Source organism: Neomonachus schauinslandi, chromosome 2, assembly GCF_002201575.2.
Source record: "Neomonachus schauinslandi chromosome 2, ASM220157v2, whole genome shotgun sequence".
Taxonomy (NCBI): Eukaryota; Metazoa; Chordata; class Mammalia; order Carnivora; family Phocidae; genus Neomonachus; species Neomonachus schauinslandi.
In genome coordinates, this window is record NC_058404.1 from 82,161,959 (window position 1) to 82,231,637 (window position 69,679).

Genomic DNA, 69,679 nt, shown 5'->3' on the forward strand with positions numbered 1-69,679 from the left:
TCAGTCTCCAGTGTCCCTCAGTGATCTCTACCTACTGGTATTCACATTTTTGTGTAGCCGCCTCTCATATTGTACTAAGATTGGTCTGTGTGATCAATAGCATATGACAGAAGTGACAGATTAGGTTATATATGATTTCAGCTTTCATATTGATTGTGATCAAGTGTTCTTTCCCTCTCTTGCTCTTTCTCTCCAACCCCCTGCAACCGCCCCCCCCCCCCCCCCGCAGGGAAGCTGCTGCCATATTGTGAGCACTTTTATGACAGAGCCCACTGAAGCCTCTAGCCAACAGCCAAAAAGCCTCAAATATGTGCATGAGCTTGGAAATGGCTTCTCCAGCTCCAGTCAAGCCTTAAGAAGACTACAGGCTTGGCCAAGAGCCCAACTTAAATCTTGAGCCAGAACCACCAGATAAGCCACTCCTGGATTCCTAGTCCTGAGAAACTGGATGGGATAATACATGTTTGTTGTTTTAAGATAATAATATGTTTTGATGTAATTGTTGTATAGCAAGAGAAAACTAATTTTTAGTGGTTGCCTAAGATTCTGTCTTACAGATTTATCATGATTTATTTTACAACCCTATTATTGGATTTTTAGGTTGATCTCGATTTTTTTGCACCTTTATGATTGCAGTATGTATCTTTTCACACATTATCTATATCTGTGATTAGTTTCTTAGAACAGACTCTTAGGGGTAAAATTATTAAATAAAAATATTAATACTTTCAAGGCTTTTGATATTTATATATTGCTCTCCAAATTTATTGTACTAGTGAATAGCCCCATCAATTTAAATTTTGACTCACAAAAGGCAGGTCTGTGACATGAATGAACTGTATCTGTTACAGCACGAAATGTTCTTGATGTACATTGCTCTCTACTTGATTGCCTTTTATTTTAAGTGCTATTCCGGAGAATTAGATCTTAATATCCATTTGCTTATTGGTTATATCTGATGATTCAACTACCCAATGCAAACACATTAGCTTTTCCTCCCTCCTTGTTCTCTTCCTCTTTCTTTTTTTTTTTTTTCCCTCATTCCAGGGAATAGCTCCCCCACCCTCACAGTCTGCCAATCCAGAAACCCAAGAGTCATCTTAGGACTCTTCCCTCTCACCCCTCCCATGCACTCTACCCCTTATCCTTAAGGGGTACATTCCTTTCCCCTTTCCAGCCCCACTGCTACTGCCTTAGTGCAAATCTTGTTCAATCTCCCAGATTGTCTCCTTGTCTTGATTTTTAATCTTCTCTTACCCATGGCTCTCTGTTGCCATAATGGATTTGTTACTCTTGGAAACACTAATGATAATTTGATTTTATTCAGCTGTAATCACTTACTTATATCTTCTACTTCTATGACCGTATTGCTATGCACTGTAATGCTAATATTTTTTGAACAAAGACTATAACTGTTTTCATGAGAAAACAAACAAACACGTGGACAAATTATACCCACCCATGGTGGCAAATCATGGCTCTCAGTGACCATGTCAATGAACCATCCAAGAGGATTTGGGTATTGCAGATGCAAATCTTGGCAGTGTCAGGAGAAAAACCTGCCCCAAGGTAAAATCATTCCTTCTTCTACCCCTCTAAGAACATTCACTCTAGTTGGGATTCTGTTTGGCCTTCCCTTAGGAAATCCCCTCACCCCTCCAGGTGGATTTCCCAACAGACTTGGCACAGGCTGCAGGACTAGAGGCAAACTCAGGCAGCTCCAGAGTAAAATGTAGACAATGAGGAAAGAAAACAGAGTGAAGATGATGCATCATTTGCCCCATGTCTTTCAACAGTTACCTACTTTGGAGCATTTTGGTATTCAGAGGAAAAAAGATGGTAGTTGTTCCAAATAATAAAGTTAATTCTTTGCTAATTATTATAAAATTTTTCTTGAGAAAAAAATGGATGCCCTCTTAAATTTGTCTTTGGATTATCTGGTAAAATTCCCATATCACTTCTGGGCCATCAATTTTGTCAGCTGAAGTAACCAAAAAGAACTAAATGTAGATCAAGTGCAAGTTTGAATGTATTTTATAGATATTTACAGGTATATAGCATTTTTAATGTAGTTCCTCTAGCTGACCAGTATATAAGAAAATTAAATATATTTTTAAATGATGCCTTATTTTAGCCAAAGCTAAAAATAAACAGTATGTTTTAAGTTCTCTGGGCACAAACATGATTTCCACAGTTCAAGGGATGCATCTCCTAAGTTGAGGCTGTTTCTACTTAGTCTAATGTCACTATTATTTGAAGAGACATTGAAAGAACATATTAGAATATGATTCTCATTTTGTTTGGTTCTTGTTATCTAAGCAGTCATTTTTCACTCTCAGTTAAAATTAGCACAGAACATTCTTCAGGACAGCCCCTGCATTCCTAACATATTTCCACAAAGGGCCCTTGGTTGGAGGCCCCTATCCTCATGATGGGAAGATTTTTGTGAGTATTTTATTAATAATATTATTCATAGTCATAGCTATTTATTATTTGCTGGACATGGTGGTAAAATTTTTACATACACTTTCTCATTTAATCTGCAAGCCAGTGCTGCAATATATCATTATTATCTCCATCTTCTAGAGGAAGAAACTGAAGCTTGTAGTTTGAGCCAGTTGACCAAAGTCACAAAGTAAGGGGCAGGAACAGGCTAGTTTAACACCAAAGCAAGTTCTCTCAGCCTGGATGCTGTTTTTGTGACTCATTGCCTAGTAATTCCATATCAGATTAACTTATGACCTTGATTTTTCTAAGATATCTTCTGAGACTTTGAACAAGTCACTGTACATTAGGACCTTGATTTATGAAGAAACATCCCCACAGAGAATTAACCTGGATTTAACGAATTCCAATCGCTTCCTGCTCAGAGGAGAGAAGCCTGTATACAGTCTGTGCTCTAGTGACTTACGCCCTCAGTTTCTATATCTAATGTCTCTTCAGGGGTACACAATAATATTTCTCCAAGGGCACTAAATTCTCCGGGTCTAACCCTCAAGTGGCATCAGCTTTTGCCAGGATGGACTTATGACTTAGTCTGCACAATTTGAATTTTTCCTATACACGTGGGAACTTCCCGAATAGCCTCCTGCTCCTCAAAAGTATACTTTCCGCCTTTTCCAGGCCTATTTAGTGATATGTATTTACTTGTAGGTATCAAATGGATGTTTCTTTCCAAATAAACTGCATTTTAAAATGGTTTTCCATTCTTTAAAGTAATTAGGAGCACAGGACACATTCAGCCATCCACAGGGTAGGTTGTCCCGCTGTTCCTGTTTTCCTTCTTCTCTTTCTTTTGCCCTCCCCACCCCCACCTTATGCATTTTCTTACTTACCTTTGGAGCATTTTGGTGTTCAGAAGGAAGATGGTAGTTATTCCAAATAATAGAGTTAGTTCTTTGTGACATAATTTATGATTTTTATTGGGCAGAAATGTAGACTCTCTAAAATTTGGTTTTGGATTATCTGTTAGAATTCCGATGTCAGCTCCAGGCCATATATTTATTGCCTGAAGTTGTCCAAAACAACAAAGGGCCTGTCAAATTCAGCTTAAAAATAACATTAATAATGATTGATATTTGATTAGCATTTTGTAGGTTACAAAGCTCTTCTGCAAATATTAAGTTATTTAACCTGACAACTTTCTGTGGGAGGAAACAAATTTTTATTAAACATTTACTACAAGCTAGACATTATGTTAGTGCTTTACATTTAGATTCTCCTTGTCTTCAAAACAGTCTTCCAAGATATGTATTATTTCCAGTTTACAGAAGATAAATTGGTATTGAAAGAAGTCAAATAACTTGTCTAGTATCACAGAGCTTTAGGATTCAAGCTGAGAGTACTGAGACCCAAAATCCAGTTCCTGGCCCTATGCTGTTTCCAACATCCCAGCCTACTAAGGTGGTTCCCAGTGTCATCCCAAAGAACACAGTGGAAGCCATGAGAGCCTGAGCATCTACCATATATCTCATTCTATAGCAACAATTTTCATCTAGGAGAATGAGTAGAGAGGCTCACGCATTTTTATCTGCATCACCATTATATCTCTAAATTCCCTTCTTTAAAGTTTCTTTCCTAAACTTCCTAATTATAGAGAAGTGAATAAATTCCTTTCTGGTTTTCTTCCAGATGTCCATGGGAAGGTAAAGAGTTGATATGGGAATGAGGCCTCTTGTCTCCAGATAAATGACGAGTTCATTCCACTCCGAAATGTTTCTCAAGCCCATGAGTAATTCAATTATACCAAGTTCTTATGTGTATCACTGTTCACAATACATGTCGGATAACTATACCAGGTTTGTATTTTGACAGGGTCAGACTTACCCAAAAGAGAATTTAGCTCTTCCAGATGGCCAAAATGGTAACTCACATTCTTTGCTACCTGCTGGAATAGCACCAAAATAGTGACATGAACTACCCCTAGGACACTGCTAATGACCTGGGATAACAGAAATGTGCTGGTTCTCTTTAAAAGAGGAAAGTTCCACTTTGCAGATTTAGACAAAGGAGAATGACTAGGTGAGTGAGGTATCACAGAAGAGAAAACAGTACCTGGCTGGGCTAAATTTCAAAATCTCTCAAAAAAGAAGTTTTCTCTCTTAATACCTGCTAAGACAAATTTTATAAACAATACGTAACTGATTCTACTTTTGTGCCAAATGATAACTTCACACATACACACACACACACACACACACACGGATGTATGTATAATCATGTGATTGTATATATGTGCTTTATTATTAAATAAAATTACCTTTATCATAATAAGAAAAAATAGTCCCATAAATCTGAAGCATAATAAGAATAAAGTAAAATTAATGACTGTTTGAGATATGGGTCTGAATCGCTTTATAAATACAAATGCAAACCTAGGTGTCTAGTAGACTTTAGAATACATAGTCTGTGAAATTCCATAAAGTGGCCAGCTTTCAGATATAAGATCTGCAATATTAGAATTCCCATATAAATATTTCCTTTAAGTTAACAGCTATTTCTTGTTAATGGTTTTTAGGACATCATTAACTATTATCCATAGTTTTGCATTTAACTAAACTTTTCACTCGAATCCTATGACAGGTTCCCAAAAACATGTTTTCCAATGTGTCTCTGAAGATACAACAGAAAATGTGACTTTTATTTACAGCTTAATAAATAATGCAATAATGTGAAGTGTTTAAGTACAGCGATGTGCTACTTTAAACAAAATGGTAAAAATATATAACTGACTGTGTCTAGTTATTTTCACTTCTTTTAAGGTTTAGATTTCCCTTGCCTGCCTGTCTAATTTAACTTAAAAAAAAAAAAAACTTATGGAAAGTGGGAACCTTGGATACTTCAAAGTTAACCAAGATCAAAGGCAAATGAAGTCCACTGAATAAGGAACAAGCCTGAATGCAAAATGTATCACGTTGGTACTGTCTTGAATTCTCAGTTTATGGTTGTACCAAAGCCTTAACCTTGAATTTGTCAGGTATCTGAGCACTGGGAGTTCTTAGAGAAAAGAATGGTTTGCTTAGTTTCTCTGGGAGGCTGATTCAAACATAGACTCATCAACATGACCAGGTAACTATCTTATCTATTGGTAACTGAAACACTGAAAATGTGAGAGGCTTCTCACCTACTGCATTTCTGTCCACTGTTTGTAACTCCTGACAAACATACACCTTCCACACACTGCATCTGGTTTAATTACAGAAACCTCATTTTCAAATATGAATTACCAGAGCATGCTAAGAATATTGAAATGAGTTGTTGTATCTTCGGCAGCTTGATGCCCCCTTTGGAATGAGACCGTTTCTTTGAATGTTTGCAAAATTCCAATCTAACTTTTAAATCTTCCCCGGTTTTCCACAATTTTAGGGTCTGGGGATTTGGGCTTATGCTGAATTCAAAAAATGCAGAATTATTAACATGCGAAAAGGTAGTGTGGTCTGTAATTCAAAAGATGCAATGGGTGTTCTTGAATGTTCTGCTTCATTGAAGCCCTCATACACCACACATGTTACCAGTAAAGGTACAACGTTTTTTCCTTGAAATGGTCCATGCTGTTTCATTTGAAACGATGTGTGCTGCTGCTGGCATTCTGTGGTTCTGTCTCAACAACATTGCTCAGAACTCACATTCAGCAGGTATCAGCCAATAGGCCATTTAGTATCAGAGGAGGAAATAAATCACATTCTAACAGAAACACCCATCTGTTTTGAATAGTCCCATAGATAGATCACTCTCTGTTTCAGGGAATATTTAATGTTAGAAAAAACTAGTCCAAACAGTTTACTCTCCTTAAGACTAAGCAGCAAGAGGTCTTCCAGTAAATGCTTCAAAAACTGCATAACAGGAGAGGCCAGAAACATCCCTCTGTGACTCAAAATAAAAATGGAAAAGGAAAAAAAAATTACTAATAATCTTTATGACTTTGGTGACCTCTAGTGATCAAAACAGAGAACAAGGGTTTTTTTTTTCTTTCTTCTAGAAAAGAGGGATCTTCCAAAATCAGAAATTATATATTTGTTTTGTAGTTTTTCTAGCCATTCTTTAAGTAAATTAACTGTAACTAATTTGTCTTATTAGTAAACAGCAGTGTATTCTCATAGTAGAATTCTCATAGTACAATAAGCAAAAGGGGGGAAATCCCATTATTTAAGAGCATATTCTTTTCAGTCCCGTTTCTATGCATTTACATACAGGTTCCCAGCAACATACAAAGGAAGTAATTCTCCACAAAGGATCATACAGGACATTTATTTTGCAACTTATATTTTTAACAGTATATTGTGAATATCTTTCCATGCCATTAAATATCCTCCTATGACTATTTTTACTGCCCATTTAATATTTCATAATTATTTATTTAAACATGTCTCTAATATTGGCTATTTAGGTTGTTTTCCGTTTTTTTCCCCTACTATCCTTAAAGTTAATTCTTTGAACTCTACCAGCATTATAGCATCAAAATAAAGTCTAAGAAATGACATTTCTGATTCAAAAAATATGCAACACGGCATGGCTTTCAATACATATTGTCAAATTGCCAGGTAATTCTAAGAAACGGTCCCCTAGACACAAGTGATGTGTCATCCACAGGGAACATGTGGTAAACTGGGAACTCTCTGGCGGTCTACGTGCAGAGCTACCACACAAGATTCCTTGAAGGGCTTGTGGCTGAAGAGGGAACCAAGAGTAACCCAAAATGCTGTATGTGAGCTGCATAATAGCTCTTGTTCATTAATGCAAGCTTATGTCACTTGAGAAAAGGAATATGCCTAGAGTTTTCAGGTTCTGAGGTATTCTGTTTTGTAAATACATACAGACCTATGGTTCCCATGGCAGCGAAAACCCCTAATCTCATGTAAGGTGTTTACATACTAGCTATCAACTAAAGGCTATATATGGAAAGCTGTTGCTAAAGGCTTAATTTTTTTGAATGGTTTTTGCATTCACAGGGTAGATACACAGTTCTCCTTTTTTTTTCGCCCTCTTTGTACGATATATAATGCCCAGGTAAAGTTTGCAATATGAGGGAAAGCAGGGAGAAGAGAAATTCTGGACATCTGTTTTCGCAATTATCCAAGTAAGGGTAGCACATTCTGCAATACCTTCTGAATGTATAAATTGAATTTCCTGGCTATACTGCTTTATGAGTTTACACTGTCAAAGAGATGTACTGTATCCAGCAACCACTCTACACACGCCCTCTCCCTCCCAGGAGGATGTATTAGAATCTCGCAGGACTGTGCCATTTTTAAAAACCACATTCGTATACTCTTTGTTTCTCGAGGCCAATTACAGAAAGTGAAAATCAATAAAATCTCCTGGGTTGATTAACACTGAGGAAGGATGGGAGGGATGAGTGGCATGACCTAAAAAGATTGATAGACACTGCCTCGGAACAACACGTATAAACTGGTCTTTGCGGTAGAAGCATCATCTGGTTTAGCTGAAGGACGTGTAACAAGGTCTAACCAACTTACCCTGCTTTCAAGCCATGCTCTCAAGGCGCCACTGACCTCCCAACAGCTACAACTAGCCATGCCGGCTTTCTCCCAAGATTGAATAACAAAAGCAGAAACACCACCTCCACACACGTTGGGGCCTCCTGGGCTGTCTCCTCAGTCCTCAGCCTTCTCCCCACATGAAGATACAGATGCCACAAAGATGCTGATGCTTTGATTAGAAGACCCCGGCTGGATCTGAACATCCTGGCCCCCAGGTGTGGCATCGCCTCAGATCCCGCATTTCTATGTGTGCCTTCCACTGTAAATCATTGCTGGCAAGTAATGGAAGCCAAAACTTAATTTAAAAAAAAACAAACCCATAAATAAAAAGTGTAGCTCAGGGGATCCAGGAGAAATGTATTAAGGGACAGTTTCTCCTGGCCTGGTTAGGAAGAACCAGCTCAAGCATTGTTCTTTGTTTGAGTCCCTCTACTCAAAATACCATGCGGAATATACATAGTTACCTCCTCGACCCCGCTCACCCAAGGCAAATACTCTAGAGAGAGCCAAAGTAATTGTTCTTTACTGAATGGTACATGTCATCAAAGTGAGACATTTATTTTGTACTTTAACGTTCTCCCCAGGTGAGCAATGATGTCAACTAGGTGTCTCATTGACAGTCTTGTGCCTTTTTAAGGAATAACTTTTAAGTTATTTCCAGGTCCTAATTTTTTATTAGCTATGGCATTTTGCAGAATCATTATCATCTATAAAATTTAAACAGGGAAATCCCTAAATCGCTATGGAAGCTACTGCAGGACCCCGTTACTGTGACCTTGTTTTCTTTCTTATGACATCGTATTTTCTTGCATATTCTTTTAAACTATATTGAGCATCAGTCACAATGTTTGTATTGAAGGTATTAGAAACATTACCATATGACTCATTTATTAAATCCTACCAGCTAATAGAACGTGAGTCAAGTAACATAGTAATTAACTGTGTGTTTGAAAATGACTTCTTCTATCATTTCTTGTTCCAAGAGCTTTTGTCCTATGAAGATAGACATCAAAATTTTCCAGTAATTTCTTCTCCTTCCCTCCTATGTCCAGGAGCTGAGCAGAATGTCTGAATAAAAAGGAAGCCGGCCTTCTGTACTGTCACATTCTATGAGGGTAAAAAACAGCCCTGGCTCTTTGGCTGAACCACATAAATGAGAAACAGATTTGTGCAATGTGAGTTCGCTCCAAGCCACAGAAGGCCAACACCATCCTTTGACATATTTTTAAGGCTAAAGGGTAACTGAATCCCTTCTACACTAGACAGATAGTAAAAAAAAAAAAAAAAAAAAAAGGAAGAAAGAAAGAAAAAGAAAAAAGAAAAAAATCAGCAGGGTTTGTGTGGAAGAGACAGTGCAGGCTCACATCTCACTTACAGGAGTAAGGGGCATGTATGGATTGTGCTCCACATCCCACGTGATTAGCCATGCATACAAGGGCCCTCCAGGCATCGGAAGCCAGGTGATCTGCAGTGACTTGAGGGAGCTCGGTCACCGCAACCTTCGCTCCCGTTGTGGGAGCTACCGCCCTTGGTCCCTGGCCAGTTCAGCTCAGCCTCAGCTTTGCGACATTCTGGTAATGATTCCTTAATGAGGCACGTCAACACTTGTCCTCATTAAGATTCTCTCGGTTACAGGTATTCCAAGTCCACTTCAAAATAGCTTCCTAGAATGGGCAAATTTATCGCAAGGACCCTGGGCTACCTCACAGGCTCCAGGCATCAGAGAGGGTGGGAGGACCGGCTGTTCGGTGGAACTCGGGATGTTTTTGTTGACGTTCACCTGAGCACGCCATCATTAATAGAGCTTAACCTCTAACTTCCACTCTTCTGTGTTTCTCAATAAAATATTCTCCAGGGGCGCCTGGGTGGCTCAGTCGTTGAGCGGCTGCCTTCGGCTCACGTCATGATCGCGGGGTCCTGGGATCGAGCCCCGCATCGGGCTCCCTGCTCGGCGGGAAGCCTGCTTCTCCCTCTGCCACTCCCCCTGCTGGTGTTCCCTCTCTCGCTGTGTCTCTCTCTGACAAATAAATAAATAAAATCTTAAAAAAAAAAAAAAAAAAGAGGGCGCCTGGGTGGCTCAGTTGGTTAGGTGACTGCCTTCGGCTCAGATCATGATCCTGGAGTCCCTGGATCGAGTCCCGCTTCGGGCTCCCTGCTCGGCGGGAAGCCTGCTTCTCCCTCTCCCGCTCGCCCGGCTTGTGTCCCCTCTCTTGCTGTGTCTCTCTCTGTCAAATAAATAAAATCTTTAAAAAAAAAAAAATTCTCCAGAGGGGACTCGGATGGTCAGATCAGGTGTCCATGTGTGAGCTAATCAGCTATGGTCAAAATTAATTGTCACATAATAAAATATATGTCATCTGTGGGCCCACCTCTGAAGGGCAGAAAGGTATCCCGAGAAAAGGGGTGAATTCTGGGCAAAAAAAAAAAAAAGTCCTTTATAAGGTTTCAGCTGGATGTTACAGAAAACTGGAACTTATTTGAGAGAGCACGGCATGGGCCACCTCCGTGTCTCCAGTTCCCGGGGGGAAGGCTTAGCGACATTCTGGGACCTGTCCACTCAGCCTAAAGACAGTACAAACTTCCCCTGTCTCCTGTCCGGTATTAGCTCCCTTCTCTCCGTGTATAGGCTGACAACTCCGCACCTCTGTCTCAGTCCACATTCCTCTTCTGAGTGCCAAATTGAACCATCCATTTCCTACTTGACCTCTCCGCTGGGATCTTCTAGAGAAACCCCAGACTCAACATATCCAAATGAAACTCATGATCATCCTTCACAAACCTGGTTTGCCTACAGAATCCCCTATCTCTGTAAGTGGGACCACACTTTACCCAGTCATGCATGCTGGAAAGTTCAGAAGCAATGTGTGGCCTGCCTCTCATTCCCCTTATCCAGTTAAACACAAGACCATTCAATATGGAGTTCTAAATAGTTGAATAGTTAGTTCAACTAACTCCTCAACAGCTCCCTTATTCAAACACCTGGCTTTTCTGTTCTTCAATTTCTGCTAAGGCCTCCTTACTCTTCTTGTCAGCAGAGTTAGCTCCCTAGCAGCTGTTCTCCATCCGGGGATAGTATGACCCTGAGCTGCTGCATAGTCTTCCATGGCTTACCAATTGTCCATGCTATGAAACTCCAAATCCTAACCCCAGATCTCCCTGACCACAGTCTCCAGCCATATCTCTTGCCATTCTCACCTCTCACTCTCTATTCCCCAGCCATAATGAGTCAGGTTCACTCCTCTGAACAGTATGCACCTGTCTCAGGACACAGAGAAGTCTCTATTTAAAGCCTCTTCACCGACCCTGCATGCAACTAGGGAACGATGTCCTAATTTTAGTATTTGATCTGTCCCTGTCCTTCCAGACCATGCTAACTGACCTTTCATTGCATGGTCTAGTACAACAGGAGGGAATACAGTTTACAGAATATAAACTCGGGCCTTGGTGACAGACTGCTTGGATTCAAAACCTGACTCTACCACATGCTAGGGGAATGGTAGTTAATTCATAGACTCATGATGAGGATTAATATATTACTCCCAAGGGCGCCTGGGTGGCTCAGTTGGTTAAGCGACTGCCTTCGGCTCAGGTCATGGTCCTGGAGTCCCGGGATCGAGTCCCGCATCGGGCTCCCTGCTCGGCGGGGAGCCTGCTTCTGCCTCTGACCCTCCCCCCTCTCATGTGCTCTCTCTCTCTCATTCTCTCTGTCTCAAATAAATAAATAAAATCTTTAAAAATATATATATATTACTCCCAAGAAGTAATTAGTACAATGCCCGATCCTTGGTTAGTGTTCAATAACTTTTCATTAATGTCATGGATTTGTCAGACAAAGCCAACAGAGGAACAGTGTAACAGGTATCCTATCGTTTTATAACCTGAAAATAAAAGCACTTTTTTGGGTTTGGCTGGCTCTGAGGGCCTATAGAACCTCACTTATATTTATTACTACAGCAAGCCCCATAGTTTCTGTCCTCTGACTCCAAGAGTGCAGCCAAGAAAGACAAAACACAAGGGATGTTGGGATGAATGATCCCAGACTTTTATAAAATACCACCAGTTTGTCTGGGCTAGTTTTTAAGTTTTAAATATTTTTTTAAATTTATTTATTTGACAGAGAGAGAGACAGGAGAGAGGGAACACAAGCAGGGGGGGTGGGAGAGGGAGAAGCAGGGAGCCCGACGCGGGTCTGGATCCCAGGACCCCGGGATCAGGACCCGAGCCGGAGGCAGACGCTTAACGGCTGAGCCACGCAGGCGCCCCAGTTTTAAGTTTTTAGAACATCGGAAGTCTAGCACAAAAAATGACTCGTGGCTATTTGCTCACTGACATTTGAAATACGTGATCCAACTACTCCAAACTCGGCGTACTGGGGAAAAAGGTGAGAACGTCATCAGGAACATTCTGCTGTTGGCATCATAATCCTCTGCAGATATGAGAGGTAACAGGGAGTTACATAGCCACATAGAGGGAATCTTTTCTTTCCCTGGGGGGATTCGCCTATCTGTTGATTTCTTCCATGGGAACATTAGTAGGTTGAAAGCAGAAAGACACTCCAGGAGGGAAAACTGTCAGACCTTTTGTGGTTAATCAGGGCTGGCATAGCAGATTGGGAACTAGAGGAGCCCCACCACAAAGCCTGTTTCTCCCGTAGGACACTTGCTGAATTCTAGAATGGCACAGTAGTCTGGGAGCTAAATTGGAAAAACAGAACACACTCCTGCCAGAGGGCAGAGCCTCCAACAAACCATAGTGAATCTCTTCCTCGGGACATCGTCATTAAACTTATATGGATGGGAAGCTAGAAAGCTAAGGTCAATGTCCTACAGAAAAAACAAAAATGTATTAGGCATGCAAAGAGGTAGGAAAATGTACTGCAAAATTATTATTTTTAAAAGCAAAAGCTGATGGCTGTACAACAATGTGAATGCATTTAAGTATGCCATTCAAATGTAAGCCTAAAAATTGTTAAAATGATAAATTTTATGCTACACGTATTTTGCCATAATAATTAATAACTAAGATAAAAGCTGAACTACCGCTGTCCCAATTCTAGAGTCAGCAGACAAGAACGTTAGAATAATTATGATTAGTTATGTTCAAGAAATCAAAGTAAAAGGTACATAGAATAAATGAAACAGGTAGAATTTTAACTGTGAATTGGGGCCTATAAAAAGAATCAAATGCGCATTGTGAATTAAAAATGCAATATCAGAATCAAAGAACTCATGCTATAGGTTATTTTTTAAAAGATTTTATTTATTTACTTCAGAGAGAGGGAGAGAAACCACAAGTGGGGAGAAGAACAGAGGGGGCGGGAGAGAGAGAATCCCAAGCAGACTCCCCGCTGAGCATGGAGCTGGTTGTGGGGCTCTATCTCACAACCCCGAGACCATGACCTGAGCCAAAATCAAGAGTCAGATGCTTAACTGACTGAGCCACCCAGGCACCTCTCATGATATAGATTTAACAGCAGACTAGACGTAGCAGATGACAGGATTATTAAAGTTCATCAGATAATATCCAAACTAAAGCACAGTAAGAAAAAAAGCAAAGGAAAAAATATGTAAAATGAGTAATAGTTAAAAAATCTAATGTATATGTATCCAAAATCCCAGAGGGGAAAGTGAGAGACAATATTTGAAAATATTTGAAGGGATACGCAAACAATGAATCATGGAATGCTACATCAAAAACTAATGATGCAATGTATGGTGATGACCGTGATAAAATAAATAAATAAATAAATAAATAAATAAATAAATAAATAAATAAATAAATAAGAAAATATTTGAAGGGGTAATGGTCAAGTTCCAAAACTGTTAAAAATATCAATTCACAAATTTAAGAAGCTCAGATTCCCCTTTCCCCAATTACACGCAGACATATCATAACCACAGTCCTAAAAATCTAAGACAAAGGAAAAATCTTCAAAGCAGCTGGAAGACAAAAGCACACATTACCCTCAATGAAGGAACGTTAAGTTGGGAATAGATGATCTTTTCAATAAGGGGTGAGGAGTCAGTTGGATAATCACAGTGATAGAAAAGAAAGGTCTCCTCAGCAACCTGACTGAATCTCTTGGACTTTATGTTAAGCAGGGAAAAATCCAGACAGGAAAGAGTTCATAATATGTCATTTGATTTATATGAAGTTCGAGAATTGACAAAATCCATCAATGGTGTTAGAAGTCAGAGTAGTGTCTACCTCAGTGCAGCAGGGTAGAGACTGGGAAGGAGAAAGAGAGAAATCACTGGGAATGTTCTATATCCTCATCTGAGAGGTGGTTTCACATACACATACATGTGTATGTATGTATGTGTGTGTATATATAACTGACCCATCCAATTGCACACTTAAAATTTGTGTATGCTACATCTCAATAAAAAATAAGAAATTACTATATATTTGTCTTTTATCTTTTGCTGATACACGTCCCCCAGTATTTCTTTATGTAGAGAACGAGGGCCAAATTCATGTACCCAAAGGTAAAGGGCAGAGTGAATTGACATCCTAGACATTGAAAAGCGCAAATGTGCACATTGTGTGTGTATAAAATAAGAAGGATAACACAGGTATCCCTCGCTTTTTGAAAGTTCGTGTTGCACCACTCTGCTTTAACGAAGGACCTACATTAAACCTGTTTCCAGTAATCCAAAGAAACCCGAAGAGGATTTTCGCTTTTAGGGAAAAAAGACGAGAAGTGAAAATAGCGTTCAGTGTGTGTTTGGCGGCTGACAGCTGTGGCGGCAGCACAAACCGGAGCTGCGAGAGCGCCCCCAAGCTCCTTCCCTGGGAACTACACTCAGCCTCTCAGCGTCAAGCCGTCACAGCCTCGAGCTTGTCTGTGAGCACTTGTGCTTTATCTCCATTTATTTTGTGCCTCCTTTAGTAAGATGTGTCCTAAGGTATTAGAAAAGCCGAAGAGGGTTTTTTTTGGGGGGAGGGGGTCTGAAAACGCTCGGATATGTTTCTATATAAATTAACAGTAATCACTTCTTTGCTTTATGCCATTTGGCTTATGAAAAGTTGCACGAGAAAGTTCTACTTTTGGGTAGCAGGGGAAACCTGCATCTGTTCCGCCTCTGTCATAGGGTTATTTTGGGCATCAGATTTGTCAAATTTGTGTTTATTTTAATTTTGAAATGCTAAGATAACAAAAGAAGGTCAAGGCAAAGCAGGCTGCAGCTTCCTAAGGCGAAGCCACTGTATCAACTACCCTCATCTCCCCTCCTCTTCGGTTCTCCGCGCAGAGCAGCCGCAGTAGACTTCTCCACGGGCGGGTCAGGCTAGCATGCAACCATCTTGAGTCATAGTCTGATCTTGAAACAGTTTGGACATTAGTAATTGGCAAAAAGGGACACTTCCCCATGGGGAAACAAGTTGGAACTAGGTTGGTAGCTCCAAATTGACTTTCCTCCTCTGCCAGATTGTAATTCATCCTTCTTGTGGACTAGTGACAATCAAGAAAAAATAGCCCAAAGACATACAGTACCACGAAATTGAGATAAGGTTTCTATGTTTGATGAAATGTCTCAAAAGTACTTGTTTTACTTTAGGCATAGACCCAAAATTCTCAAAAGGTATATAAATTTGTCTGACATATGTGCACGATGTATCTCACAGGTGGGGTTTTATGGTGACCTGGAATATGTGTTTCAGTAAGAATATAAAGAAGTTGGGGAAATGCGTGGAAGGGAGAAGTGAAATCTGATGTACATTTTTTTTCTGCTGCACTGTCAGGTCTCACATTTTTCCTTCCATTATGCAGACGCGCCACTAGAGGTCACTGCGCAGTTCTACTTCCACGCACCCTGTGTGTAACGTGGGGGCTCACCTCCAGATTCTACACTGAGAACCCTACAGGGTTTGCCTGTCCTTCATCAGGCCAGGTAGGGTCAACATGTCTGCCTGAAGGAAACTACAGAGCCATACTTGACCGAAAGTCAATTCCTGCTCCCCACCTTAGTAAGAGCTAACTAGCCCTTCCCGGTGACCAAGAGCAAAGCATCCATTTCTTTCCTGTGGCCTGATGTTCTTTCCTGTGGCGGCTGCCTATGTGGTCTGGTGGCCAGCACTGACGACAATTTACTGACTGCCCCTCAGCCTCGGTAGGGTATTCTGCCAGATGCTGGAGGTAGAACAAGGGAGACAAGACTTACCAATACAACGAAATAATCATGCAGGAAAAACAAATGAACTAGCTTAAGTGTTTCAGGAGTTCCAAGAGTGGTTAATGAAGTGATTCGCCAGGAAAGCAGGAGGTCACATTAAGAAGAGTGTTCTCAGAGGCCAATCAGTCCAGGCTGAGGACGGTATAGATTTTAGACTGATTTTAGACTGATTTTCCTTTTCTCCTTCTGCCTTAGCGAGAGACTTCCATGCAGCAGGTTAAGTAAACTGAAACTACGATATGACATGGGAGATGCTCCCCAACATCGCCTAAGAGAAATTGCTTTCCTCTGCAGTGCAATATTTATTTGTTGTTCATTAATTTGACAAATATTTATTGTCAACTGTGCCCCAAGCCCTCAGTGATAAGATAGGCTACAGGCAGGGCACGCACACTTAGAATTCGTAGTCCAGTGAGGACACAAAGATGCAATATGCAGTGCAATAGGATAAGCCCTATGATAAGAGAAGAACATGGTACAGTACAAGTACAGAACAGGAGCCCCTGATGAAGACTTAGGAAGTCAGGGAAGGCTTCCTGGAGGAAGTACTCTTAAATTGAGATCTTAAGCAGAATAGAAGTCGATCATGTAAGAAGAGAGTAAGTGTATTCCAGGCAGAGGTAACAAACACAGAAGAAAAAAAAAAACAAAACAGGATTTTATTTTTGTATATACAGTTTTGGATCTTGCCATTTTCTATTTTTATCTTGAGTCTCCATATCTACTGTTTTTGAAAACACGATTTGATTTGATTTTTTAAAAATGTGATTTTAATAGCTGCCTAGTAATCCAGCGTGAGGATAGTGACTATTTACTTATTTTCAAAGGGAAATTGCATTTTTAAGGCTCGTGCTAATTGTTCTCACCTTAAAAATATGAAATCATGTGAAATAATCTTATTGCTCATATTAATATCCAAAATAAATCTCCTTTATTCAACTGTCTGCTAAAAACAATTTCTGCAACCCAACCTGATACCCAGCCATAGCAAATACGAAAGTTAAGTGAGCTATTGGTTTCCTAAATATTGATTACTTTTAACTATGTGTAAATTTTGCTATAATTGCTTTGCATGAATTGGCAGGACCTTCAGAGGGGCTCTAGGATTCTGAGGCTTTATCGTTCTTGCACTGTCCCTTAGAGTCCCCCTCTGTGTCCCTCAGTCTTAGTCCCCCTTCAAGCTTGCATCTCAGCGCCTACTGTGTCCCTCAGAGCCCCCTGTCTGGGATGTTAGCTGACATTTATCTCCATCTTTTCCCCAGTAAAAGATTTTTTTTCTCTCTGTGGCTCCATTTCCTGAAGGTGCAAACCATTAGTTTCATAAATAGTTTTTTAAACCACGTTTTGGGTAAAAATATACATATAATTTATTTGACAAATTCCTGACTTAGCAAGTCGATTTTCTGGGGCAAGCAGGAAAGATACTCACGGCTCTAACAGGAAGATTTAAGTAGAATACCCAAATCGCCTTCTTTTGAGCTGTTTCAGATCTAATTCTTATTGTTTCGTTTTCTGCCTCCCTTTAAAATGGACCTTCCTCAGATGGCCATACCCCTGACTTTAACCTGCTTTACAACAAGGTTTTGGGGTCATCTGCTTTTGTTTTTGCGTGTTTGCATGATTGTCCTGGTACGCACTTGTGCTTGCTTAGTGAGGCCTATTTTGGGGAGGAACGACACCCTGTCTGCCGCCATGTGGGCTCTAGCTGTTGCATTGAAACTCTGGTTTGAACTGAAATATTCTTGTGTCTCATGTATTCTCAGATCACTGTGTGACTTGTCATGAGTGTGAGAGTTCTTTCAAACCTCAGAGCGGTCAATGGCAATGTAAGTTCTCCAATACATTCAGTTCACATGTAAGAAGTCACTTTCATCTGGGCCCACAAGGATCTCTACATGAAACCTGAGAAGGTCTCTAGCTCCCTAAGAGCGACCCCAGCCTGGCTCAGGACCCCCGCCTCAGGCCTTCAAGGCCCAGCTGGGCAGCTCCTGAAGACCACTGCCTTGCAATGCCCACTTAATTTATGCCAAGTAAATTTGACATGTAGCAGTCGGTTCCCTGCAGTGAAGATTTTACTTAACACTTAAATAACGCCAGTTAAGCAGCTATTCATGCATCTTTACTGACAGATGTTTGACAAATTTGCGTAATTTAAAACGCCTCCCAGGCCTATCAACTGGTGCCTCAAAAAGGTGTGTCTGAAAGATAAGAGCACCCAGGCGGGAGCCACGGTCCACCACACCAGTCTGTCTTTGGTGGTTTCCCAGCACGGACTATTGAGAGCCAGCTCATGATCTCAGGATGTACGAAAAAATAGTAATTATATTACTACTCTCAGGTAAGTGGATTTTTTTAGCATGATGCTGTTATGTTGGATATTAAATTTTATAGATTAAAATATAAACTGCCTGCTCTAAATTCTATCTTACTTAAGCGAATAAATGAATGAATAGTATCTCAGATGGTGGGTGGATTTTTATTGGAACTGAGCTGGTAAGGCGGACGGAATTGGATTAAGGTGCTCAGGGGCTCAGTAGTTGTGGCTGGATCACAGTTTTCCAGTATGAGAAGCATGCTTCAGTTCTAAGCCCAGCTACAGTGAAAAGAATTGTATCAAATATTATAAGAAATATCTCCATGTGAATAAATTTGTTGCCTTCTTTGTGTTTAACTTCTAAATTAAAGAGTCATTAATGAAGGTGGATATCCAGTCCTCAGTTTTCAAAAAAGTTTTCTGAAAAAATTCTAATTTCCTCCTTCTCCCACCAAAAGAGTACAAGCTACAGCATGAACTCTGAATTCATGGAGGAGTTGTTTCCCTCTCTGTGGTCTGTTACTGAGGTACGATGGAGGAAAAAGAAAAATTGGCTTAGGTATTATGTGGTTTGGGGAGAAATCAAAATGTCAAAATCAATTCATTAAGATAAAGAAATAACATGGAGTATTATTTACTTTTATTTATTTTATGATTTTTAAAGATTTTATTTATTTATTTGAAAGAGAGACAGAGATAGTGGGAGAGAGAATGAGAGGGGAGGAGAGAGAGAAGCAGGATCCCCACTGAGCAGGGAGCCTGACACAGGGCTCGATCCCAAGACCCTGGGATCATGACCTGGGCGGAAGGCAGATGCATAACTGACTGATCCACACAGGCACCCCTATTTTTTTTATTTTGAGAGAGAGAGAGAGCAGGGAGGGGCAGAGGGAGAGGGAGAGAGAATCCCAAGCATGCTCCATGCTCAGTGCTGAGCCCAATGCGAGGCTCGATTTCACGACCCTGAGATCATAATATGGACTATTATTAAGTTGTAAAAAATTAGCAATATTTTTGGCCTCTTCCTGAGAGTGGTGTGGTTAATGTCTTCTCAAATACAGTGTTTATGTGTTAGAAATACTAGTGCCCAGCACAGAGATAAGAAGCAGGCAGTTACCTGAAATGTATTTAGCCCCCAGACATTACCCTGACTCAAATTGGAGCACAGATCGAGGATCTACTGGACACTCTGTAGGAGACAGGGAAAGGATCCAGCATTTTATAACATATATTAGGGGATAAAATAGTGTAATGGTTAACAGAACTAGGCTCAAACCTGCTTCCGCGTCGGAAAGGCTGGGGAATATTAAGGCAATGTATCCTCTCTTGGCCTCAGTGTCTTCATCTTTAAAATGTGTACAATGTTGGTACCTGCCTCCCAGGAATGAAATAAGGACTAAACAAAGTAATAGTAAATTAATAAATAATTTAGCTATGATAGTAATTGTTGACTAGGGAGCAAACCTGTGTATGTGATGATGATTTCTGAGAAGTCAGAATACGGGAAAATTACAGGAAAACAGAACACTAACAAAACTGCTCTAATTTTTTTCAAGTAGCAAAGTACAAAGACAGTTTGAAGAAGAGAAAACAAGCGGAGGGGCTGTGGTATAATATTTAAATATATTCCAGTATTTGTAGGGCTATTACACAGAAGAGAGAAAAGGTGTTCTTTGTGTTGTTCAGAGGGGGAAGGGGGCCTCCTCAATCCAACTAGATGCGTTACCCATTTTTTTTTTTTTGCGGTGGGGGTAGTGTGGGATATTTGGAAAAGGCTCCTGGAAAAGAAATAAATTCTTCGTATCTACACCTGCTCAAGCAATGGCGTACTAAGGCCTTCTGTGAAAACTTCATGAGAGATCAAGGCCACGTGACTCCAAAGGCCACCTGGCCCTCATTGCCAATGCTGCTACCATCTTGGCCTTTTGTGAAACCCTCTGAAGAAATTCTGTGGACGTGACTCCTTTACAGAATAATGGAAAGGTGTCTGAGCAGGGTCCTGCCCCCACCCCCCACCCCTCAGCAGTTGAAGTGGAGAATCTGGAGAGTGTGAGGCTGGTTAAACATCTTTGGCTAGGGAGAAAAAAAAAAGAAGATGATTTTTCTTTCCCTAGAAATCTTAAGGGTAACACCAATATTTCTAATTCTAAATTTATCAGATGTCATCCTCTAAATAGAGAATAAGTTCTCTTGAGATTATTTGATTCCTGGTCCCAGAATTCATGTGCTCTTTCGGCACTTACATGCCAGGGGCTGGACACTGAGGCCACAGCAGTAAGATCGGTGAGCTCCTGGGGAGGATCCACTCGGGGTGGGTAGGGGCAGACAGTGGGAGGGAACACCAACATTAAACCGAATAAGTAAACTAGTAACGTAAGAACAGTGGTAAATAACACAAAGAAAATTAACCCGGGAAAGGTGATGAACATAACGCAGCAGGCTGATTTACAAAAGGGTAGCAGGAAATTTTTCTCTGAGTAAGTAACATTTATGCTGAGAAGTGAACCACGAAAAAAGCCAGCTCGAGAAATCTTGGGGCAAGGCATTGAAGGTAAAGGGAAGAGCAAGGGCAGAAGCTCTGACACAGGAGAAAACAGTGTGTTCAAAGCTTTTCTTTGAAAATCTGATTCGGACGCTAAGAAGGAATTTGAGAATAGAGTATTGCAGCACTCCGACCAGCAAATGATGTCATGAACCACGACCCTCTTAAAATTTCCTGATTTTACTTTAAAATTTATGCAAAATTTGTATTCTAGGCCACAATATACCGATTTAATTGGAAGATCCAAAGGCACAGGTATTATGGCTGTTTTATTCATTAGTGTATCTCCAGAATCGAGCACAGCTCTTCACATGTAGTAGGATATCGGTTGAATCAACAAGGAAGCAAGTAAAGGGAGGGAGGTGGGAGAAGAAAAGAAGGAATATTTGTTTTCGGTTGTTTAGACAAAATGAGAGCTCCATGTAGATTAACCCTGATACCTTTAGCATCTTACTACATACATCTGTAAGTATATCAGTTTGAAAAGCACATGCTTAGAATGACTAAGTGAAGAAACAAGGCATCTCCTTTTTCTTTGGTGATCCAAGAGAGTCTTTCTGCCCATGTAGAAGTTATAAGAAAGCGTTCCAAGCTGGGTTTCGGGGACCACTTTAATTTCTTCAAAGTAAAACCTGTGTCTTTACTTACACACCCCACACATTGCTAGACGCAAAGTAAGCACTCAATAAATAGTAGCTGCTTGGGCGCCTGGGTAGCTCAGTTGGTTAAGCGACTGCCTTCGGCTCAGGTCATGATCCTGGAGTCCTGGGATCGGGTCCCGCATCAGGCTCCCTGCTCGGCGGGGAGTCTGCTTCTCCCTCTGACCCTCCTCCCTCTCATGCTCTCTGTCTCTCACTCTCTCTCCCTCAAATAAATAAATAAAATCTTTAAAAATAAATAAATAAACAGTAGCTGCAGAAATGACAAATGACCAAAATTTTGCTGCAGACTAATTTAACTGTGGAGAATCTATCCATCCTCAGTTTCCTTGTGTCTATTGAATAAAACACGGAATAAATAGTCCCTAAAATCCCTTCCATCTCTAAACTTCAGTGACTTCTCAAAGCTCAGCCTGAGATAAACTGTAGTGTAGCTCCCAAACCTATGAATCTCACTAGCTTGGAGTGAAATCGGGTTTTTAGAAAGAAACGGACACCCGCGATGAATGCCTGGGGAAGGATCCCTAAGAGAGGGGAAAGAAGAGATGGTACCTGGAAACTGACACACACTCGGGGTTCCTGTGTGGCATAGTTGGTTAGGTGTCCAACTCTTGGTTTTGGCTTATTTATTTATAACCCTGACATATTAATTTTAAATTGGGAAGCCAGACTTAACCCTCTTTTGATGAATTTTTTTTTTACTTTGGTTTCTAGAGGATTATTGAATACATCTATGAACCAATTTAGGAGGCACATTTTAAGTGATTTCCCCAACTTGTCTTTATAGGTTATATTTCTACTCAAGATGTCTCTGAAACCACAGCTCATGAATTACCAAGTAAGTTACCGACAAAAGCAGATGGGTAATAGATTTCCAGCCATTATCATCATTTCTGCATATTTAATAAGTATCTATCTGTGTGGTCTTCTGTGATACATGACCTAGATGGAAACTAAAGCAACAGTCCTGAGAAGAAACATCCCAGGGTTATCTCCGGGTGTTGGGATTGTAGGTGACTTTTTTTCTTGTTTTTTGATGCTTTTTAAATTTTCTGCAAGGAGAATCAATAAAATGTAATTAGGAAAAGTTAAAAAAAATTTAAAAGCAAACTGAACAAATCTCTGTTTTCTGAGAGGCCTCTATCAGGAAGCAATGCTGATAAATATTAACAGGAAAACCAAGATCCTGGTAGATGCATTTCATTGTGGTTATTACTACTCAAATAAACTTGGTTACAATGTCTGGTGAAACTGATTTCAGGGATCTGGTAGAGAAAAAAAAGCAAGAATTGTTGGTGAACAGATGAGATAAACCATCATTAATAATTTTCCCATTTTCCATTTTTATAGGGTTTGTTTCTGTTATGATACACAACTCATACACATCTGTTATGATGCATAACTCTGTTATGATACACAGCCCCAAGCTGCCAACTGCCACATTCTAGCAGCTAAGAGTATCAGAAAAGTGGCAGCATATAGAACCTTAGGATGCTTTATTCACTGAGACACTTCTATCACATCATGGGAGTCAGGGAGTGTTCTGGCCCATGCCTGTCTCAGAAAAGTAAGCGACTCTAAAAACATCATAAGCCCTAAATCATAAAACATTGTACATTCCTCTCTCCGTTCCCGAGCATGATATCAGCCCACAAAGCAAAGATGTAAGAGGAGAGGTCTCAGGACCAAATTTAAGGGGGCACCAAAACCTTAAGTCATCAAGATAAATACTTTCATGAAATATTTTTTAAAACTCAAGATTAATTCAAAAAATCAATGGTGAATAAAATATCATAATTTAAAATACAGCCAGGATCCCTCCGAGTCAGATCTGGGGGTGAGGTGAGTGAGGGCAGGCAGAGCAGAGCCAGCTGAGACCCTGGCTTCTGGTGGGCAGTTCCTGGAGAAGAAACATCTTCATCCACTCAGCAACCAAGGCTCTGAGAGCTGCAGCCGGCATTCAGTCTTCTGGAAAGCTCTCTTTCTGTTCACCCCTACTTCTAGGGAGTAGCATTTTGGGGGCCCCAACTTAAAATTCACAGCGTTTGTGGTAGCTTCTTGTCCTCAGTGGGCCCTGAACCCCTAGTTCTGTGAGACCATTAAAATCTCTCACAAGTTTCACAGCCTCTCAGGCCTCACTTGCAAATAGACAAATGTCTTCAGAGGAGAGCTGCTGGCCAACGTCAAGCTCACGCATCTGCACCTCCCCTCCACCTCCACAGCCTGCTGTCCTGGTCAGCTCTGATGCCCTCCCTAGATGCTTTCCATCTGCTCAGCTCTTCTACTTCCCATGGACAGGAGGCTTGGTCTGCAACAAGCTGGTTTCCTTGACCGGAAGCCAGAAGTTTTTGTCTATTCCTCCAGATGAGTTTCAGAATCATTTGGGAAAGTTATCCCTTATGCAACATAAAAGTATTCCCATGTTATTTGGTTAGTATAGAATGAATGATGGAATTAAAAGAGTAAATTAGCTCATAGCAAATAAAAAATTTTGTAATAGTAAATCTCTGAATTGGGAATATATCATGTTTTTCTACTGAGTCCTCTCTTACATCCTCCGAAGAGTTGAAAAAATTCTGAAAGAAACTTTAGATAAATTTATATGTTTCCTCTTTGAAGAGGTATTTTACATGTTCTGTTATTGTCTTAATTAAAAGGGCACTTGGGTGGCTTAGTCGGTTAAGCGTCTGCCTTCGCCTCAGGTCATGATCTCAGGGTCCTGGGATCAAGTCCCACATCAGGCTCCCTGCTCAGCTGGGAGCCTGCTTCTCCCTGTCCCTCCCGATCCTCATGCTCTCTCACGTGTGCTCTCTCTCTCTCAAATAAATGAAAATGAAATCTTTAAAAAAAAAGTTTCATTGTATTTTCAAATTGTTTATTGATAGCCTAACATGAATTTATTACTTTGTATATGTTCGTTTTGTAAGTGACATCACTAACCTTTTTTTTGTTAAGATAGTTGATTCTCTTCAATTTTCAAAATTAGGCAACTGTATTCCCTATAAAAAGAAATTTTGTTTCTTCACTTGAAATAAATACATATAGCTGCTCCTTTCCTATCGTATTGCATTTATTAGAACTTCTCAATGTTATATATGTTAATGTTCTATAAAGGTCATGATAGTAGTCATCCTTGTCTTGAGACTGTCTATAATATGAATGTCACACCATTAATTATGATGTCTGTTGCTTTCAGTAAATTATCCTTATCATGTTAAGAAATTTCCCGCTAACCTTAAGTGAAGAGATTTAATCAAGAAAAGATCTAAAATTCTATAAAATACCTTTTATGAATCATAGTTGAAACTTTGAAAGTTGACTTCCATATCTCAATGGTATAATAATAAATTTCCTGACAGTTATCATGAGAGAGAAAATATCTATTATACTAAGTATAACAGGAATATTTTTTAAACATTTGTTTGCTTTTCTTTAAGAATGTCTGTTCATCTTATTAGTTTCTGTTTTTTCACTGTATTTTTATTCTTCAATATGTTGAAGCGATGAATTATATCAATGGATATTATCATATTGCCCTATGCTTCCCATCCTAGTATCAGTTCCTTGGCTCTTGTATTCTTTTAATATTGTGCTGCATTTAATATTTGTTTTAGGATTATTTTACCTATATTTGTTATATATCAATTTTTTCTGCAATTCATTTGTGTGCACACATGCATTTGCTATCAAAAAGGTAAATGAATTTTTGCCTTTTTATTCAAAAATAATTTATTAATCACTATGTGTCAGTTTTAAAGATATTTTGAAGAAGAGTCATCTCTTCCAATTATAGTAGAAGGATTTTTTTACAAGAATAGGCAAAAAATATATTTTCTTCATGTGTACACGAATATGGTAAATTATATTATCCCATTTCTTTTCTCTAAATTTTTATTTTGAAAAATTCCAAGGACATGGAAAAACTCAAAGAAGACTAGCAGAAATATTCATATATTATCTTTATTGATTCAATAATTGTGAATAATTGATCATATTTTCTTTATCTGTCTATAAGTGTATAAATATACATATACTTTTGTCGTGTCATTTGAACATAAGTTACAGACATTATGACACTTCACCTATAATCATTTTCACATTCATCTCCTAAGAAAAAGGACATTCTCCTAAATAATCACATTATTTCAAATTTAACAATATTAATAGTAATACCATAATATAATCTTTATATTCACATTTTTCCAATTGTCCCTTGAATGTCTTTCATAGCTGTTTTTATTTAAAATCAAATTTTAACCTACATTCGTTCATTGAATTTGGTTGCTGCATCTATTTTAGTTTAGAATAATTACCCAACTTTTTTTTTTAATGGCATTAATTTTTTTGAAGGCTCCAAAAGAGTTGTTTTGTTTCATTTGCCTAATTATTTCCTCATTGAATGTATCTCTTGAGGGAAATTTTTGACAGTGTTCCTTTTTTACGGCTATTTATTTCTCAGGCTTTTTTTCATTAGATGCTCAATCATATATATTTTTCCAAGACGCTTTTTATTTTATTTTATTTTACTTTATTTTATCTTTTCATTTTTTATTTAAATTCAATTAACATATAATGTATTATTAGTTTCAGAGGTAGAAGTCAGTGATTCATCAGTCTTATATAACACCCAGCGCTCATTACATCACGTGCCCTCCTTAATGTCCATCACTCAGTTACTCCATCCTTCCATCACTCCCCCTTCCAGCAACCCTCAGTTTGTTTCCTATGCTTAAGAATCTCTTATGGTTTGGGCGCCTGGGGGGCTCAGTTGGTTAAGCGACTGCCTTCGGCTCAGGTCATGATCCTGGAGTCCCGGGATCGAGTCCCGCATCAGGCTCCCTGCTCGGCAGGGAGTCTGCTTCTCCCTCTGACCCTCCCCCCTCTCATGTGCTCTCTCTCTCCTCTCATCCTCTCTCTCAAATAAATAAATAAAAAATCTTAAAAAAAAAAAAGAATCTCTTATGGTTTGTCTCCCACTCTGATTTCATCTTGTTTTATTTTTTTCCTCTATTCCCCTATGATCTTCTGTTTTGTTTCTTAAATTCCACATATCAGTGAGATCATGTGATAATTGTCTTTCTCTGATTGGCTTATTTCGCTTAGCATAACACCCTCTAGTTCCATACAAACGTCACTGCAAATGACAAGATCTCATTTTTTGATGGCTGAGTCATATTCCACTGTGTGTATATATATATATATATATATATATATATATATATATATACACCACATCTTCTTTGTTAATTCATCTGTGGATGGACATCTGGGCTCTTTCCATAGTTTGGCTATTGTGGACATTGCTGCTATAAACATTGGGGTGAGTTTGCCCCTTCGGATCACTACATTTGTATCTTTGGGGTAAATACCCAGTAGTGCAATTGCTTGGTCATAGGGTAGCTCTATTTTCAACTTTTTGAGAAAACTCCATACTGTTTTCCATACTGTTTTCCAGAGTGGCTTGCATTCCCACCAACAGTGTAAGAGGGTTCCCCTTTCTCCAAATCCTCGCCAACATCTGTCGTTTCCTGAGTGGTTAATTTTAATCATTCTGACTGGTGTGAGGAAGTATCTCATTGTGGTTTTTTTTTTTTCCATTTTTTAAATTTTATTATGTTATGTTAATCACCATACATTACATCATTAGTTTTTGATGTAGTGTTCCATGATTCATTGTTTGCATATAACGCCCAGTGCTCCATTCAATACGTGCCCTCTTTAATACCCATCACCAGGCTAACCCATCCCTCCACCTCCCTCCCCTCTAGAACCCTCAGTTTGTTTCTCAGAGTCCATAGTCTCTCATGGTTCATCTCCCCCTCTGATTTCCCCCCCTTCATTTTTCCCTTCCTACTATCTTCTTCTTTTTTTTAACATATAATGTATTATTTGTTTCAGAGGTACAGGTCTGTGATTCAACAGTCTTACACAATTCACAGCACTCACCATAGCACATACCCTCCCCAGTGTCTCTCACCCAGCCACCCCATCCCTCCCAACCCCCACCACTCCAGCAACCCTCAGTTTGTCTCCTGAGATTAAGAATTCCTTGTATCAGTGAGATCATATGATACATGTCTTTCTCTGATTGACTTATTTTGTTCAGCATAATACCCTCCAGTTCCATCCACGTCGTTGCAAATGGCAAGATTTCATTTCCTTTTGATGGCTGCATAATATTCCATTGTGTATATATATATATATATATATATATATATATATATATATATATATATACCACTTCTTTTTTTTTTTTTAAGATTTTATTTATTTATTTGAGACAGAGAGAATGAGAGACAGAGAGCATGAGAGGGAGGAGGGTCAGAGGGAGAAGCAGACTCCCTGCCGAGCAGGGAGCCCGATGCGGGACTCGATCCCGGGACTCCAGGATCATGACCTGAGCCGAAGGCAGTCGCTTAACCAACTGAGCCACCCAGGCGCCCTATATACCACTTCTTTTATCCGTTCATCTGTCGATGGACATCTTGGCTCTTTCCACAGTTTGGCTATTGTGGACATTGCTGCTATAAACATCGGGGTGCATGTACCCCTTCAGATCACTACATTTGTATCTTTGAGGTAGATATCCAGTAGTGCAATTGCTGGGTCATATCTCATTATGGTTTTGATTTGTATTTCCATGATGCCAGGTGACATTGAGCATGTTTTCATGTATCTGTTGGCCATTTGGATGTCTTCTTTGGGGAAATGTCTGTTTATGTCTTCTGCCCATTTCTTGATTGGATTATTATTTGTTCTTTGGGTGTTGAATTTGATAAGTATGTTTTATTTTAATTAATGGTTTTTAATTAAAAATGTTATCTGTGAGGGGCGCCTGGGTGGCTCAGTCGGTTAAGCGACTGCCTTCGGCTCAGGTCATGATCTCAGGGTACTGGGATCAAGCCCCGCATCGGGCTCCCTGCTCGGCGGGAAGCCTGCTTCTCCCTCTCCCACTCCCCCTGCTTGTGTTCCCTCTCTCGCTGTGTCTCTGTGTCACATAAATAAATAAAATCTTTAAAAAAAAATGTTATCTGTGAATTTTATGCATCTTTTCTCATTCCTAAAATTACATATTTGTGTTTTATGTTCTCAATGTGTCTTGATTGAAACTTGTAATGGTTTATTTTATTAATTCTTCAAAAAATATTTTGACATATTAATCAATTTCAGTATTTTATACTTAGTCATTTTTGCTCTTATCTTTATTGACTCCTTCCTTAATTTCTGTAAGCTTTATTTTGCTATTCTTTTGCTCATTTTATTTATTATCATTTTTTTTGTTTAATAATGATCAGTTGAGATTGTGTGTTTTGTGAGTTTACTTTTGGCCATTATGACTAAACTTTGGTTAAAAGGTGTTTTTGCTTCAATTTCAAAATAGTCAATAATTCCTGCATTAATACTTTACTTTGTTGCAGTTGGTTACTTCCTTAAATTTTATTATTTCCTTCACTTTTTTCCCATATAAATTTCTCATTTTATTGTATTGTGGTCAGACACTATGCCCTATATAATTTCCACTTTGGGATTTTGGTTGAGTTTCTTTGTAACCCAAATTATTATATGTAAGCACTAGAAAGGAAGATGTCATCTTTATTGTACAAAGTTCTATAAATTGTTATTTAATCATCTTTGGCATATCCATCTCTAGATTGGTATAGTATAGGTTAGGTTCTGCATACAGTTAGATTCCAAAGAATAATACCAGTATTCATATAGCATTTATTTAGTGCCAAGCACTACTCTCATTCAGGTACATATATTTAATTTTTTTATTGTAGAGACATACATGTAAGAAATTTCACCATTTTAACCATTTTTACATATGCAACTTGGTGGTATTTAGTATATTCACAATGTTGTACACCCATAGCTACTATCTAGTTTCAGAACATTTTCATAACCCTAAAAGGAAATACCAGATACATTAAATTCTCATTTCCCCTCCCACCAGCCTTGGTAACCATTAATTTGCTTTCTGTCTCTATCAGTTTTCCTGTTCTGAATATTTCATATGAATGTAATTATACAATACATGGCCTTTTATGTCTGGCTTCATTCACTTAGCATAATGTTTTCAAGTTTCATCCAGGTTGTATTTATTCCATTGCATGGATATACCACATTTTATCTATTCATTCATCAGTTGATGAACGTTGGGTCATTTCTACTTGTTTGGCTTTTTTTTTTTTGATTTTTTTTTTTTTTAATTGAGAGAGATAGTGATAAAGAGAGAGCATGAGAGGGGGAGAGTCAGAGGGAGAAGCAGACTCCCCGCCCAGCAGGGAGCCCAATGCGGGACTCGATCCCGGGACTTCAGGATCATGACCTGAGCCGAAGGCAGTCGCTTAAACAACTGAGCCACCCAGGCGCCCCTTGTTTGGCTTTTGTAAATAGTGTTGTTATAAAGATTTTTGTACAGGTTTTTTTTTACATCTGTTTTTGATTCTCTTTTGAGTTGACCTAGGACTAGAAATTTGGGGTCATATGGTATTTTATATATAACTTATTGAGGAGATGCCATACTTTTTCCACAGAAGCTGAACTACTCTACAGTCCCTCCAGGAGTGTATGAGAGCTCCAGTCTCTCCACATCTCCAGCCACACTTGTTATTTTCTTTTTTTTTTTTCTTTTTACAGATATATGTCATTTTTATTTTGAGTTTTTTTGTTTTTTTAATTATTATTATTATTATTTTTATTTTTATTCTTATGTTAATCCCCATACATTACATCATTAGTTTTAGATGTAGTGTTCCATGATTCATTGTTTCTGCATAACACCCAGTGCTCCATGCAGAATGTGCCCTCCTCAATACCCACCACCAGGCTAACCCATCCTCCCACCCCCCTCCCCTCTAGAACCCTCAGTTTGTTTTTCAGAGTCCATCGTCTCACATGGTTCATCTACCCCTCCGATTTCCCCTGCTTCATTCTTCCCCTCCTGCTACCTTCTTCTTCTTTTTTTTTCTTAACATATATTGCATTATTTGTTTCAGAGGTACAGATCTGAGATTCAACAGTCTTGCACAATTCACAGCGCTTACCAGAGCACATACCCTCCCCAGTGTCTATCACCCAGTCACCCCATCCCTCCCACCTCACCCCCCACTCCAGCAACCCTCAGCTTGTTTCCTGCGATTAGACACTTGTTATTTTCTAGTAGGTGTGTGCAGTCCTATCTCATTGTGGTTTTGATCTGCATTTCCTTAGTGACTGATGGTATTAAGCATATTTTCATGTGCTTGTTGGCCATTTGTATATCTTCTTGGAGAAATGTCTACCTGAGTTCTTTGCCCATCTTTAAATTGGGTTGTTTGTGTTTTTGTTACATTATAACAGTTCTTTATGTATTCTGGATACTAGACCCTGAGCAGACAGATGATTTGCAAATATTTTCTCCCACCCTGTGGATCTTCTTTTTACTCTCTTGAGAGCATCCTTTGATACACGAAAGTTTTTGATTTTGATGAAGTCCAATTTATCTACTTTTTAAAATTTTGTTACATATATTTTGGCATTATATCTTTTTTTAAAGCTTTTATTTAGTTATTTGACAGAGAGAGAGAGCACAAGCAAGGGGGGCAGCAGGCAGGGGAAGAGGGAGAAGCAGGCTTCCTGCTGAGCAAGGAGCCCCATGCGGGGCTTGATCCCAGGATCCTGGGATCATGACCTGAGCCGAAGGCGGACACTTAACCGACTGAGCCACCCAGGTGCCCGTTGGCATCATATCTTAAAAAGAAAACCACTGACTGCAAATCCAGGGTCATAGAGGCTTACTCCATGTTTCCAACTAAGGGTTTTATAGTTTTAACTCTTATATTTATGTCTTTGGTCCATGTTTTGATTTGATATTTTTAAATGGTGTGAGATAAGAATCCAACTTCATTCTTTTGCATTAGGATACTAGTTGTCCAAGCACAATTTGTTGACGAGACTATTGTTTCACCATTTAATGGTCTGGCACCCTTGTTGAAAATCAGTTGGTATATGTATGGGATTACTTCCATACTCTCAATTCTCTTCCATTGATTCTTTGAGCAGCAGCACACTGTTTTGATTTCTGTTGCTTTGTACTAAGTTTTGAAATTTTGAAGTGTAAGTCTTCCACCTCTGTTCCTTTTCAAGATTAGTTTGGTTATTTGTGGTTCCTAACAATTCCATATTTAAGACTGGCTTTTCTATTTGTGCAAAACTTAGACATATTTTAACTCATTTAACTCAATCAATAACCTGTAAGATAGAGACAATTATTATCCCCATTTCACAAAAGATGAAACAAAGGTACAGAGTGATTAGCCACACTGCCCAAGGTCTCAGCTAGTAGTTAGGGAAATTAGTTTGAACACATGCACGCTGGCTCTAGAATCTGTGCACTTATTCAATACATTAAATTGCCTGATTTCTCTCTTACAGAGTGATGTTCCAGGCTTGGCTCTTCCTTACTCTTGCAACAATGTTGCTCAGTGCTCTGCTCGTGCTTTCTCTAACGCAGAGACTGTAATCAAGGCTGATGGTCTGTCTTCTCCTTCTGGTACAGTTAGTGAGCCCAAATTGTATGACTATGATGTTAGCCTTTTGTTCCTTTTAATCTGGGCTGGATAGACTTTTTATCTTGGGATCTCCCTTTGATGATTCCCACTTATTTCTCAGGCACGATTATGTTTAAAAATCAAATGAAATAAAGTAATCCCAAAGTACAAAACCTGAGAATAGTACATGGGTTGAAGGCAACTGGCAAGAGAAATTGTGGCAGTGAAATTGCATCCTGCTAGGAGAAACACTGCACAAATATGCCTCTTGGAGTCCTCCCTGAACTATTCTGTCGGGTGCAGATCCCAAAAGCATCTTGTCAGGCAATTCAGCAATGTCACTTCGAAATGAAGGTATAGAAGGCAGCAACACATGATAAAGTTTATTCTCACTGACTTATTACTCCATAAAAGTAAACATCAATCATTGTGATTGCAAGCCAGATGTTTTTCAAGTCCTGTCAGTGTTTATTGTTTTGCTTCATCAATCTATCACAGTTGGAGAACACTGTTAAAATTGTTCCACTGCTATTGTAATTCTGTCAATTTCTTCTTTTGCTTGGTATTTCTTGTTGCTATGTTCTGGGGATATAATGGTCCATATTTACCTAAGAATCATTGTGCAATATACCCTTTAACAATATCACTTAATCCTCCATGTCTTTTTAAATGTCTTTGCCTTTAATTCTACTTTATCTATTTTTAAAATTTTGATTCCTATTTTTATTTATCTTAATTTGTCTAATATACCTTTGCACTTATTCTTTACACATTTTGCATTCTTCTGTTTTATTTGTGTTCCTTGTGATCTAGCATACATTTGTTGGGGTCCTTTATTCCTGTCTATTTTGACTCAGTCTAAAGGTCTTTGTATTTTAATGTGGAAATTTCATTTATATGCATTTATGGATTCACAACTGACATTTAGTATCTTTTGTTATCTTTATTCCATATTTTCTTTTTTTAATGATTTATTTCTGATGTTTTGACATATCTGCGATGGTCAGTTTGCCTTTATCCTCTTACGTGTTTTGAAGGTATATAGCCTCTTTGTAATTATCCTGTTGGCTAACTTTATGTTTTTAAAGAATTCTCTCTCAGAACCCCAAAGTCGTTTTAAAGGGGCACAGTACATATAGAAACTCCAACTGCTTTTATGGGCCCTATAAAAGCTGGGTAAGATTGTTCTAGGATGGAGCCAACTAGCCAACAGCTCATAGGTGCCTTGAATGGATCTCACTTGTGTCATGGGCTCTTGATTCCCTCAGCCCCTCTGGAGGCCAGGTATTCAGATAGGGATAGCAAGGTATCTCAACCTCAAGATGCATTCAAATGTGATTAAGACGTAGTGAATGTACACTGCAACTCACTCTACACAAATACATAAACCTATATGAAACAAAATTCCACAAAATAATAACTGTCCTTATTATGTGATGCACTCTCTTCTATTTTATACAATTTAATATTTTAATGCAGTAGTAACGACGCAGTGAATTGATTTCAAGGCCAATTACTATAGGAATTCACTATCCTGACTACATGTTGGAGGAGCTCTCCCTAAAAAATAGTGATGATTGACTTCCATAGCCAGAGATTCTACATACCTTAACAGAAGCACCAGCACACTACAGCCCGGGAGCCAAATCCAGTCTACCACCTGGTTTCGTACAGCCTTCAAGTTAACAATGGTTTTTACCTTTTAAGTGTTTTAAAAAACCAGAAGAAGAAGAATATTTGCGACATGTGAATATTACATAAAATTAAAATGTTAGTGTCCATAAACAATTAGTGGAACAAAGCCATACTTATTTACTTATGCTTTGGCTTACATACTGTCTATGGCTGGTTTTGCACTGTAATGACAAAGTTGTAACAGAAACCAACCATGTGACCCACAAAGCCTAAAATATTTATTCTTTGTCCCTTTACAGAAAGTCTGCCAACTCCTCCACAAGGGATCTCATTTTGCAATTTGAAAACTCAGTTTTAGACTGAGGATTTCCCAACTAAGTTCTTGTGGAATTCCTTAGAGCTGCTCCCAGGGGCCATGGACACAGGGTGTGAGGCTCCTGGCCCACTACTCACGTTTCCATCTGAACCATTCCACTATGTTCATATTCCAGTATGTTCACACACTGAGGAACTTACCTTTGGAAAATGCATAAAGTTAAATCAGATGTGGGGGAGAGGGACTTTTCTAAGACAAAATCACAAGAAATGCCATCGTTTAATATGACAAATGGTGAGTGTTATTATTTCTCAAGCAACTCAGGCTAATATCCAATTGTTTTCTGAATTTGCTCAAGCTCTAGATAAGGGTGATGTAAGAACCTTAGGAAATACAAGAATAGATCTCAAAACCCGGGAAAATGAAGTTTCTACGTGTGAATTTAGTCTGGAGCAATGGCTCTCACTGCTGGCAACACACTAGAATCTCAGGCCTGCGTACCCCAGATGATTCCAATATGCAGTCAGGATTGAGAATTCTATTATTGCTGTTTGTCATTGTTCAACCGGTGGCAGAAAGTATCGGTGGTGTGAGAACTTTGGGATAAAATTTTCACTTTTAGAATTTTTCACATCCTGCCTAACTTCTTTAAGCTCAAACCTAATGTGTGCAGGGAGTTCAGCTACCAAAATGCCAATGTCTTAAATAAAGCTGGCACACCTAAAGTATGTGAAATCCTCTCTGGTTCTGAGGATTTGGAGTAGGCAGTAGTAACTGGATTGGAAGAACCTTGGCTCAAGAAAGTGAAATTTCAGCTAACAAGTTGTTACTAACCAGTAACATCTGTCTTTCCATAATGTGGCTACTTCCATTCTATGCACCCTACACTTCCATGGTAGAGGTACACCCCTGCCATTTCAGGTTATGCACAAGGTGAATTATTATTTTTCTATCTTTTCAGTTAGCCCTGATTTGCCACAAGTGAAGGCTTGCTTGAGAGTTGTTGCATAAATTTGTTGAGAATTTAATGTCTGGAAGCAACTTATTTGCTGCTCTCATTCTTTTTATTCTGCGTAGATCATGGTAGACCTTCAGAGACAATTCTGCAGTCAACTAGATCTGAATTCAAAACCCAGCTCTGCCATTTATCAACTGAATATCTTAGGCAAGTTAGGCAATGTTTCTGATCTTTATTTTTCTTTACAAATAATGATTAATATATAATATTATGCACTCAGGTAATTGTCTTCAAGATGGCAGGAGAGGATACCCAGAATGTAGTGAATGGGCAATGTGTTAAATACGAATATTATTATCTCAGCCATATAAATGTCCATGATTTTGGACTAGTGAAGTTCCTCAGGCGATACCTGTTCCATTACTCTCATATTAGAAGCAAGAAACTTTCACCCAGATAAATTCAGTGACCTATTCAGATCCTCAACCAGTTAGTGGCAAAGCCAGGACTAGAACTCTGACCTCCTTTCTCACTGGAATAGTGGAGATAAATATCCCTTGCTTTCTTTCTGTCTGGGCTGAAGAAAGTGCAGTGGCTGAGATAAGAGGCTGATTTTTCTCTCTATCCCTGCTGCCTCAACAATGATTTGGGACGATGAGGATGGCCAGCAGCTGGGCAGTCCAGAATCAGCTATCACATTCAAGGTTCCTCGAGGGAAGCTGTTGTCATCCTAGTCCACAATGAGGACTCAATGAGGAGCTGTTATTCCATCAAGTTAAGGAAGGCAGAAGTCTGACCACTTGGCTGCATGGGAGCTGCCAGAGCATGCCACTCTGTAAATAAGCAGAAACTGGGCCATTGCATTGGACACCTCGCTCACGAAATTCACCAGTTAACAGGCTGCTCCTTTCTTTAAGAGCTCTTGACCAGACAGTTCAAACAAAATATTGAGGGCTATTCAAAACACTAGGCTCAAATGTCATCACATTCTTTAGGAAGCTCAATTTTTCTAAATTGTAATTGGCTATTTTAGCTTCCTAAAATCCTTCCAGAAAAGAAAAATCAATGACAACAGATAGGATGGACATCTGACTATATTATTACAAACTCGACCCGGATTGAGTTTGTCAATCCTGTGGTTCAAGAGCAAAACTGAATATTTCCTTTAAAATACTGCTTCACAGCAATAGTGTCCTCCAAACATTTTTTTGGAACAGGCAAGATCCCCATTTATATATTCAGTCTGTATAAAACAAGAGGGTATGGCCAAAGAGACACTGAGTTGGAAGTGAGGAGATGTGAGTTTTTTTCTCTGTCTGATCACAAATTAGCTGTGTAAAACTTCCACAGATAAATTTATCAATCAATCTTCATGGTCATCACAATGCCAAAAAACCCCAAAAAAACAAAAAAACAAAAAAACCCAAAAAACTATAGCACTTAGAAAAGTTAGTTTTCTGACTTGGAAACTACTTAAGGCATTTCATATGTAGGGTGTGTTCTTGTAAGAGTTTGCTTTTGCGAGATAAGACTTCTATCAACTGCAAGTCAGGAGGGAACCAAACCCAAACCAGCAGCTGCAAGAGCTGGCCTTATCACATCGAGACAGGAGCTCACTACTGGAAGTTTGTGCATTAAGCAAGACTATAGATAGGGTATTTGTCCAACATTGCACTTTATTGTTATTCTTTCTTATAACATTTCATGTTAGAAATGTCAACTGTTTGGGAAGGCCGTGTGATTTGGTGGGTAGAGCATAGAAGAGAGTGTCAGGAGACTGGACCTCTATTCCCCATTGTATCCCTAACATGTCGTGGGCCCACAAGTCGCCCCACCTTTTTGGTGCACTGGGAACAGTGACAGGGGCCTTCTCATGTTCCCTGCCTCAACACATGGATGTCTCAGGCTGGTAGAGTTTTAGTGAGCAACTGTGAGGTCAGAGCACTGAGGATAAGAGACAAAAGAGGTTAATGTTCGGGAAAAATTCAGATACTATGTAAGTGTGAGATGATACAATCATGAAAATTTGGAATCTTTAATATTCTGGCTGGTATATATTCATTCATTCCTTACACCCTTCCCAAACATAAAATTATGGGATTCAGTTCCAGTTCCTGTAATGTACTTTGTAAGAAGTACCATAGCAAATGCCATTTCAGTGTCTGGCGACTGAAACAAAATTTTAAACAAGGAGTTTGAGGCCTTGCTGCAGCTACTCTTGTATTTTATTTTGCACTAATTTGCCACTTGAACTTTAAACTCTTGTCAGTCTGAGAGGTTTACCAGCCTTGGCCTGCTGGCTACCCCCTGGTCTCCACATGAATGCACATTGCAACTCTTCTGTCCGCATTTTAGCTCACATTATTTCTTGACCTTAATTCCCCTCTTCCACATTTCTACCTAAAATTCTTCCCATCCTTCAAGGTTCAGACGGTGAGTCATTGTAAGTAGACATGGGGTAAGAACTTCAGAGTACACATTTCAGAGCAACTAAGGAAATGTGCAGTGTTGGGTAGCCAGATGCTGACACATCTTCTGTAATACCTCAAGCTATATATGTTTCTCCTAGAGAACTGGAATTTTTCGGGTATAGTCTGGATGTGTTCTTCCTAGAAGAAGTGAACAGATTTAAAAAAAAATGACCCTCATGTCAATATTACTAGAACAGAAAACGGTTTCTCTTCGTAGCTATAGCAAGAAGATACTGAGGGCTAAGAGATATAATGTAATTAGTACAAGAAATTGGTGTGAAAAAATCAAAATGAAGAATATATGACTATTTTAAAACTCCTAGCCCTTAGGACCCCAGAATCGCAAGGAATTTGTCTTTTTGTGTGTGTTCAATGCACGCTGATGTTCACCAACTAATATGCTAAATATCTAAGAACTCTTGCTGGCAAGATTTCAACCAGGCGCAGACCTAGAAATGGAAATATTATTGGAAATCAGCAGAATTAGGTCTTGGTTCTGTTCCTTACCAGTTGTGTTAAACTGAGCTTATCAGTTAATTTTTATGATATCAAATTTCTTATTTGTAAAGTAAGGAAGTTCGATTAGATGTTCCAAGAGACTTTGTAATATAAAGTATAAAAGTACATTCTGAATTAAAGAGGACAATATTTAAATTGACCTTTAATTTGCGAACGATGCAATCGGATTTGTTGAAAGCTCATTTAGCTACAGAAATCTAGGGGGGGGCGGAAAGAGATGTTTCTCATAGCCCTGTTCCTAAGAGGTGTAGGCAAACCATGTATGCTGTTTAATGGTTACAAATTTGCTTGGATGCTTTTGACCTAGTCAACCGAACTGAAGATTCTATTGTAAAAAGCCCTGCTTAAAATCCCCTTATTCACAGAAATTTTCCACCTTTGTGTAACTGCATATGTCCACAGATGTCCGTTAGCTGATTAGGGCCCAAGGAATGTGGGAGAACCACATACACTTGAGGGCTATTGCTGCCAAATGTAAGCATCAAAACATTCCTGGTGGTTGTTAGGGGTACCTGTTGTGGGATTTTAGTTTCCTTACCTTGAATTTTGAAAGTAGCTTAAGAGGGGGGCGGAGCAAGATGGCGGAGGAGTAGGAGACCTGGATTTCGTCTCCTCTCAGGAAAGTAGCTTAAGCACGTGAGAATGTACAAAGAGATACTTCTTTCGTTTCTCCTAGATGACATTTTTCAACCAGAGGCTAGTATATTTAATTTGAAGTGATTGATAAAATTCTTCAAATTGTCCCATGTGAATCTATCTTAGAATAACCAGGAAGTTCTTTAAAATTTAACTAAGTGCTAGAAAATAGAAAAGCTTATGTGAGTGAGCAAAATTATTGATCCTTCAAGCTGACATTTTTTTGTAAACTGTGTATTTCAGTAAGAAATACTGCTGAGCAGGCATGGGTATTAACTACTACTGAAATACAAGATTTTTTTTTTTTTCTGAAAATGGAAGGAAGACTATGACAAAGATCCTTTTATAGATCAGTTCCAGGTATTTGATTGTTGAGGAAATGATGTTTAAAAACATTTTTTATCAAGTTGCTCTTAGGGCATTTATTTACTGTATTTATTTACTTACTGTGTTGGTGACTTTAGGTGACTATAATAAGAAATTGCATCAAAGCAACTAAATCTGGAGAACTAAAGCAGGCATTTCTAAGAACATAAATGGAAAATTTCAACCTCAAATCAATTTGACCACCAATCAGTTTTTATGTAGTAGAATGCAACATTCTCAGTTGGGACTTGAATCAGGTATATGTAATTTTTGGAAATTACCTCAAGGACTTTTTTTTCTCTAAACAATGTGTTGCCTTCAATGTTAGATATTCCTGAGTTCTGACTACAGTTTAGAACCTTGGTCTTCAGCCTCTACTTCTTCCGAACAAAATTTCCACTAAATGCTCATTTCCTCTGAGAAATAGCTGTTGGAGAAGAAAGACATCTATTTGCTAGAGACTGAAAATGGTTTTGATAAAGTTCAAAACTTACTTTAATGAGGTCTGTCTCCCTAAGCATCTTCTCATATCAATACCAAAAAAAAAAAAAAGGGTTATATATACTTTGCTTATTCATTTGTTTAAAATTCAAAGCACTAAAGTACCTGTTTTAAGAGATGTTAGATCCTATTGTTGGGTCTTTGCCATATTTTTTTTTACAACATGCTATCATTTTCTATGCCAGTAAGCCCTGAGACTATAGGTCTTCTCCGCCAAAAGCAAGGCCAAGTAGTGATAAGGACCCTCTGTGAGGAGGGATGGCTGGTTACAAAGGGCCTGCTTATCTTGGCCACTACTGAACACGAGGCAGAGTCCTCTTGGGATGAGTTCTGGGCAAGCTCTTTTCCCCCACATCCTCCAACCTACTATTCACAGTGATCTCCCCGAAATGAAAATTTGGCCTCAAGCCCTTTATTGTCTCTCCACTCTTTTAAGGATACAGTCCGAATTCCCTACCAGGGCCGGCAACACACGGTGCTCCTGCGCTCTGCTAACCTCTTCATCTGTTTCCCTTGTTTGCTCGCGGCATTGTTCTGTTCACATGTTGCGCTGTAGCCCCGTAGATGCTTGCAGATCCCTCAGCGATGTGTCAAACTCCAGGGCATGGCTGGCACTGCTGACTCAGTACCTAAATATCCGCACAGTCGAAATCCTAGGGTTCTTGCAAAATGAGTTCCAAAAATACCTCCCCGAGTTCTTTCCACCTCCTCCTCCTCCCCATAGAATTGACCACGGCCTCCTTCGTGCCACACTTTACCACCACCTAAAACACATTATGAGACTTAGATCAAATCGTTGTGTCTCTTTCCTTGATGGGAAGACCATGAGTTAGTTAGTTAGTTATTGTATTCTTTGTACATAGCACAAAGTAGGCATGCTAAAACAATTTTGTGAACTAATGAATAAATGAATGAATACCCAAGGTTTCCAGGAACCACTGGGGCCCTTGGAAGACATATCTGGATTACAAACAGTCAATCATAAGATTTCATTGAGCCTTTACCACACCATGCCAAGCCCTGGGTACTTGATGGAGTTTGTGGTCCAAGTAGGGGAGATAAGAAAGGATCTTCAAAAGGAAATGGTATTGAACTGAGACCTGAAAGGCAGACAGCTAGGCCAGATGGGGGTGGGAAGGAATACATCAGGCAGAGGGAAGAGGAGGCATGAAGGTATGGGCATGGTTAAGAGTATGGTGCATTTGAGAAATCAAAATGTGTCTGGCATGGCTGGAGCCTGGAGAGAGAAGGTTGAGGGGCGAGCAATGAGACGGGGAGACAGGTGGGGGGCTGGGTCATGCAGGGTCTTATAGGTGTTCACAAAGAGGAGAGGGTACCCACCCATAGACTGAGGACCTCCCTATCTGACCCCTGCAAATCCCCACTCAGGCGGTCCTTGATGCCCTGCGGAAGAGTTAGGAAGCCTGGAGTAGGGCATATTTGTGTTCACAGTCAAAACTCCTCAATGGCTTTGGTTAAATTGTTAACATTTTAACTCTTTTAACTCTTAAAAACTTTGGTGTGGATTGTTTTGTTTTTCAGTTTTAGATTTTTTTTTGGTCTTAAAAGTATGTGCTTGTTATTGAAATGTTGAAAATATTTTGTTGGTCTTCTGTGAATGCATGTTTTTCAAATATGCTTGTCCTCATTCTGTGGATGCCACTTTGCCATATGGCTTGTTTAATTCACTGTTATGTTCATTTTAGATGCAATCTGCAAACTCACCTGGTTGTTTCTCTATAAGAAATTAGCTAAAAATTTATAACTATTAGTATTTCACTGAATACCTATTATGAGCAAAACACTGTTCTAATGCTGAGGGGATTCAAAATGAGCTAGCCCTGGGAACTAATAGCCCTGGAAACAAGTTTTATGTCTCAAAAGAACCCATTTGGTGTCCTAAAGTGATTATAAATGTATGCCCTACCTGTAAATAATTATGCTGAACTGAAAGGTGTAAAGGAGATGTAACATTAACTAAGAGATATAGATAATTTTAGTTCATTAGTTATCCTTTTTTATATTTTTATGTAATTTCATTGATTTTTCATAAAAATATTCCTTTCCATAATTTTGATTTCAATGTACGTTGAAACTTAAAATTCCTATCATCAGGTATTGCTATCATCAGGTATTTCTTCTTACATTATCTTTTAAATCATCACACTTGAGTGTCGAAGATGAACTTAGAGGCGTGCCTGGGTGGCTCAGTTGTTAAGCCTCTGCTTTCGGCTCAGGTCATGATCCCAGGATCCTGGGATCAAGTCCCGCATCGGGCTCCCTGCTCGGCGGGAAGCCTACTTCTCCCTCTCCCAGTCCTTCCTGCTTGTGTCCTCTCTCTCTTTCTGTCAAATAAATAAAATCTTAAAAAAAAAAAGATTAACTTAGAGTTATATGTTATTTACCATGCTATTTAGCTCATTTGTGTAGCAATTGTTTAAATACATGTGATGAATCAGGTGGTAGAACCAAGTCGAGGAACAAGATGAAAATTGAATTTATAAGAGAGGAGAAAACATTGCAGACAGTAAGGGACGATGAACACTGCCTGCACAATTTGGGGGAAAGGATTCGTTGGCAGCTGGTAGAAAGAGGCAGGTCTTAGTACTTGGTCCTTGAGTAGACTGACCAGAAATGTCAAAGACATTTTTCAATTCTGTGTGGATTCTCCAGGAAACCTTGAGCATTTAGTTGAGGAGCCAAGGTGACAGTCTCTCTGGGAATGTCTGCAGGTGCCCTTCCACCCCATCTTCGTCATACCTGGGCACCATTTCCCTGACTAGAGTGTCTCAAAGCAATGAGCGGAGATAAATACATGGAGTTTAGTATGCTGATGGTTATCTAAGAGTGTTTTATAACTCTCAGAAGCATAAAAATAACATAAATGCTCGAAGTCAGAGATTGATAATTAAACTATGATACATTCATACAATGGAATACTATATAGCCATTAAACATCTTGTCATAGAAGATTATTCAACAACATAGGGTACATGTCTGTAGTATATATATTTTAAACACTATTTACATATTTATACATACTTAAACACAATGATCCTATATTTAGATGCAATAGCTACATTTCAGATGGCTATACACCAAAATCTTTAAAGTGTCCATCTCTGGGTGGTTTGATAATAGATGACTTTTATATTGTTGTTGGTGCTTTCTTGTATTTCCCAACTTTTCTTCATTGAATCTAGATTACTTTTTTAAAAAAAGATCTTATTTATTTGAGAGAGAAAGAGAGATCAAGAGACCATGAGCAAGGGGAGGGGGGAAGGGGTAAAGAGGGAGAAACAGACTCCCTGCTGAGCAAGGAGCCCAACGCAGGCTTGATTCCAGGACCCTGGGATCATGACCTGAGCCAAAGGCAGATACTTAACCGACTGAGCCGCCCAGACGACCCTAGATTACTTTTGTAAAACAAAAAATCCAATTTATAAAAACCTTATATAATAATTTATAAATTTTATATTTATAAAATTTTAAAATATAAGTATAATTATTTAATTATAAAAATCAATTTATAATATATTTAATGAGATTTTAAAAGGATATGTGAGAATACATACCTTGTATTCATGTTTGTGTGCTTATATGTTTTTATTCTAAAGAATAACCTAGAATTCATTGCATCACTTGGTTATCTGGGTCCTCAGCCAGTAATCTTAGACTGGAGCCAGCACTTCCTACAATTCTATTAAAATTCTGAAATGCTACTTTAGAAAGAGACAAAAGAAGTATGGGTGGGGAACCTTAGAATTGATTCGCCCTCTATCAAGCCAGAAGAAAATTGAATTTAGTCATGTCTTGGTTTTAATTTTTACCAGCGAAGTAGAATTGTACCAAGAAGGTAGAGACAGGAAGGCACGGGGCAGAACTTTTGTCCTATGTCATCATCATGAGCCTCTCCCTTTCTTTAACATCGACAATTTCCCAAAGTTATGGAAAATGCCATGCAAAAGCAGCTTCCAGTCTCTCTTCCCTTTATAAGAATGTTAAAAATTATAACCAACATGTATGTCATGCTCATTATGTGCCAAGTACTCCACTAATGTGGGTGTGTACACGTACACACATGCACAAAACTACTTTAGTCCTTACAATGACATTTTGAGGCAGATTTTATCATTTTACACATGAGGAAATGAAGATATACTTTCCTCATCTGTAAGCCCCTGCTATGTAGAAATTCTGGAGCTGCCACAGGGAGGGACGTGGGATAAATTTGCATTTTATGATATGCTCTAGAGTCCACTCAGTGACCTCATTGCTGATCTTTTTCTCAATTTCTGTTTTCTACAGGTTTAGTTTCCACAGAGAAACCATCACTCAGCACTCCTGGTGCAAGACAAGACACTTTGGTTACTAGACACCAACAACTCCCAGACAGGGGACAAAGTTTGTTCATTTTTTAAATTTTTTGTAATTCAAGTATAATTAATATACAGTATGGTATTAGTTTCAGGTGTACAATAATATGATCACAGGAGATGTACTCTTAATGCCCTTCAACTATTTCACTATTGGTAGAAATGCAAGCTGGTGCAGCCACTGTGAAAAACAGTATGGCGTTTCCTACAAAAACTAAAAATAGAAATACCATATGACCCAATAATTCCACTACTGAATATTTACCAGGAGAAAATGAAAACACTAATTGGAAAATATATATGCATCCCTACGTTTACTGCAGCATTATTTACAGTAGCCAAGCTATGGAAGCTGCCCAAGTGTCCATCCATAGATGCATGGATTAGGAAGATGTGGTACATATACACAATGGAATGTTACTCAGCTATAAAAAGGAATGAAATCTTGTCATTTGCAACAACATGGATGGATCTACAGGGTATAATGCTAAGTGAAATAAGTCAGAGAAAAACAAATACCGTATGATTTCGCTCATACGTGGAATTTAAGAAACAAACAAAGAAAAAAGAGAGAAACAAAAAAAAAACAGGGTTTGTTCATGTTTTAAAATAGTTGCTTTGGACTTCATTGTTATGATGCAATTCTATTCAACTGGACCCATCACTGTGGCAAAAGTGTGACCAACACTGAGAAAACAGCGCCAGGTAGACGCAATCCCTACTCCAGAGGAATTCTCACTTCTGGAATATCACGCAGAAATAATACTGTGGGCTAAAGAAATTAAAACAATCTGGCAGAGCACATAAGTGCTGACTGTGACCATGAAATGGTGGGCCAGATGGAAGGGACCCATCGTGCAGTGGTGAGGAGGGCTGGGGTCAAACCATGCAGGGTCAGCTGTCCCACCTGCTGACCCTGAGTGAGGTCCCCAGGGGGTTTCTGTCCCCTTCATTTTCAAATGGGCCCATAGTTCTCATCTTACAATATTTCTCTAGAGATCAAATAAGAAATTGCTTCACCCTGAGCCTGACATATCGTAACTGCCTAGTAAATGAGAACTCTTAAGCCACACTGGGCATGAGAGAAGGGCGGTCAGGTCTCATTCGCTGTCCCTGGCTATTTTTCTCAGAAAAAGATGACTTCGCAAGAGCTGGCTGAAAGTAGAAAGGGAAATTATCTCTTGTAGGTGGGGTTTAGGCAGGATACTCCAGATTTTTTTTAAAAAGGCTCAGCAAATACTTAGAGTAGCTGCAGGATCATTACCTAATAGAAACATGGAGAAAATGCACTGGGATAAATGGAAGCAGCAGATTTTAAGAACAGAGACCAGGGGAAGAAAATTAGGCTAAGGCTGGGAACTAATTATTAGGCTTCTAGGTTCCATGAAACAATCTAATTTTCAAAGTGACTTCAATGTGAAGCCAACAGGATGGTGTCCAACCGGAAAGCATTTAAAGGTCAAATATAGACACGCAGTGCTACATGCCCTGAATCCTAGAAGTAATGGCTAGCATGGTGGGGCATTGTAAGTGTTTTCACGCATTACCTAATTTCATCCTCACAGGAAGCCAAAGAGATAGGTATTACAATCTTCCTTTGCCTAAGAAATTACTAAAGCAAAGAGCAATTAAGGAACTTGTCCAAGGCCACATAGCTAGTAAGAGAGATTCTGTGACTGAAACCCCACCTGTTTTGTTCCAGAGCTCATACACTAACCACAACTATCAACTGCCATGAAGAAAGAGAAGACAAGCCCCCATTAACCTTTAAACATAACCTCTAAAGAATGACCCAATATAGCCAAGTCCCTGACTACATGATCCATACGGTAACATATGTTATTTGTAATAAGTAAATTCAAGAAAACTGTAAGGCTGTAGTATCCTTACTACTTCATGACATAAAATAGCAGTGGTGACTGCAGAGAAAGAAACATAATCAGGTGAACGCTAGTGGTGCCTTCAGGTGCATTGAGGCAACAAACCAGAAACTTCTGCAGATGGGAAATCCAGTGCAACAGTGGTCAAAAGCTCAGATGAGACACAATAAGGATTTGGATTCAGATGGCGGCTGTGGTGTAAAGCTAGAAAGTTGGTACCAACATGACTTCTCTTGGGTTTGGACTGAAGTTTACGTGGGGTGATGGCTCATTGGGTCGCCCTTCTTCTCCGCAATTTTACATATATTTTTAAATGCACTGCTTCTTGTACAAGTCAATAAGTGGTTCTTCCAGTACTTTCTCATACCCTTTCCTTCATTTAAGGAGATGGTTTGCTAAAGTCTGACCCATGAATACCTGTTGGGTAGTTGAAAGTAGATAGTGGAATTACTAATGTTAAAATTGACACATTGCCTCATAAGTTTTACTAGCTAACTATTTAAAATTGAACAATAGCTTCCCAAACACAGTTAATAAAAAGAAACTCACTAAATAATGTAATTCTAAAATGGAACTTTAAAGATACACCCTATATATTCTGACTTTATTTTGAAATTTTGTGTTTTTAGGAGCAAGGCAACAAATTGACCACACTTTATCTGAACCAGGTATGTTAATACTTGACATAGAATCACAATAATTTCATCTTAAATGACACATTGCTAGTTCCAAATGCCTAAGAAAATAAGAAGCATCAATTTTTATCTTTTTAATTTCTTTAAGGATTTTATTTATTTGTTTGAGAAAGAGAGAGAGTGGGGAGGAGCAGATGGGGAGGGAGAGGAAGAACAAAAGAATCTCAAGCAGACTCCATGTTAACCACAGAGCCCAATGTGGGGCTCCATCTGATGACCCCAAGATCATGACCTGAACCAGAACCAAGAGTCAGAGACCTAACTGACTGAGCCACCGAGGCACCCCAAGAAGTATCAGGTTTTAAAACAGAAGAGGGTATATTATTAACTTTCATGATACGAAATTGTAAAGGCAAGGAAAATATGTTCTTTTTAAAATTAAAATATGCATTTCTTATTTTCCTAAATATTTTGGAACTAGCAGTACATAATTTGATAATTTTTCTTTTAATTTAGATTTTTTAACTTTCTAACCAACCATGGGTACTTGAGAGAAGTCTCGTAGAAGCTTATAAAACAATTGAACTTCCTTGTTTCCTACTTGTAAAGAAAGCAAGGAGCTTAAAATCATCTGATTACTTGGCACATATCAGGAATAAATATAGACCATTTATATCTCAATCCTGATTTGTTTGGGGCCCTATGCTACCACTTTAGGGTTATCCTCACAACCCTCTCTGACTGGAGGACTGCCATCCCCACTTCTTAGGTGCTGCTGTGGATCTGGCTTTGGTTGATTTATGTGCTCATTTACTATTCCGCCTTTCTAAGCCTCCCTTCACACTTGGCCTACATCCATTCTTCACACAAGAAAAATGGATTGTAGAATCGAGTCACTAGCTCATGAGTTAAAGCTACATGGACAGGAAGGCTGGGCAATACCAGTGGCAGGAAAAACTACTTTTACTTTTTAAAAAATCAGTAATAAGTCTTTTAAATATAAATTAACCAAATAAACATGCCATTTTACTTGTATGCCTTGCCTTCAGTTCTATTTACTTCATTTGAAAGCACAACAAATATGCATGAATAGGCAAGACTACCTCTAACTTAAATTTTGTTTCATTCTCAACATGTAAAAGATTTGAGAGGAATTTTAGTGTATTTCCAGTGTAGTGTATTTTGTATATTACATTAGAATTATACTAATTGGTGTACACATTTTATATCATATTAGTGTATATTATATTGAGTTTATTTCCTCCAAAACTGCTGATTCAATGATCTGCCCAATACCCTTTTGTACATCAAGACATTATTTTCTCTCATAACTTTGAAACTATGAGTTTGTGGTTTTTTCCATATCGAGGTAGAATGTCCACATGGCTCTTCTCCATAATTATGCTTGTGGGGTCCTGTAAAGAACAATGGGAGTGAGTTGGAACTCTGAAGCCTTGGTTGTCATTAGATGTGTGACCTTGCACAAAGATGTTAGTGCTCAAAGTTCCAGTCTCCCACATGGTTACCGTGAAAAACCTAATTTTTTAAAATATATAATATACATAAAAGCATATTAATGGATTTTCTATAGAAAGGCAAAGTGATATTACTCTGATTTTATCTGTTTTATTTTTTAGTTGATATGAGGTAGCTTATCTCATACTTTTGTAATTTTCTGTTCTCTTTTTCTCCCATAGTGATAATAGGGATTATTTACGCAGTAATGCTTGGTATCATTATAACTATCCTCTCATTTGCCTTCTGTATTGGCCAACTGACAAAGGTGAGAATTCAGTTTTTAATTTTGCTGTAAGTGCTGGTGTGAACAACTCTATTCAGTTAAACTCAAAGAGAAACAAAACTGCATAAAACTCCCATCTTTTTCAACTGGACACATAAAAGTCACTGGGTTATTCTAGTGGAATGTTTTTTGTTTTTTGTTTTTTTTTTTGCATTTGCCCTATAAAGGAACCCAAAATATAAAACTCTCCCCCATTTTCCAATGAAAGATTTTCCAAAGTTTTTGTCTCACTTAATTTAATATAGTTTGATGGATATAGATGAAACAATCAAATTTCTAAATATAGTATGTACTTTAACTTGTGTGCAAAATATTTAAAATAACATGATATATTTACATATGTTTAAAATTTTTGCTGTTTTTTAGTCTCATATTTCCTGATACAAATTTTTCAAACCCCACCCATGTGTTTTCCATGTGTTTAGTGATTTTCTTCATCACTAAAGCTAACTTTAAATCCGTATGACACAGCATTCCAAAGCACATAACCTTTACTATAACTTTATATCTAAGATGTTTAAGATACAACATTTGTGTGTGTGTTCTGATGCCATAATTAGAATGTAATCCTAGATTATTAAGTATCTGGTCACCAAAGAATGGTACAGTTGAGTTCTCGTTCATCCTCTGTTCTTGATCTCTCTTTGTGATCTCCACACTATAACCACTATATATATTCTTTTAAAAAGGCTTATTTAGAGGGGTAACAACTTTGCAATGACAGGGGTATAACAACAACTTCTAGTAGGTGACTTCTATAATGATCTAAACCTATGATTGATTATCATCACTCCATGTAAATGTATCTTCTCTAAAGAATACTTCTTAATAAAAGTCATTGAGAGTGCTTGTTGTGATATGAGGGATGTTGTAAAGACTTGAATGTAAGGTGATGAGTTCTCTGGTCCACTGTATAAACACTGGGGGAAAATCATCTCCTTGTGATCGAGCGGATATGTCAAAATGAGTTGTCGTCTCTCTTGGCTGATGATCTAAAATCTAGAAAAGTCAATAAGATACTTAGTTGGCAAAATTCAGAGAAAATCTTCTATTTGTATATAGAAAAACCGGATCATGATCAATAGGCTAAGAGACCTTACCTCTTTTTTTTTAACCCTTTCCATTTTAGCTTTTCATTACAGCAGGGAAATATGAAAGTCAATGTCTGGGGTTAATTCACCTATGGAAATATCAAATACTATTTCAAAAGATAAATACAAGTTGAAATCAAAGTTTGTAAATATCTATGAAATTGTGAATTTTTCTGAAAGTAACCTCTACAAAGCACATCTTAATCAAAAGAAAACAAACGTTAGCCAAAACACACAAAAAAAGTTTTGAACTTAAGGCATTTTTCTTTATAAGGTCTTAAGTTTCTAAAATTGTGGCATTAATATTTGTCTGGTTTTTATCCATAGAAAAGTTCACTTCCTGTCCAATTTTCATCCCCAGAAGACGCAGACTCTGAAGTTTTGTAGAAACAAGGAATCCAGGTTGGTGCTAATATTCTTAATGCCTTTTGCCTTTTTTGGAGGGAAATAAATTAGTTACTTCTTTCTGAGTTGGGAGGGGTATGCCCAATTAGGATTCATTTATATTCTATTTCATCAATGCTACCTCTGTAAGATTTTTTTTATTTGAACATTTGTCTTCAGCATAGTGCAATTATTCCTTAGGCAGAAAGTGTCTTTTAAAAAAAAAAGGTAAGACAAATACTATAAGTAAAAGCAAAAGTTAAGTTCTTTTGTATACTTCGTATTTTCCAAACTGCAAAGTTGTGTATAGGAGACCCTACAGTGGATATAGTTTAATAACCCCTGATCTACAGCCAGACCTGGATTTGAATCTATACTCCAACACTTACTAGCTGTGTAACTGTGAGCAAGCTCCTATTATGGAGATAATGATAGTTAATGTGGAGATGATTTAATATGGACATAATGATAATGTTGACCTCATGGAGTTTCATTAAATGAGCTACAACAAATGACCTCCTCTGCACAACTGGCCAGTCATTTGGTCCCCTGTTTTCATTTCCACCTGCATGTGTTAAGTAGATATACAACACATGGAAAACTGCAGGTGAATTTTGTTCACACAGAACATTATTAGCCTACAGAGTGGTTTTTAAAAAGAGCATTCATTGCCAACTTAAAAAAATAGGAGATTTTTACGTTAAAAAACACCCAAATATTAGTACTCCCTTAGAGAAAGAAATGTAAACTCTAATTTAAACTCTGGAGCCTCTGTACCAGCATGAGAGGAATTCCTAAGAGCTGAGTAGTGGTTGCTGCCTCAGCTATTGGCTTAAATACCAAGCCAATTTCATTTATTTCATTCATTATGGCCCTTTGTATAACCTCGATAATTGAGCATATAGTTCCTATTAGATGTCACCTGAAGCATAAGCCCAAGTGATATCTATCTTGGGAGATGTCCACCAAGAACGAATCTCTAGGATGGGCTCTAAGGCTCAAGTAAAAAGGACCTAACTCCGCCTACAAAATTGACTAAGGTTTTTCCTTAAGTACAAAAAAAATCATGACAGGGGCGCCTGGGTGGCTCAATCAGTTGAGCATCTGACTCTTGGTTTCGGCTCAGGTCATGATCAGGGTCTTGGGATCCAACCCTGCCTGTGCTCTGCACTCAGCGGGAAGCCTGCTGGACATCCTCTCTCTCCCTCTTCCTCTGTCCTCCCCCAGCTCTCTTTCTCTCTCTCTCAAATAAATAAATAAAATCTTTTTAAAAAATCATGATAGAACTGAAGACCTGTACATTTTTGGATTCTAGTTTTAACCTGGGACTAAGCACTTATCTTCAAAGGACTTGCTGGGTTTCCTAGACTTTGCAGTGAGGAAAGAAAGTTTTAAAGATTCACTCCAGCTACATAACCTATAGGCAGGACTTGCCTCATCAAGTTATCTTGTGGATTGTTCTTGAAGCTTAACCATGATTGTTACATAATTACTTAGTCCCAGGAAGGTCATGCTCTGTAGAGTAAATGGCATATACAAAGTTCTCAGGGGAAAAGGTTAGTAAAACCCAATCTGCTGATACTTAACAAAGTTTGGAGTCATGTGCCAGATTCACTTCATTTACTAAAGGCTACCTTGTTATAGGACTTGCAAGTGGAACTAATACATGTTTTTTAATCTACATTATGCATTATTTCAAAAAAAATATGTTTTGATGCTATTTCTAAAATGGAGCACTTACCACCCAAAGCCATGAACATTACCCAGGGCAAGACAAGGCAGTTACGGGCAGAAGGACACGACAAAAGGCATGGGAGAAGACAGATTATGCTGTCCCCAGGGAATTATGTCCATTTCTATAGTAGCAAGATGAATGCTTTTGTTCCCAGTTCATGCCTCAAATATGTGGAAAGACAGGGGAAAGTCAGATGAACCAAATTTCAGGCTTCTTTTCATTTCCCCATATTTGTGCACACGAAGTTATTAAATGTGTCTTAGGAAGTTAGTGAAATGGTTTATAAAATCTGATCCCACCTCACAGGAAATATTGGGAAATATATAAAGTATTTAAAAATGCTCTAGTCCTATTTTTGTAGCATACTGCTGAAAAGAAATGTGCAAGTCAAAGACAATAAGAGACAGAGGGACCATGTCATCTCAATGAGAACTGGAAATGTTAGGGTATGAATTACTTTAATGCCCTTGAACTTGCGCATAGTTTATACCTGATAGGAAGTGAGAATAGGTGGATCTGAGTTAGCTATCCATCGTGGTGGCCGTGGGTGATTCCAGTAATTCATTTCTCACAGGAAAATGTTTGGGATACACAGTTCCTGTGATACCCAAATGGAAGAAAACTGTGGAAAACACTCCATTTTCACAAGAGCAAAAGCTCTTCTCATCCCTTTAGTGTACTCTCCAGGAGTAACATAAATCCAACTTTCTAGCTAAGAAACGTTGAGGGTCAGATTTCATGAAAGAGACAAACCCAGTGCCCTTTTCCCACGTGCTAGTATCAGAGAGGAATTTAGCAGTGAGGTGCTGTACAGACTGCTCCTTGCTAATGTCCAAGGAACAAAATTATTCCCAAGAAAGATTATAGATGAGGGAGTTTGCCTGAGGTTCAGAGACATATATGTAATTCAACTCACTTATCAGTTGCTGCCTTCTCACTATATTCAGCCCCCATACAATTTCTGTGTTAGCTTCTCATCTCTGTAGAACTTAGGAGCAGAGTAATTATGTTTGTGCCTTATCTACGGCTTTTAGAATAGATTTTCTAAGAAATTCTTTCTTTACATATTATTCTCTAATAATGCTAATCTGAAAGAAAATTCCTTTCATTTCCTAATAATTATATTCAAGGACAACTCTGTGAGAATGTAGAATTCTGAAGTGTATTCTATGTATTAATTTCCTATTGTGCTTAAATAGAACTATGTCTCATACTATTGCTTTTTTTTTCCCCCTCTATAATCCTTCCACAGAAAAGTAATTCATGAGAATCTGCTCCTCAAGCCGAATTTTGGAAGAAGTCAAAGACACAAGACTTCAGTCAAAAGAAAAATGAATGTGTGAATTATATACTCCAATATATTGTACACCTTCCTAAGCAGTACAACTTCAGGATGAAAATTTCATCATGATGAGTCCAGTGACTCAATGATGGAAAATGTCTCTACTCATTAACATTTCAAAATGAAGAACAATTATTTCCTTTCATGCTTGCTTTTGTGTGTTAGCATTATTTTTATAATTAATTGATTTAGAATTCTGATCCCCAAACTCCAGTTGGCTTCACCTGCAGTTCTTTATGACTTATTCTATTCTATTGTAGTTCAATGATTGTGCTGTCAAATGAAAGGCTTGTAACGTCTGGGTGGTATCTAAGTTCTCATTCCAAACTTCTGAGACTTGTCATTGTTTTAAATATATTAAGGGGATCTGAGATCCTAACATTTCCTTCCACTGCAAGATAGGGTATGACACTGATGATGATGATAGTTCAGTCACACTCATAAAGCTTGTGCTTGGAGATGCCTTACGTATATGCATGTGTAAACACATACATTATAGATAACATAGATATAGATGTATAAAATGACACATTCATCCTCTAATGCATAAATCAACACAAAAGGGTTTTCCCACTTTAAGAAGTGAGATGTTATACATGTATGAATGACCTATTTAAAAGAATTTTTCTGACGGTCGAGTGTTAACTCTTTCAGGGCACTGACTGATGCATTGCGTTCCCCTGGCAGAGTTATTTATGTAAGAGGTCATGGTGTCCTGACAAAGAAAAGAATTAATGACTTTTCCTTGCAAACTTAATAACTCTCTTAATGCAGTATAATGAAACTTAATAACTCTATAAATGCAATAAGACGTGCAAACTTGACAAGCAGGTGAATATTTTAATAGGTTGTTCTATATTCTCAATTGAATTCTTTAATCCATCCAGCCCTACTTTGTCCTTAATAAAGCTTTGAAAATTAGTCTAAATAATCCAAAAGAAATTTCTAGATATGAGACGAAGGCTTTGTAACCATACAGCTATCACTCATTTATAGTAAAACTTAAAAAGCAATATGAAAACAGAGAAGTACCCTCCTGTAATAGTCTGTTTCCAAATTACTAAAAATCCATGTGGCTTTTCATTGTGTGATAATTAAGTAAATAATATTGTGTACATATTTGGGCCCGGCAACTTAAATTTTTTTAAATAAATTACAAAATCTAAATCTTAACCTACTTGTTTGTTCTGAGAGTGTTCTTCTGTTAAATTGACTATTTAACTGAAAATAAGAATAGCTGAATGGAGCACTGGGTGTTATACGCAAACAATGAATCATGGAACACTACGTCAAAAACTAATGATGTAATGTATGTATGTTTTATTATAATGTATGTTTTATTATAACAATAAAAAAAGAATAGCACATTTCTGTTATTACATATTTTTTAAAGTAGTTTAGCAGTATTATTGGGTTAATTTAATCAAGTGAATTACTCAAGCACCAAGGCAATTTTAAATGTATTTTTTCAATAAAAATAAAATGTTGAGCCAAGAGAGAACAGGAGACTAAGCTTGTCTCTAAAGTAATTTACAAATCAAAGGCAATAGACTAGAGTGGCTGTCCCTTCTCAACAAGAGCAAGAGAATTCAGAGAATAATTAAAGTGTGAATTACATTAACCTCCTGGAACTTTTCCAGTTAATTTCTCTGTACTTCTACCTGTGGACTTTTCACATTTGAACTTAATGTTTGTAGGAAGAAATTACCCTTATGGTCTTTATAGTTTTATAATTAAGTCAGCCTAAGACTATAGTAAAGAAATCTTACCTTGGAGGCCAACATGAATGGTTCATGTTGAATTTCTTAAAATTGAGACCAGAGTCAGGGGTGGGAGTGAAGCTGTTTAGAAAATTTGATCCTTCAGGCCTCAGTGTGTGTTTGTGTAAGTGTGAGCAGAGGGTCTACATGAAGGGAAATGAATGGAGAAAGGTGAGGAACTTGTGAAGGAAGAACATGGGGAGCCAAGGAATGACATGGTGGAAGGGGTATCTTAGTATATTAATATGCAGTAATGGATCAAGAGCCTTCTGGTTTATTCTAAATATTTGTCTTATCAAATGCAGCACATTTCTCATAAGAAACTCCTAAGAGCCAAATGTCATCCAAGCAAAAATCAACACAAAATTCTACCCAGTATCACGCACAGGCTTATCCCTGCGTCAGTGGGTATCTATGTAATGAGCGTCTTTTGCCCTCAGCTCTGTTCAGCTGGAGTACGTGTTCTGGCAACTGACCGATAACTCAGTTTCAGCTTCTAGATGGAAACATGGAGTCTGAATCCTCACAGCATGTGTGCATCTTGTGCTGCATTTACTATGATCTGAATTCTATCCCCTACTTAACTGTGAGTCCTTGGGAGCAGGGACTTTAATTCATTTTTGTGGCTCCTGTGAGGCTTCACAAAACATGCTCTTTTCTTAATATTTAAAATGGCATTACTCATGGTGCTATAAAGGCTTCATCTGGCATGGTATGGAAAGAGAATCAATTTTGGATCCAGAGTTCGAACACTTGCTTGTTTACTCACATAACTTCAGTTTCCTTATCTGCAATATGAGGGTGAGACTAACTGCCTTGCAAAAATGCCTTGACATTGGTGTGAAATGAGGTATGGAGGGCGTGCCCAGCACCCAGGAGGTGCTCAGTAAATGGCAGCTCTGATTAACATCACCTGTGACAAACTCTTCCTTCCTCGCCACCAGCAAAGCAGCATAGAGTTCTATAGCCAATCCACTTTACATGCCCCGTGGAAATATTGAGCCTTTGAAGGCTGTTCCCTCATTTCTTTCTGCCATCTCATTTTTTGCTGTGCAAAATAGAAAAACCAGTTTTTCTTATCTTTTGTCGCTGGAACATGACAATATGCGCTTTCACTGATTAGATGTACAAAACGAAATCAGTTGCCTTTTAAGATTTCAGTTGTCATTAGTAGCTTTAAAATGTTACTTGAGATTAAATTGAAAAAGTAGGTTTGTTTTGAAGACAATAGGTTTAGAAAAATTGGATCTCAGTGATAAAAGGAGGTAACCTACTAATTTTCATCATTTTTAAAACATCCAACACACTCACTCACTCACTATAGGGTTTTGTAATTGGAAAAAAAAAAAAGCCTTCCCCTCTCGCAGTACATCTGACTTGCTTTCTTTCCTTTCTTAGAGAATTAGTTGGAATGCATATGGAGAGTCAGAGTGTTAAGGAAAAACATTCTTGCCATTTGTGCTTAACAGCTAATAATGGAACCAACCTACAAATTAAATATTGTGTAACTCTCAAGTGTCATAGTGTATATAATTTACCAGAAAAAATTTCCTCAAAGTAAGAAATCACTATTTTTTAGATATTAAACAACTATTAAACTGACAGAAGCATAGCCATTCTTTTCGGAATCACTGATTCTACTGACTTTTGAACCCAGGAAGTTTTGATCATGTTGACACATTCTCTTCGCAAATAATGAATCGTTGAAAACTACAACAAAAACTTACGATGTACTACATGCTGGCTAACTGAACATAAAAAAAAAAGACAGATTCTCTTCAAAAAGAGGATTCTCTTTTCTAATTCTGGGTGCTTTCTGGATTCATAAACCTTCCTAAACTGTCTTTTCTCCTTACATGACCTGGTTGTAATTATAACAATGATTTGTTTCATTTTGCTATCTACATAAATGAGAACATTGGCAGTATATGTCTTAGATTTTAAGGTCTTAGCAGAAACAAGCTTCGTTTTTTTTTTTTCTTTTTTATTACCATAGCACTGTAGTACAATTAAGCATTCAAGAAATATTTTAGCATTTAAATTTATTTTAAACACAAACTTCATGGTTAATGATATGTTAACATTTATTGAGCATTTACCATGTGCCAAACATTGTCTTAAATGCTTAGTGTGATCTTCAGAAAACCCTTGAGATAGGTACAAGTTTATTCTTGAAAATGTAGAAAACAGTATGTTTACTGCTAACTAAAAAATATATATATATATACAGGTGCATAAATTAATAAGTTCAGAAAACAATATGAAGCAATATCCAATAGTTTCTTTTTTCTTGTTGTTAAGAGGCACTAATTTAAAATGAAGTGGTACCAACATTGCAGGATCCTGTTGAATATCTCGAAGCTAGAGCTCTATGTTAAAACTGAACACCAGCAACATCTTGGTATCGCACCATTGTCCATATCTCATGAAACACGTTTGTGGGTGTGCTCGAAATGTGCTATGACTCGGCAAAAATCATCCTTGAAAGTTGAAGGATAAATGTTTCAAAGAACGTGCAAAACAGAAAAATTCATCAATAAAATAACTTGGTCTGTACGTTTTAAAAGGAATCTGATCCTTTTTTTTTAACGCGCTGCCGTCTTAAAAGCTATTTTTTTCATAGTAAGACATATATGAGTTTGGTGCAGTGTTAGGAGTAGGTATGTATATGATCTTCCGTGAGCTCAAAAAATTTAACATCATTTAAATCTTGTTTGAAAGAATCAGGCTACTTCTTCCTCTTAGAAACCCGAGGAAGCAATAGCAGAGGGCCGGCCCAGCAACAGGAGGCAGAAAATCATGCATCCTTTCCCCCTCACACTAAGTCTGCTAGAGGATAGGGTTTATTCCCAGATATCTGATAGCCACCCCATTCAGCAGCGGCCATGGTTCCCACAGGGGCTTATAAAGAAAACCCAAAAGGAAAGCAAAAGAAGCTGTCATCTCTCTCACCTGGACCATTGGAGCAAAAGGTATAGGAGTTATGTTGTCCATTTCCATGGACATAGAACAGTTCTTTTTCACTTCTAAAGCTAAATACAATCCTCTATGTAATGATAACCATGTCATAATTTTTTAAAATCTTTAATAATTTGTTTTGATCTCCTCACCTCAGAGTTTTACAAAGCTTCCAATATATGCGAGTCCAAGTTCCCAGCATTCTCCCCTTATTCTTGTTTAATACAGCTATAGAGCATGACCTCTCGTATCATGTGATTTACTCTTCTCTTATTTCCAGTGTGTACCACGAGAGTCTCGAGGGCAGTACAGAGGATCTTCACATCATAGCTCCACCACTGTGCTCAGAATAGAGCCCACCACAATGATACATTATTACATATACGTCTAGTAACTCTTCTTGAAATCAAAACTAGGATAGACCAAGGAGGGCCTGGGTGGCTTAGTTGGTTAAGCATCTGACTCTTGATTTCGGCTCAAGTCATGATCTCAGGGTCATGAGATTGAGCCCTGTGTCAGACACATGCTGAGTGTGTATCCTGCTTAAGATTCTCTCTCTCTCTCTCTCTCCCGAAGCCCCTCCCCTGTGCACATGCACGCTCTCTGACTCTCCCTCCCTCTAAAAAAAAAAAAAAAAAAAAATTGAAAAAAAACTAGGACAGACCAAGAGTTCATGTTTTTTTCTTTTTTCTCAAATATTTTGTAGACACACTTGGAAATGAAACTAGTACTGTGTTTCCTGGTAGTTGGAAAAGGTTTCTTAATGTGACCAATACTGATTTTTTGATTTATAAGAATGGCTTTTCCCACAATTCCTCTACTAGGATTGGAAAATGGACTTGAATCCTAACTCTTCCATCTGGTTGCTGACCACTTAGATAGCCCTCTTCCTGTGAGAGATACTTCTCTGTATCCTCAGGACCTGATGTGGTCGTGATTTCAAACCTAATCAGGCTGTTTGCCACCCTCCATTTGAGTCTGAGTATTGTCACTGCCTGAAATTACTGCTACATTATCTCACCCAGTAGACCGCATGTGGCTTTAATTAGAGCAGTTTAAGAATCAAAATATAATGATGCTAACACATAAGAAGTTTATTTTTTTGTTCAGGTAATGGTACAGAAATACTCCAGGTCAGTGGAGAATAGAGATTCTCCTTCACATAGTCATTCATGGATCTAAGCTGATGGCATCTTTGCCATTGCCAAAACATGGTTTCCAAAGTTTCTCTGGACATCACCATTCCAGAAGAGGGAAATAATAAGTAGGAGCACTACATGGGAGGTTTAATCCATCCCTCCCATAAATCAACAACCAAAAGGAGGGGGGTGGGGAATGGCCATTTCTCGACTCACATTCTATTAACTAGTATTCAGTCACACCACCACACTTAACTGCAAGGGAGTCTGGGAAAACTCAAGCCCTGTGCCCAGAATAAAGGTAGAATGGATTTTACCAGACAGTTGGAAGTCTCTGCCAGAACCCATGCCTCTGGTCACGACATACTCGTGCACGCCCTTATTCCCACATGTATATCACACTCTCTTCTTCTCCCCTCTGTTATAGCATGTAACTTAAAGCCCAGGACCTCTTGGTGATGTACGGTTTTCTCATTAGACAATCAATAAACTAAGAAGACAAGTTTTCTGCCCACTGCTATACCCAATACACAATGGTGGACCTAGGATATCTGTAATAAAAATTACCATCCAAAAATGATGGTACACACATCAGTCATTGGTCCATGGCACAGAGAGAACCTGATGGGCAAACATTGCAAAGTCTCTGCAGGCTATGGAAGTGTCTGTTGTTCTCTATGTTCTCTATGGCAATGCACTTTGCACTTGGCTTTGCACTTTGTAAGTTCTTCCTGGTCATTAAATTCCATGGCCATATTTGAAATGAGTGTTGAGCCCTGCTTATGAGCTATACAAATTTGGTAACATATTTTCTAATGGTGCTAGGGTTGTTTTATAGAGAAATAGGCAAAAGTTTTTTCAAGCCAGGCTCACACTTACTTTGGCAACACAAATCCTTTAGAAAATTAAGTGACTTCTGGTCAATTTGCTTTCAGTCAGCTCCATTTGCCTGTAACTACATCCAAAGTTATTTCCGAGACAAAATTTTAAATCTTTTCATTTCATTGTGTACTTGCATTAATCCTTGCCTCTAACTTAATGACAGCTTCTTTGAGGCAGCTTAAATAATGGGCTATAATGAAAAGCAATATTCTTGATGTGATCTCAGCCCTAGGGCTGAGTTCTTTTGGTTAATGAGAAACATTGATAAGTCTTTTTCCTCTAAGTCTTTTTCAGTCTTACCTGTCCTGTTTTAGGCCCAGAAGCATTTGCTTTCCCCAACACTCTGAGATTCTTAATTTATTCTTGAAAATCAGCCAATTATTTCCTAAACTCATTTTTTGTTATACTATTGTTAAAAGCTGTAACAATTGGGGCGCCTGGGTGGCTCAGTCATTAAGCGTCTGCCTTCAGCTCAGGTCATGATCCCAGTGTCCTGGGATGGAGCCCCGCATCGGGCTCCCCGCTCAGCAGGAAGCCCACTTCTCCCTTTCCCACTCCCCCTGTTTGTGTTCCCTCTCTTGCCATCTCTCTCTCTGTTAAATGAATAAATAAAAAATCTTAAAAAATAAAAAAAATTTTTAAAAAGCTGTAACAATTAACAAACACTAAAACTTAGGTTCCTTCTAACCATTTCTCCTAAACTACAGATGCAGAAGGCACATAGTATCCCATCCAAGTTACTGTAGACAGCACTCACCAAATAACTTACATCAACATAGCATGAATAGTCCACTTTCCTGAAGTATTATTTCATTCTTTGTCTCCTGACACCCAGATACTAAACCAATGCCATTTACTTCAGGGTTTCGCTATGGTAGCATCCTTATTTCTGTATTAGACAGGCCAAATGCTATCACAAGTAAGGCCAAAGTTTTAGGGCTCAGCACAATTAAAGTTGGTAGTTTGCTCATCTAACTGTCCAGTGTGAATCTAAGAAGGGACTGGAAGTGATTTCTGCTCCATACAGTCATTCAGGGTTCTAGGCTTATAGTTCCTCTTGGTCTGCAAAGTCATTTTCCCAATCACCTCTCAGGGGGAAAGGATGGGGGACACTCACATGAGGTTTTCTGGGCCAGACTGGCAAGTGGGATAAATGGTAACCTTCACTCCTATGCCATTGGCCAGAGTTAGTTGCATGACCACAACTAAAGGTCGTGGAAGGTAAGACTTGTTTTAGCCACTATCTTCAGTAAGATGTTACACAGGGGGAGTGGTAGTTGGCATTCTTCTTCCTCTTTTTCTAAAGGGAGTATGTCTGAACTGGTGTGTCCATTAAGAATAATGTTTCCTGTAAGTTTTTCGTCTATAACCATTATAGTTTAAGAAAGCTCGGGGGCACCTGGGTGGCTCAGTTGGTTGAGCGACTGCCTTCGGCTCAAGTCATTGATCCTGGAGTCCCAGGATCGAGTCCCACATCAGGCTCCCTGCTCGGCAGGGAGTCTGCTTCTCCTTCTGACCCTCCTCCCTCTCATGCTCTCTCTCTATCATTCTCTCTCTCTCAATAAATAAATAAAAATCTTAAAAAAAAACAAACTATATTAAAGAAAGCTCTTTCCTAGTTGCTAGGGGATATGTTTTTTTCATCATAAGGAGTTATTGAATCCTATCAAATGCTTTTTCTTTCCTGCAGCTATGGAGAATTGGTAAATTTAAATCTTTCTGACTCTTGTAATTATTGAGTATAACTGCACCTGATTTCAAGCCCAGGTTTTTCCACTACAAAAAGATTTGTCAACTACTCTTTAGAAGCTTCTGTGCAACATGGACATGAAATTATGCATAGAAATGATTGTAATAAAGGAGAAGTCATGATGCACATCACCAGTGAAGTACCACAGGTATTCCAGGAACTGAGATGAAGGAGAAAGATCATGTTCCGCTGCAGGTTTCAAGAAAGACTGAAGGGGTTGGAGATGGGAAGTAGATCCCCAGAGTCAGAAAAATATGAAGCCTAGAAGTAGGAGTCAAGTTTGGGAAAGGAGGCTGGAGGTATATCATAAGGTACACCTGTTGAACCCTAATGCAAATCTCACCTCTCTAGGTCAAGTCAAAATAGACTTTTCATTCAAGATGGTACAATGAACATACGAGTATATATTTTCTCTTTTCTAAGCCTCCATCTATTAATTGTAAAGGATAAGAAACAAAATTGAAAGAACAGAAGAAAGAATAACAACAATAGATGAATATTTCAGTAAAGATCTGGAAAACTGAAAACAAATGAAAGAGGTAACTGATGAATTAGAAAGGAAAAGGAAATGTGATTTGTGCAATAGAATTCCCCCCCCCCCCAAAAAAACCAAATAAGCTACCTAGAGAATAATAAGACTGCCTGAGTGAGTGTTTATTTCTAGGATCTGAAATGAGTAGTTGGGAGAGGCTGGGACAAAGAATGGTTGCCAAATACAGAGTGGTTAAAAACACAGTTCTTATGGCCAGGACACATAGGTTAGAATCCAAGCTCTACCATGTACTAGTTGTGAGGACTCGAATATGCTATTTAACTTCTCTGTGCCTCATTACTCTTATTTGCAAAATAGGGTTGATAATCACAGTAGTACCTTCTCAAAGGGTGGTAGTGAGCAGTGAATAAGTTCATATATACAACATTTATAATAGTGCCTAGTGCAATGTTAGTGATCAATTAATGTCAGCTATTGTGATTTTTATTATAATCTCAGGAAAAAGCACTTGTTAAAGAAATGTACATGTATTACCTTGATGATCTGTTCCTTTCCGTCCATTTTTAAGATTTTAAGCCCAGTAGGATAAATGTGAAGGAATGAAGGTGTGAACAAAGCCAAGTGCAGAGAACTTGCAGAAGCAGAAGGGAGACTTCAGCCTGCATGCTCACTGCATGGTGGTCCAAACACAAATGAAATAACATGTGAGGGATGGCAAAGGAATGTCCAGAAAAACTGAAATTTAGCCAATATCCCAGGTGCCTGGCTGCTGAAACGGCACTGCGATTAAAAACAAAGCACAAGAGCATGTTTATTATTCTGTGAGCTCCTTAAAGGCAGGGACTGAGTGTATTCCAAATCTTTGTCTCTAAAGCAGGGTTTTTGAAAGGCTTCCATTGGTATGAAGTGATCTCAATTATAATTCACCTGCCTGGAGTTTGGAGCCTTCTCTCAACAGTAAAGAGAAGGACAGGCATAGGGTAGGAACACACAGAGGAGGGCCCGACTTCCAAATGATCTCTGGAGAGTTCCTGTCATCTCAAGGACAGGGCAGATCCTGAGTCAGAAATCTCTAAGGGGCGGGGGGCGGAGCAAGATGGCGGAGGAGTAGGAGACCTGGATTTCGTCTCCTCTCAGGAATTCAGCTGGATAGAGATCAAACCATTCTGAACACCTACAAACTCAACAGGAGATCGAAGAAAAGAAGAGCAACAACTCTCTGAACAGAGAAGCGACCACTTTCTGGAAGGTAGGACGTGGGGAGAAGTGAATCCGAGGCGATATTCGGGAGGATAGACGGCGGGGGAGGGGCCTCCGGCGGCCGCTTCTGGCAAATGATAGAGCCGCGGAGCACAAAATCGGAACTTTTAAAAGTCTGCTCCACCGAGGGACGTCACTCTGGTGGCTAAGCGGGGGGTGGAACCCTCCGGGACAGTGTGGTCTCAGGACCCTCGGGGTCACAGAAAGACCGGGGGTGCCTGAGTGTGGCAGAGCTCCCAGGTATCGGAGCAGGGAAGCCGGCTGCAGAGGCGGAGCCCAGGCGCGGGCTCTCAGCTCGGGGTTGCCATAGACCGTGATCCGTGGCACAGTTGGGCCACTGCTCCTCCAGCAGGGACCCAACAAGCGGCAGACCCGGGGAGACTCACCTTCCTCCCCCGGGAGGAGCGGCACAGGAGGGCGCCGCAGGGATCTGCTGGGTTTGGAGACTCCACCCGGGGTCAGGTGCCAGAGATAGAAACGCGCGGTCACAGGCCGGGTGAGCACGGAGTGCGGCTGGAGACCGGGGAGACGGGAGTGACTGATGGCTTTTCTCTGGGGGCTCACTTGGAAGCGGGGCCCCGAGTTCTCGGCTCCTCCGGGGCGGAGATTGGGAGGCCGCCATTTTCACTCTCCACCTCCAAAGCTGTACGGAAAGCTCGCAGGGAACAAAAGCCCCGGAGAGCAAACCTGAGCAGATTACTTAGCTGGGAGGGGGCAAGGGCGGGGCAATTCTGCCTCCGGCAAAGACATTTGGAAACCACAGCAACAGGCCCCTCCCCAGAAGATCAGTGAGAACAGCCAGCCAAGACCAAGTTTACCCATCAATGAGAACGGCAGAACTCCAGTGCTAGGGGAATAATGCACATAGAATTCATGGCTTTTTTACCATGATTCTTTAGTCTTTAAAAGTTAATTTTTTTTAACTGTCTTTTTTTCTTTTTTTTTCTTTTTGAATTTTTCTTTTTCCCTTTTTCAACCAACATCTTATCAATCCCTTTTTTTTAAAAAAAAAACATTTTTATTTTTCATTTTTAGAGTCATATTCTATCCCTTCATAGTAGCTACCCGTATTTTTGGCTTATATATATAAGTTGTTCTCTCTTTAAAATTTTGAGATAGTTTCTTCTAACAGATCAAAATATACCCCAAATCTCTAGTATATGGTGTTTTCTATTCCCCTGCCTGATCACATCCTCTCCCTTTTTTTCTTCTTTTTTTTAAATCCTCTTCTTTCTTTTTTCAAACAACTTCTTATCAATTCCTTTTATAAAATTTTTTATAATTTCCATCTTTACAGTCATATTCCATCCCTTCATCATATCAACCCTTATTTTTGTACATATATAAGTTTTTCTTTCTTTAAAATTTTGGGAGGCACTTTCTTCTAAAAGACCAAAATACACCCCAAATCTAGTGTGTGGCACTGATCTATATACCAGCCTGATCATATTTGATCACATTCTGTTTTTTTGTTGTTGTTGTTTTGTTTTGTTTGTTTTTGTTTTTATCTTTATCTTTTTCTTTTTTTTCTTTTTCTTTTTTCTCTCTTTCCCTTTCTTTTCCCACTGCTTCAGGTTTTTTCTGATTTGTTTAGAGTATATTTTCTGGGGACGTTGTTACTCTGCTAGCATTTTGTTCTCTCATTAATCTATTCTCCTCTGCACAAAATGACAAGACGGAAAAAATCACCTCAACAAAAAGAACAAGAGGTAGTACCGACTGCCAGGGACCTACTCAATACGGACATTAGTACGATGTCAGATCTAGAGTTCAGAATCAGCACTTTAAAGATACTAGCTGGGCTTGAAAAAAAATATGGAAGTTATTAGAGAAACCCTTTCTGGAGAAGTAAAAGAACTAAAATCCAACCAAGTAGAAATCAAAAAGGCTATTAATGAGGTGCAATCAAAAATGGGGGCGCTAACTGCTAGAATAAATGAGGCAGAAGAGAGAATCAGTAATATAGAAGATGAAATGATGGAAAATAAAGAAGCTGAGAAAAAGAGAGATAAACAACTACTGGATCACGAGGGCAGAATTCGAGAGCTAAGCGATACCATAAGACGAAACAACATTAGAATAATTGGGATCCCAGAAGAAGAAGAAAGAGAGAGAGGGGCAGAAGGTATAATGGAGCAAATTATAGCAGAGAACTTCCCTAATTTGGGGAAGGGAACAGGCATGAAAATCCAGGAAGCACAGAGAACCCCTCTCAAAATCAATAAAAATAGGTCAACACCCCGACATCTAATAGTAAAACTTACGAGTCTCATAGACAAAGAGAAAATCCTGAAAGCAGCTCGGGAGAAGAGATATGTAACCTACAAGGGTAGAAACATTAGATTGGCAACAGACCTATCCACAGAGACCTGGCAGGCCAGAAAGGACTGGCAGGATATATCCAGAGCACTAAATGAGAAAAATATGCAGCCAAGAATACTATATCCAGCTAGGCTGTCATTGAAAATTGAAGGAGAGATAAAAAGCTTCCAGGACAAACAAAAACTAAAGGAATTTGCAAACACAAAACCAGCCCTACAAGAAATCTTGAAAGGGGTCCTCTAAGCAAAGAGAGAGCCTAAAAGCAACATAGACCAGAAAGGAACACAGACAATATACGGTAACAGTCACCTTACAGGCAATACAATGGCACTAAATTCCTATCTTTCAATAGTTACCCTGAATGTAAATGGGCTCAATGCCCCAATCAAAAGACACAGGCTATCAGACTGGATTAAAAAACAAGACCCATCGATATGCTGTCTGCAAGAGACTCATTTTCGACCCAAAGACAGCCCCAGATTGAAAGTGAGGGGGTGGAAAACCATTTACCATGCTAATGGACACCAAAAGAAAGCTGGGGTGGCAATCCTTATATCAGACAAATTAGATTTTAAACCAAAGACTGTAATAAGAGATGAGGAAGGACACTATATCCTACTTAAAGGATCTATCCAACAAGAAGATCTAACAATTGTAAATATCTATGCCCCTAACATGGGAGCAGCCAATTATATAAGGCAATTAATAACAAAAGCAAAGAAACACATCGATAACAATACAATAATAGTGGGGGACTTTAACACCCCCCTCACTGAAATGGACAGATCGTCTAAGCAAAAGATCAACAAGGAAATAAAGACTTTAAATGACACACTGGACCAAATGGACTTTACAGACATATTCAGAACATTCCACCCCAAAGCAACAGAATACACATTCTTCTCTAGTGCCCATGGAACATTCTCCAGAATAGATCACATCCTAGGTCATAAATCAGGTCTCAACCGGTACCAAAAGATTGGAATCATTCCCTGCCTATTTTCAGACCACAATGCTTTGAAACTAGAGCTCAATCACAAGACAAAAGTCAGAAAGAACTCAAATACATGGAGGCTAAAGAGCATCCTACTGAAGAACGAATGGGTCAACCAGGAAATTAAAGAAGAATTTAAAAAATACATGGAAACCAATGAAAATGAAAACACAACTATTCAAAATCTTTGGGATGCAGCAAAGGCAGTCCTGAGAGGAAAGTATATAGCAATACAAGCCTTTCTCAAGAAGCAAGAAAGGTCTCAAGTACACAACCTAACCCTACACCTAAAGGAGTTGGAGAAAGAACAGCAAATAAAGCCTAAACCCAGCAGGAGAAGAGAAATAATAAAGATCAGAGCAGAAATCAATGAAATAGAAACTAAAAGAACAGTAGAACAGATCAACGAAACTAGGAGCTGGTTCTTTGAAAGAATTAACAAGATTGATAAACCCCTGGCCAGACTTATCAAAAAGAGAAGAGAAATGACCCAAATCAACAAAATCATGAATGAAAGAGGAGAGATCACAACCAACACCAAAGAAATACAAACAATTATAAGAACATATTATGAGCAACTCTATGCCAGCAAATTAAATAACCTGGAAGAAATGGATGCATTCCTAGAGATGTACCAACTACCAAAACTGAACCAGGATGAAATAGAAAACCTGAACAGACCTATAACCACTAAGGAAATTGAAGCAGTCATCAAAAATCTCCCAAAAAACAAAAGCCCAGGGCCAGATGGCTTCCCAGGGGAGTTCTACCAAACATTTAAGAAAAATTAATACCTATTCTTCTGAAACTGTTCCAAAAAATAGAAATGGAAGGAAAACTTCCAAACTCATTTTATGAGGCCAGCATTACCTTGATCCCAAAACCAGACAAAGACCCCATCAAAAAGGAGAATTACAGACCAATATCCTTGATGAACATGGATGCAAAAATTCTCACCAAAATACTAGCCAATAGGATCCAACAGTACATTAAAAGGATTATTCACCATGACCAAGTGGGATTTATCCCTGGGCTGCAAGGTTGGTTCAACATCCGCAAATCAATCAATGTGATACAATACATTAACAAAAGAAAGAACAAGAATCATATGATCCTCTCAATAGATGCAGAAAAAGCATTTGACAAAGTACAGCATCCTTTCTTGATCAAAACTCTTCAGAGTATAGGGATAGAGGGTACATACCTCAATATCATAAAAGCCATCTATGAAAAACCTACAGCGAATATCATTCTCAATGGGGAAAAACTGAGAGCTTTCCCCCTAAGGTCAGGAACGCGGCAGGGATGTCCACTATCACCACTGCTATTCAACATAGTATTGGAAGTCCTAGCCACAGCAATCAGACAACAAAAAGAAATCAAAGGCATCCAAATTGGCAAGGAAGAAGTCAAACTCTCACTCTTTGCAGATGATATGATACTTTATGTGGAAAACCCAAAAGACTCCACCCCAAAACTGCTAGAACTCATACAGGAATTCAGTAAAGTGGCAGGATATAAAATCAATGCACAGAAGTCAGTGGCATTCCTATACACCAACAACAAGACAGAAGAAAGAGAAATTAAGGAGTCGATCCCATTTACAATTGCACCCAAAACCATAAGATACCTAGGAATAAATCTAACCAAAGAGACAAAGGATCTGTACTCAGAAAACTATAAAATACTCATGAAAGAAATTGAGGAAGACACAAAGAAATGGAAAAACGTTCCATGCTCATGGATTGGAAGAACAAATATTGTGAAGATGTCAATGCTACCTAGAGCAATCTACACATTCAATGCAATCCCCATCAAAATACCATCCACTTTTTTCAAAGAAATGGAACAAATAATCCTAAAATTTGTATGGAACCAGAAAAGACCCCGCATAGCCAGAGGAATGTTGAAAAAGAAAAGCAAAGCCGGCGGCATCACAATTCCGGACTTCCAGCTCTATTACAAAGCTGTCATCATTAAGACAGCATGGTATTGGCACAAAAACAGACACATAGATCAATGGAACAGAATAGAGAGCCCAGAAATGGACCCTCAACTCTATGGTCAACTCATCTTCGACAAAGCAGGAAAGAATGTCCAATGGAACAAAGACAGTCTCTTCAACAAATGGTGTTGGGAAAATTGGATAGCCACATGCAGAAGAATGAAACTGGACCATTTCCTTACACCACACACAAAAATAGACTCCAAATGGTTGAAAGACCTCAGTGTGAGACAGGAGTCCATCAAAATCCTAAAGGAGAACACAGGCAGCAACCTCTTTGACCTCAGCCGAAGCAACTTCTTCCTAGAAACATCGCCAAAGGCAAGGGAGGCAAGGGCAAAAATGAACTATTGGGACTTCATCAAGATAAAAAGCTTTTGCAAAGCAAAGGAAACAGTCAACAAAACCAAAAGACAACCGACAGCATGGGAGAAGATATTTGCAAATGACATATCAGATAAAGGGCTAGTATCCAAAATCTATAAAGAACTCATCAAACTCAACACCCAAAGAACAAAGAATCCAATCAAGAAATGGGCAGAAGACATGAACAGACATTTTTCCAAAGAAGACATCCAAATGGCCAACAGACACATGAAAAAGTGCTCAATATCGCTCGGCATCAGGGAAATCCAAATCAAAACCTCAATGAGATACCACCTCACACCAGTCAGAATGGCTAAAATTAACAAGTCAGGAAATGACAGATGTTGGCGGGGATGCGGAGAAAGGGGAACCCTCCTACACTGTTGGTGGGAATGCAAGCTGGTGCAGCCACTCTGGAAAACTGTATGGAGGTTCCTCAAAAAGTTGAAAATAGAGCTACCATATGATCCAGCAATTGCACTACTGGGTATTTACCCCAAAGATACAAAAGTAGGGATCCGAAGGGGTACGTGCACCCTGATGTTTATAGCAGCAATGTCTACAATAGCGAAACTGTGGAAAGAGCCAAGATGTCCATCGAGAGATGAATGGATAAAGAAGAAGTGGTATATATATACAATGGAATATTATGCAGCCATCAAAAGGAATGAGATCTTGTCATTTGCAACGACGTGGATGGAACTGGAGGGTATTATGTTGAGTGAAATAAGTCAAACAGAGAAAGACATGTATCATATGATCTCACTGATATGAGGAATTCTTAATCTCAGGAAACAAACTGAGGGTTGCTGGAGTGGGGGGTGGGGTGGGAAGGATGGGGTGACTGGGTGATAGACACTGGGGAGGGTATGTGCTCTGGTAA

The 69,679-nt window shown here is 38.8% G+C and overlaps 1 protein-coding gene across 1 annotated transcript; it reads left to right on the forward strand.

Moving 5' to 3' along the window:
* Positions 1-18,475: 18,475 nt before the first annotated feature.
* Positions 18,476-49,793, forward strand: LOC110571206 (glycophorin-A-like). The gene is made up of 7 exons (XM_021679320.1): positions 18,476-18,512; positions 22,477-22,552; positions 37,046-37,050; positions 43,938-44,027; positions 46,509-46,547; positions 48,212-48,297; positions 49,734-49,793. The coding sequence occupies exons 1-7, from the start codon at positions 18,476-18,478 to the stop codon at positions 49,791-49,793; spliced, it is 393 nt and encodes a 130-aa protein (XP_021534995.1).
* The last annotated feature ends 19,886 nt before the right edge of the window (positions 49,794-69,679 follow it).

What these genes read in the sequence shown, in the direction of transcription:
- LOC110571206 (XM_021679320.1), top strand. Translation starts at nt 18,476, where the DNA reads ATGTACGAAAAAATAGTAATTATATTACTACTCTCAG. An exon ending in ACTCCCAGACAGGGGACAAA is followed by an intron (nt 44,028 to 46,508) that starts GTTTGTTCATTT and finishes TTGTGTTTTTAG; the next exon opens with GAGCAAGGCAACAAATTGAC. An exon ending in GTATTGGCCAACTGACAAAG is followed by an intron (nt 48,298 to 49,733) that starts GTGAGAATTCAG and finishes TTTTATCCATAG; the next exon opens with AAAAGTTCACTTCCTGTCCA.